Here is a 54,293-nt window from a genome sequence, read left to right on the forward strand (position 1 = left end):
AAGCTTCGAGAAGTCGACGCAGAACCGAAGTGAACCATCCTTTTTTGGTACAAGTACCACTGGACTACACCATTCGCTCCTAGATGGTTCTATGATGTCTAAATCAAGCATCACTTTCACTTCCTCTTTCAAAGCAGGAATCAGGCGGGCGGGCACTCTACAATGAGTCTGCCTAATAGGCTCTGTTGGCAGAAGGCGAATATCATGCTGTAGAAGATCCGTTTTTCCAGGCTGATCACTGAAGAGATTCTCTGGTACTCGCTTCAGGAACTCTTTCTGCTTTTTAGGTGTAAGATGATCTACTGCTGGAAAGGTAATGGATTTTTGATCCACTGGGAAGTATTGCTCCTCCAGTTCCTCTTCTTCATCCACCTTTCTTGCCCACAGCTGCTCTGACCATGAGCCTTTTCTCTCGTGCCACGGTCTTAAGAGGTTAATATGAAAAACTTGAGACTTCTTCCTGCGATCCGGTAGAGAGATCTCATAATTAGTAGCACTTAGTTTTCGTAACACTTCATATGGCCCCTGCCACTTTGCCAGTAATGAGCAGTCAGATGTGGGGAGGAGCAGTAGCACCTTCTGACCTGGACTTAACGTTCTCTTCCTGCTTGACTGATCGTACCATTGTTTTTGATGTTGTTGCGCCTTAGTCATGTTGACTCTTACCAACTCTGCCATCGAGTCCATCTTCTCCCTCATCTTAATGACATACGACAAGATATTGGTTTGCTCACTTGCATTGTCTCCTTCCCAGGCCTCCTTTAAGACATCTAAGGGTCCACGAACCTGACGTCCGTAGAGCAGTTCGAAGGGTGAGTAGCCTGTAGATGATTGTGGGACTTCTCTATAGGCAAACATCAAGTACGGCAACCACTGGTCCCAGTCTGCACCTGTATCAGACACAAACTTGCGCAACATTGTTTTCAATGTCTGATTGAATCGTTCTACCATACCGTCAGTCTGAGGATGATAAGGAGTGGTCTTAATAGGGTGTATACGCAACATTGAATATACTTGCTTAATTTGTCTAGATGTAAAGTTGGTCCCCTGGTCTGTAATTATCTCCTTGGGTAAGCCTACCCGTGAAAATAGCTGAACAAGGGCATTAACAACTTGTCTCGTCTTTGTGTTTTTAAGAGGAAAAACCTCTGGATATCTAGTAGCATAATCTGCGACAACCAGAATATACCGATTCCCTGTTCTACTCTTTTCTAACGGACCCACTATATCCATAGCAATACGAGAAAACGGGATGTCAATAATAGGGAGACTTACTAGCGGTGCTCTATCGCCCTTTCTAGCTGGACTTACCAACTGACACTCTGGACAAGACTTACAAAAATCCATTACGTCCATATACAGCCTGGGCCAATAGAATCTACTAGCAATTCTGGCTAGCGTTTTCTGCTGGCCTAAATGCCCCGCCCACGGTACCGAATGACCCAACTGCAATACCTTCCATCTCATAGATTCAGGGACCACCAACCTCTCTCCCTCCTCGCTTACTAGATACAGCCTATCCTCTTTAATCACAAAATGATCTTTCTGCAGAAAAGCTGATACGGTGTTTCCCTTGTCTACCTTCTCAAACAAAGGTTTCAGGGTTTTGTCTTGCCTTTGCAGTTCCACTATATCATGAGGAAAGCATTCAATATCCTCTATATGAGGTTCAGGCAACTTTTCGACCATTTCTGTACCCTCAACTTTGTTCTGACGCCTCTCACGTCTTGATTTCCTAGTTTTAGTACCCCCACCAAAAGGTAAGTCTTGCAACAGCTGTTTACAGGTCTTATCATGCTTAGCCTGGGCTCTTGTTACCACCCTAGCTTCTGCTATCTCCCTGTCATTCTGTAAAAGATCTACAAGTACGGGCACATCTCTACCTAAAATAACTGGATAGGGCGCCTGGTCCATAACACCAACTGACAGATAATAAGCCTGACCACTTATTTCAATTACCACATCCGTTTTCGGGTATTCTTTTTCCTCACCATGAATACAGCGGACTCTCACTTTGTCCTGCCTCAATACGTTAGCTTCACCCAAACATTCAGTCCTTACCAACGTTTGGCTTGAACCCGAGTCAACTAAAGCTTTAAAGAATTTAGTCCCGATTTTTACCTCTATTACGGTGTCTGTATTCGACTCCACCTCCTTTAACCCCAAAGCAGATCTTGGTACATAACAAAGGCGGGTATTAGTAACTTTCTGTAAAGGGCAATCTGCTTTTTTATGCCCTGGCTGGCCACATCCATGACAAACAATCACAGCTTTACCCTTATACTGATTAACTGTACCCTGATGTTTACTAGTGTTCATACCAGAACTGATCTGTGATACACCGGTATTAGAACCCATATTGCTCAGACCACTACCCCAACCATCCCCAGACTTACCGGTTGGGCTGTTGTTATAGCTCCGCCATCGTCTTGGTTGATACACCGATCGTCTTGCAGCCATAAAGGTCTCTGCCATTTCTGCTGCTTGTTTAGATGAGGTAGGGTTATTCTGTCTCACCCATGTTCTTGTCTCTGGATTGAGTAACTTGAGGAACTGTTCTAGCACTATCTGGTCACCGATCTCCTCCTTTGTACGACTCTTAGGATCCATCCACTTCTCATACAAGTCTCTTAGTCTTACTTGCAGTTCTCTTGGGGTCTCCTCTTCTTGAGTGCTGTACGATCTGAAGCGTTGTCTATACATTTCAACATTGATTTCAAACTTGTCAAGAATAGCCTGTTTGACAAAGCCATAGTTTAATGAGTTGTCAGGCTCCATGGCCACATAAGCTGCCCTCGCCTTACCAGATAAGAGAGGTAACAAATGCAACACCCAGTCTTGTCTTGGCCATCTGCACGCTTGAGCAATACGTTCAAAAGTTGTTAGATAGTGTTCTATATCCTCGTCATGGGTCCAAGGAAGCATTCTCGGGTTTTGGAAACATGGCATTGCAGGTCCTTGTCCCTCAGTTGGATTCTCGCCCGCCGACGCAGATCCCTCATCCTGTAAGGGTTGTCGACCTGTATGAATGGTTGAAGGCCGATGCACAGCTGTATCTGCTGATGTAGCTGCTGGTACTGCTACCTGTGCCACTGACTGTCGTTGTTGTTGGTCTTGATGAACTTCCGACTGCAGTTGTGTAAACTGATGGTGAAGCACCTGCCATTTATGCTCTTGACGCTGCGCCTCTCTTTCCAAGCGATCCTCTCTTTGATGTTGCCTACGTAAAAACGTTTGCAGCATATCCATAAGTTGGTCAGTTGTGCTCCCAGTTACAACTTCACTTTGGTCTGGCATTGTGCCCGTAGCTTCGGACTCATCTGGAACTTTAGACTCATCCCTTGCCTTTGCTGCATCTTGCTTCTTTGGTGGCATTTTCGATTAACACCAACAGTTTCTCCTGCCACCAACTTGAAAAAGGGTTTGTTGCACCACCAAACATGCAGCCTTCCCATGTACTAGCCTCCAGTCTCTTCGGGGGCGTGGGTTCGTATCCCACCGCTGCCACCATGTGTCATGTAGAGAATTGTCGAGAGGCCTGGGAGAAGTTAGGAAGGCTCAGTACACAGGAGTGGTTTTCAAAAATGTCAGTGGTGGTTTATTTTAGAAGCTGGATTTCACAGCTGAAGGTGTAGTCTTCAAAGCACAAATAACAAAACAAAGTAACAAACAAAACAAACACTTAATGTAACATACTGGTGCTAAAAACAAAAGAAAAATGCTGTGAGCAGCAAAAACTGGCACTAAACAATGCCTAGTGGCACATCCACAAAAATATTCAGCATGTCTCACCTCAGACAAGTTCAAGCGTTTGCACAGTGTACACAGGCTGCAACCTTCCTTAACCATACTCAGACAATGGCTTAAATATACCAGTTTCCCGCCAAACACTAGTGGGTCGAACCATTATCACGGGGTGGAACCTTTCCCCGTGACACTCATTACTGACTTCTCCAGCAAAACATTAGTACATAAATAATATAAATACTGTTCAAGAACTCATTTTTGACATACAATGATAATAATACCAACATGCATAACATACAACCAAAAACTCAAACACTTAACACCTCATAGCACTAATGTCCCCCTCCATTTTGTAAAATGGTACGTTCTGGCTATGCGCACTACCAGAACCCACCTCCAAAACACAGGCTCAGACAGGTAAGATCTCAAATGTGCTATAACATGCAAACTTACACAATAAAGAAATCATTTAAAACAAACAATGACTCTCTCTTATCCATCACAACATTAACACATTGAATACTTGATGTTGGGACTGTCTATCCACATATACATTATACTCAATACACCCATTCTGCAAGCAGCACACCAAATAAATTCAAACTAGCCCTAGGCTGGCACTCTAGTGATGATGAGATTAACCTGGTTCATCATCACAGACGATCTATGTGGGTTTGACAAATTCAATATATTTAAATGGGTAATTGGAATTTTGCACAAATATCACCACAAATTAACCAAAAAATGTATAAACATGCTAAATAATTTAAATGCAGATAATATTGTGTGAGGGTTATGTGTCCTTCAAGTGGATTTTTAATTACAAATTCGGAGCATTTAAATGACAGAGCGAAGTCATATTTATGAGTAGAAAACTCTGAATTTTAGATGAGACACAAGTTGCAAAATTTGAATACACAAGAGTCGATTTGAAACATTGCATAAACGTTGATCTATAATGAAGATGATATCATAAAACCTATTCTAGACATCAGTGAACAAAGTCTGTAGTGCATTATAACGAATGATTTTGAAAATTATTAAAATTTTACTGTATTTCAGTCATCTTAAAAGGTATACGGAACAACTGATGATATACAAAACGTTTAGCCCTGTGTAGTAAAGTTCAATTTGTTTTTCCAGTTGTTTGTGAATTGGAAAATTAGATCAAGCAAATCCCATCCGGATAGTCTGGGATTGCAGTATTATTCTCCACAATGTGACCTGCATTGTAACTATTTGTGGCACATGGATTCTCTGACTCCACTAGCTCCACTACAGTCATGGATATGCCATCCGACTTAATAAAATGAAACATATAAGAAGATCCCGATCACGGAAACTAACAGCAAAATTAGGTAAGAATCTAATATTGACATATTTTGAAATAGGCCTACATAGATTGACATATTTGAAAGACTAAACTTTGTTGACTTGAGGTCTTTTCTTAAAATGTAAAATAATTTGAAGGTCAAGATTAGATAGAGATTGATATTTTTGTGTTCTGGGTTGTTGCTCAAGAGCTGCTAGGCGGTTGCTATGTGGTTGCTAGGTTGTTCTCTGGGTGACCTTCCATTATGCCCACATACAGACATCTGTTAAGAGGTCTCAGAAGTCTCAGTGCTTTTGTTGCTCTTAAACCTGATCTAAACCTATTTGTATGTTATTCAAGTAGCCTACATGTACATAATATTAATAAATTCTTCTTTATATGGGGAACAAAATAGGATTTTTACCTAATCATTTATTTTCCAATTAAATGTCTTAGTTTGAGCTGGACAAGCATTAAAAAATCCCTTTATAAATCTATCAATTTCAATATGAGTTATAGTAATGATAGGCCTAACGAGCTCAGACAATGGCTGTGTCCGAAACCACTCACTCGTTCACTCATTCACTAATCCCTTGTGTATGGCATTTGAGTGCACTATATCTGCAAGGAGTGAACGAACTGAAGTGAGTGAATTCGGACGCTGACGTTTACACTGTGCGTCGGAGAGCTGGAGCTGTCGCAGAAAAGGCTTCGCCACACGTATAGTGATAAAACTCCTTTTATCTTTCATGTTACTTACTTAATAATAATATATAATATAATAATATTAACAACAATAACAATCATAATGACTTTATTTTGTAATTATATATACCTAACCTCCGTGCCAGCTTTGTAGTTTCATCGATTGAAATTGTTGGGCGCCCTCAGGCGACCGTTATTACATTCGAATGAATACGCTTCCTATGATTAACGGATATTTTTCAAATCATCCACCAAATTATCATCTCTCCCTTTACAGTTTAATGAGTTAACAACAATGCCACAAATTATTAAAACACCTGGCTGTTAGTAAAACACATTAAATTGTGTTAATGCCTAAATAATATATTTTAATTAAAAAATTATATAGGCTACCTTTATAATTTACCTTAATAATATCATTTCATTTCATTTACATATTCATCTAGGCCTATATTTATATTGTCTCAATATTTCAATATGTTTTATTCAAGTAATGATTGATAAAAAGATAAATAAATGTTAAAGCAGAAATAAGAAAGCTGTAAAGTAATCTCTGGTTTAAACTTGCTCGCTCCCTCACTTTCACGCGAGCTCAGTCCTCTCCGCATTGGATTGTGGGAAATAGTGCTTCAGCAAGTGTACATCGAATGTACACTCTAATTCAGAGAGGATTGTGGGTAAAATTAGTGAACGAATGTAGGGAATGATGTCGTTCACTAAGAATTCAGACACCACTACAAAATGGCCGACACCCGATATAGTGCACTATATAGTGGATAGGGAGCGATTTGAGACACAGCTCTTGGTGACCTGGATATTGATATTTTGTCATTAAGGAGAGCAAGAGCCAAAGGTGAATTGGACCCCTAGTGAATTTTATGCTAACTGCAAATTGTAAACTATCAGCCATTTGAAGATTGTGAAATTAGTGTTGTCTACAAGAGGGAGCAACAGGAATCTTTTAAAGGGCACCTATTATGGAATTTTGAAATTTACCTTTCATGTAGTGTGTCACATAGATCTAAGTGAACAAAAACATCCTGCAAAGTTTGAAATATGAAAGTGCACCGTATATAAAGTTATTGTCTTTCAAAAGTAAGAGTCGACTCTGAGTCATTTTTATGAATCGTTAGAAGACCGAAGCTTTTTCTCTGACTAGATGACGTCAACTTGTCAAGTTATTTGAATACGATACGCCCACTTATTGCGCTCCAAGGCCAGGGAAAATATCATGGCGACGAGACGCTGTGTTCTGAAGTGCGACTCAAAAGCCAACTTTTTTCATCTGCCCAAGGAGGAGCATTTGAAGACTAAGTGGCTACAATTCATATAACTATACCACAGAAGTATAGTCCGAGCCTTGTGCTTTGTTCGCGCCATTTTGAAGAAGATTGCTTTTTAAATGCAATCAAACTTGGATTCGCGAGCCGGCTGATATTGAAGGAAGGTTCATGTATTTGCAACAGCTTCCTCCTCCGTATCACAACCTGTAAGTGTTATTAATAATTGTTGCTTTTATGTTTTATGTAGCATGCTTAATAATTATTTTGTTTGTTGTGTAAGCACCGTTTTAGCTTCTAGGTCTTCAATGACAATTGTATTGAGATATGTGAAGTGTTTGTCGTTGTTTTCGGAGTTGTCTTAAAGAATAGAGTAATACCTCGTAGTAACGTAACTGCATTTTTTTTTTTGTAAAAACGTTATGTTTATGCATCGGGCTAATGCAAACAAAGACTGATTGTGCTTTTACAATATGAACTCTGGGCTATGCTCGCTAACATAACATTAAATTCTTTATCTTATTTTTAGTTTTTTACTACAAACTACAAAGCAGTGGACTATAATCATTATTATAACACGATTTAATTGATAAAAGCATCATTGTACTCCGTGTTAAACAATAAGTATTATCTCTGTAAACACTGCTGGGTCATCTGACCAATCAACGCAGATTAGCGTCGCGCAAAGGAGGGGTTTGGAAAAATGAGTCGTTGAACGAATCATTTGGGAGTCGGTGAGCAAATCAGGTAAAAATAAATGCATATTATACGAAAACAAAAGTGTTTTTTGACATTGCATGCACGTAAAACTGTTGTTGGGGACTCCTAAAACAACATTAGGAACATTAGGAACATCAGCCAGCGCACATACCTGTATTTAGTTCCTGTTTTCAGTCGAAGTCCAAAGTAGTCGATTGTCGAGTTCACGCGCGTGATCATAGGTAACTAAACCTAAACCACGTGAACTCGACAATCGACTACTTTGGACTTCGACCGAAAACAGGAACTAAATACAGGTATGTGCGCTAGCTGATATAACATCATTTTTATTAATATCTTTCACATCTACTGCAGTAAGATTCAATCGTGTTCACTCTGAAGGAATCACTCAACATGACTGGGCACTTGTAACGACACATCAAGGATGTTAAGAGGCTAAAAGCAGGTTTAAAATTAGTCCCCATTGAAGTCAATAGGGTGCAAATTTTAAAAAGAGGATAACACGGTGTAGGCAACACCGATTTTTGTCGTTGTTCTCTGTATTGACAGCACTCCAAATTTACTAAAAATTGAGCTCAATGTTAAAATTGACCGGAGTTCTCCTTTAAGGCTTTTTCTAGCTGTCTCCATCCCTTTGAATGGAAAAAATGCATTGATCTGAACTATGATGTACTCACAGTATAGATTTGTATAGAAATCTGTGAAAATGCTTAGCCTACAGATCATTAAATGTTTATTCAACATTTATAGATTAAATATTGCTGTCCATTTAAAATAAAGAGATCATTTTATTTGTCTTTTTCAAGATAATATATATATATATATACTATTTCTATAAAGACACATATTCACTGTTGTGGTATGGATAATAAAACCACAGGAGGAGATTGCTTCCATCAGGAGAACATGTCGCAAAGTAGAGCGCTTGTGGAAATCCACTAACTTGGAAGTGCACAGACTGCATTTAAAGGAGCTGATTGTATCACTAAACGAAATGATAAAGCAGATACATTGCTGATTTGTTATGAACATACTCCCCAGGCCGTGCACTTCGATCCTCGGGCCAGAGTCTGTTCATGGTCCCAAAGACTCGCTATAAAACCCGGGGAGACCTGTCCTTTCAGGCTGTAGCCCCCAGACTTTGTTCCTCCGTGTAGCCGACTCTGTCGATTCTTTTAAAAGGCATCTCAAGACACTGTTATTTAAACAAGCTTTTAGTTGACGGGTTTTATTTGGGGCTTTTTAAATGTTTTAATTTTTATTGATTGTATACTGTTTTATTATTGTGGTTGCACTTTGTTAAGAACTTTGTGATTTTATCTGTGAAAAGTGCTCTATAAATAAACTTTACTTACTTACTTACTTACTTACTTAAAACGAAGTAAAAATTAAAAGGGCCATACAATAAATAAGATTATTATTTTCAGATAAATAAGATTTTGAACTGCAAATTATATTTTCACATTTATTTGAAATGGTCCTGTGACATCATATGACATGATGAGATTAGTCTAAATTTAAATATTGAATAACACATAGCCTATGCTACACTATATTATGATCACATTCATTTTGACAGTTAACATTTTTATACAGGTTTTTTCCCTTCTCTTTCAATATAACAGTATAGGAAATTCCTTTGAAATTCGGTTGCCCTTTTTGACACCTGTGACTTGTAGCCTATGTTTCTGTTGCGTGTTTCATCAAACCCCAACTTTGAAGATTCAAGGTGGTCTTCTCCAACTTGAATCAAACCACATCATAGGCTAGCTACATTACTTAAAACAGCCTATGATCGCTATCATGGGCAATATTGGTGCTTGGACCTCGATGATTGCCTTGTGGCTATATTTTGTTTTTATTATAGTATAAATGTAGTATAGATAATGTAGTAGATTAAATAGGTCGCCGAATGCTTGTTTGCTATGATGTTGCCAACTTGCCACCCTTATGGCAATCTATAAATAATTTTCTAGATCAACCCCCCCCCCCCCCCCCCCCCCCCCCCAGATCTAAAAGTCTAGATCCGCCCCTGAATAAAATGTGACGTGACTCAAATTTATAGCAACTTACCTGAAAAATAACACACATTCGATTTCATGTCAGACATTTGAGGTTGTTTGTTGCCGTCAGACCAACGCACGACGCCACGTCATGTATTTTCAAACTGACAGCGCCGGCCAGTGAGTTGGCCAAGCTTTCGCGCCCCCGTCATTCAACCGGAGTCCCGGACCACGTGGCACATGCTGTGTGCATTGTAGCACTTGCGTTCGCGTGCTTGCATGCTATGTTTACATTTATATTTTAATTTAGGTAGGCTTCATGTTTTTGGCCTATAGGGAATAGAAAATATTTATCTCATTACAAAAACAATACCCAATGTCAAGAGTTACTGAGGGACAGTTTTTATCAGTGCAATGTCTTTGCCACTATATCTGAATAAATACAAAAATATTAGGTGTATAATTGATAGTGAGACCAATTGTGTGCATGAGTGTGGCATATTTAACTAACTCTTCCCCCTCAGGCTATTTGACCCAACCTTGAGTCACTGGTCTAATCACAATGTGACTTCGATGATTACAGCAAAAGGTCTATCAGCTGAAATAAAGCAGTGTCATCTAATTGCACAGAAATATGGTAGGCCTAGTATAATTTTTTTCACACACTCGTTCTCAGTATTGCTGAGGACATCAGAAAGGCCGCCCTTCATCAGTGAAGACATGAGATGCAGTTATGAGAGTTAATGAATGGAGAATTGGTGCCACTAGAACTGAAACAGAAGAAAAGCGTCTGGATTCATCTTACTGTACAGTAGGCTATACTTATGTGGGCGAGTTTCGCTGTAGTTCTAGTCTGCTACATTTATAAATCAACAGTGCCACCTGCTGTTCTCATCGAAATAGAACATAGTATTCTATAGGGCCTGGACTCCAACTCTCCCAATAGTAGGAATTTACAAACAACACAAAATCTAATTAGATTATATTAAAGGTTTTGTTAACGTTTAATAGTTTGTTAACTTCAGCCACACACACCATCTGGTCTAAACCCGACCCTCCAAAGACTGGTCAGTTACCTAATATATAAAAGACAGAGAGCACATTCTGTATTTGGATAGGTTTTCTGGCTGGATTAAGCTCTTGTTTTTTTGCTATTTACTGTAGGGTCAAGGGTCAAGGTTTGTCCCCATTAGCCACTGCTGATTGATGTAATTATACCATCTGGCAGATCATTGTATAATTACATAAATCTGGACAATATTCTGCTGGGAAACCCTGGGTCCAGCCATTCATGTGGACGTAAATTTGACACGTGCCATCTACCTAAACATTGTTGCAGAGCAGGTACACCCCTTCATGACAATGATGTTCCCTTGTGGATGTGGCCTCTTTCAGCAGGATGCACTCTGCCACACCGCACACATTATTCAAGAATGGTTTGAGGAACAGTTATGAAACGTTCATGGTGTTGCCTTGGCCTACAAAATCCCCAGATGTCAATCCAATCGAGCTCCTGTGGGACGTGCTGGACTACCAAGTTTGCACCTCGCAACCTACAGGACTTGAAGGATCGGCTGCTTTCAATGTCTTTGATGCCAGATAGGCCTACCTGTACAAAAAAATGATGTGGACATTGAAGATCTCAAAAATGAAGTTTATTACAGCATAGCAGTGGCAAAGTACACAAAGCACATTATTGGGTTCGCCGGAGTCAGCATGAACCCAGAACATCCAAAGCTTAAACCTTTTATCATGTTACAGTTTACCACTCTTAATGTAAATTAAATTGCTCGTGTTGCAACAGCTGGTCTGTACTGTATGTTAATGAAGTTGAGACACCCATTGTCTGAGATGGTTCTCTGTGTCCCACACCCATTCCCATTCTACAATTGACCATTTGCTCAGGATGTGATCACCCCAAATGGTGAAGAAACAATATAACTTGACTTATGATAATTAAACCATTTTGGGAATGAGCTCATTCTAAAATATATTTTGGAGTGGAATCTGGGTGAAGGCAGACTACAATTGGCGCTGTTTTGTCATCACGCGGAGGACAAGCAGCATTTTAGACTTGGCCATAATGGTTTGGCTCATCGGTTTATGTACATACTGTATTTAAAAAAAATACTGTATTTTAAAGATTATTATGTAAAATCCAAATTAAGTTTTACAGATCTTTATTGGAAAGGGTTTAAACATTGTTTTTAATGTTTGTTTAGTGAACTAAACAATTGTTGCACCTGTGGAACAGTCCTAAACACTTGACAGACAACTAACGTCACAGTTTTATGACATTAAAGAGACCTTACTGACTCTGAAAAACACCAAAGGAAAGATGCCCAGGGTCCATGACTTGTCTTTTTTTGCTGCTTTTCTTTTCTTTTCTTTTTTTGCTGAGTTTATAAAAGCAATATCAGTATTGCAGTCTTCCACGTGCCTTTATATCAGCATGGCTGTGATTACTTTATGGGTAATATTTTACTATTTTATAGTTTTTAGGGGACTCTGTGCTTATATTTTGCCCTGTCTGCTGCGTTTTAGGCTTGTCAAGGTCAGTAATTAAGGATTTTGGATCGCATGTTCTTGTGGTGCCATCAGCCAGGCAGTGTTGTCATGACATAATTTCCCCTTGGCTCTTAAGTGGTTAGTCTCATGACATTTACTGCCCAGTAATTGGCTCAAAAGCATACAAGGTGCCCTGCTTTGTGCCTGACCGGCTGATCAGGTCAGGTTAGGGTTGGGGCCTCATTAGCCTGTCAGGTTAGAATCGAGGCACCTTTCTGCAATGAAGAAGGAGTGTTTCTCAGAACTCTAATTGAAGCTTGTTTCCTTGCTCCTCCTTTTTCGGCCTCTGACCTTTAAATCGATTGAAGTCTGCCACCATGAAGGACACATCAATTATCTGAACACACTGAGGAGGCAACAAGAGAAAGGAAGTTTCCAAAAGAGCTAAGAGGATCACATCTGAATCTTCTACTCATGCTCCATGTTGCCAGAAGCACACTCTAATTGCAATTTAGGGTGATTGGAAAAATGTGCCTCTACATTTTTGCAAAACCCCATACAATTCACTGCAGTTTCCAGCTGAAATGAACAGTAGTTCAATTCAATTCAATTCAAGTTTATTTGTATAGCGCTTTTCACAATACATATTGTTTCAAAGCAGCTTTACAGAAAATGCATTTCAAAAATGTACAAACAAAAATACAGTTAGTTAATCATAAATTTAGGGCATAACATATCGCCGGCGTTGGGTCGTCTCTTCACAGGCGTCGAGTCGTCTCATCACAGGCGTTGGGGCATCTGAAGTCTCCATGAGAGGCTGGATACACAACTGCAGCTGGCGAACTCTATTTGAGTTATCTCGGGACAGGCGTCATATTTTATCATATTCTAGGTCAAGATCATATTTTCTTGACCTAGTAAGAACTCTAGCGGCTGCATTTTGGACTAACTGTAGCTTATTTACGGAGGATGCAGGACAACCGGCTAGTAGAGCATTACAGTAATCTAGTCTCGAGGTCATGAATGCATGAACTAACTTTTCTGCATCAGAAACAGAGAGCATGTTACGTAGCTTAGCAATGTTTCTAAGGTGGAAAAAGGCTGTTCTTGTGACATTTGAAATATGATTTTCAAAAGACAAGTTGCGGTCTAGTATGACACCCAGGTCTTTTACTGTAGGGGATAAAGTAACAGGACGTCCTTCTAGATTAAGGTTGTTGTAAGAGGTTTTGTGGGCAGTTTTTTGGACCAATCAGTAATACCTCCGTTTTATCTGAATTTAATAGAAGAAAATTACACGTCATCCAATATTTTATATCTTTAACGCACTCTGTCATTTTAGATAATTTAGTGTTATCATCTGGTTGTGATGAAATATATAATTGAGTGTCAACAGCATAACAGTGGAAACTTATTCCATGTTTTCTTATAATATTACCAAGTGGCAGCATATAAATTGAGAATAGCAGAGGGCCTAATACAGATCCTTGCGGCAATCCATAATTTACTGACGTTATCTTTGATTTTTCCCCATTTAAATGGACAAAATGGTAACGGTCTGATAGGTACGATCTAAACCAGCTTAATGCCTGTCCCTGAACACCAGTGTAATTTTGAAGTCGATCTAAGAGTATTTTATGATCTATAGTGTCGAACGCAGCACTAAGATCGAGTAAAACTAGTATTGAGATACAGCCTTGGTCAGAAGCTAAAAGTAAATCATTTGTAATTTTAACGAGTGCAGTTTCTGTGCTATGATGTGGCCTGAATCCAGACTGAAATTTTTCATAGATATCGTTTTCTTGCAAGAAAGAGCACAGTTGAGCGGACACAACTTTCTCTAGTATTGTGTGACTAGAGAAAGTTGTGGCCGTAAAACACCAACAAATGTTCAACAACCTGTTCACATGATCCATTCTGTTTCATTGTGACTATAGAGCCAGATTATTGATGAAAAAAAACGTCATTTTTGCACGATTTCTTGCAAAATACTATATGATCTCAAAACTATAGGCATGATATAATGGCCACCATATCGGTATTGGCCGATATATATTAATTTGTAATGTTATCGGCCCGATAAGAAGATTTAGCCGATATATTAATGACAATAAATAATGGATTATTTCCTTCAGCTGAGCTGAGACACTTCAGATTCGCACTGTTAGTCATGGTGGTTTTGAATTTCTTAAAACATGATTGAAACCACTTAAAAAAGAAAAATACAGTCAAGTGCAACATTTGCAGTCTGTCATATACACAGGTTTCTTGTATACAAACAATACCGGATGCGCGCGCATCCAAGAGGCAAGACCGCTGTTATGCCGAGTTCAATAATAAACTGCAATTTCAGAGTTGAATCTGTTTGCTTGTGTTTCATTTGCATATTAATATAACATTATGTAAAAAGTTAGTTAGTTGACTAGTATGAAATTGTCCAACTAAGTTTGCGAATCATAAAAACATGACATACCCTATGCATTTAGGTTAGTTTACAGCACAACAGCTCCGCGTCATCTCTGCTTCTGCTAGATATAGCCGTAAAGACTGTTGCTTTCTGCCTCTTAGATGCGCGCGCATCTACGTGATGACGTTGCACAGAAACCCGTGTATAGGCTAAAATAAATTATAATGAGAACATGATAATTGTGTGCTTGGGACATGGCTTTTAAAAGTGAGACTTTTTTTTATTTTATTATCAGGCTCTCAAAAATTATATAATTTATTTATGGATTTAGATTATCGCCCAATTTATCAGTTATCGGATTTCAAATATAAAGAGTTATCGGTATCGGCTAAAATGTTCATATCGGTGCACCGCACCCCTCCTCAAAACACTTTAACCAAAAGTGCATGCGTAAACTAGAACATTTACATGTACATGCATGCACATAAATTCACAATTATGTTCTGTCTTGTCTGCACCTGTTCTCGGTCGTCTCTATGGTTTCCAATCAGTTAAGTCTTGTCAGCTGTTCCTTGTTTAGTCTGCTTGTGTATTTATACTCCCCGTTCTGTTCTATCCCTTGTTGTTGTCAAGTGCACACTGTCTCGTACGTTGGCTTGTTATCACGTTTGGTATAAATTCTGTTGTTATTTGAATCTGCATGATCATCGTCTTCATAAGGGAACCTAGCGTTACAATGTATAGCTTATCTGATGTAGTAAACTTGGGGTAGCTACTAGCTCACCTGGTAGGCTACATGAGTCTCGCAAAACCATACGCAAAACACAGGTCGCAAAACACAGGTCACAAAAAAAAAAGAGTTCAAAGATTTGTAGAAGCTAAAATGGCATGGTAGTTTCAGCAAATACATCTCACATTTGTTTCTGTTAACACTATCTGTTCGGTTTAGGCTAGGATTTAGTGCAAGTGGTACAATATTTTTGAAACGCGATAGCATTTCATTTCTGAAATACGTACGTGATACGTAGGCCTACAACAACCAAAGTAATAAAACGTTCACGTTAATTTTTAAAATAAAACAGACTTGATTTTAGCACCACTCTCATTGGACATTTCACTTTGAAAGTGTTGCGAAATGTGAAAGAAGCAATGTAATAAATGTCGTCATAGGCACGTTTTATCAATGAGCATGTGTTGTCTAATTGTGAAACCAGAAAAACTGTTTAATACACAAACATTTGTGAATAAACTCTCAGTGAATAATGAGAAGAAAGATGGGATAATGTGTCAGTTTATCTCTTAATCAACACACAAAAGTATTTTCTGGATACACACCCATCTAGTGTGACAGCGCTGAAAACATAAGGACACCTGATACCTGCTGTCCTGTGTAGTTTTTCACTCCCTCATGTCCCACCGCAGTCATCTGTTAACTAAGAAACCAGAAAAATACCCTCCTGTCTTTTTTTATTGCAAAATGCATTGTAAAATAACATTATGAAAAAAACAATGGTTTGATAAATGATTCTAAGCGCTTTAACATTTTCACAGAACCTGATAGCACCAAACGCTGATACAAAAACGTTTTTCAGAATAAGGATTAGACACAACTATCAATGGGGTCATGAGAAAAACCGAGACTTCAGGACAGTGGAACTTGACACCACGCATGTGCCCCGTGACTTTCAGACTAGCTCACTGAATTTCCATTGGTGTTACAGGTGGCAACATCTTCTTACACAATCTTACACAAGAGAAAATCATCAGATGACAAGAATAAGCAAACAAAATGTTTAATGTTTATTTAGCATTAGTACTTTTGTTTGTCTTTTTATGTACATGATAACACAGACACACGTGAAATCATTATGAATAAAAAGAAAGAAGAAAAGACTAAACTCCTGCGAGCAGCTTTTTAACAACTACTTCTACAAGGACTTGATCAGGAAACAGGAAAGACATTGATGTACTGTGAACTGGAGCATTGGTTTTAAATCATCAGTATATAAAGTGAAAGCTGGGCACAAGTAGGCTCAAGCAACCCCATTCAAATCTATACGCATACATGTTTCACAATCTATAACCACTCACATACACACACACACACACAGCCTTTAATGTCAGAGCCCATCTGCAGCTTTTTGCTTTGTTGTTAACCATCTAATATTAATACTGAAAATCATACAAAACAAACTACAAAATAATTATAATGTTCAAAGTTTGCGAGTGTGCGTCACTGTTTCACCAGTCATAGCTCTAATGCATTTGCAGCCAGTGTATTTTAAAGTATGGGCAGTCTAAAACAGTGCCTGGCTCAATAAATGCTTTAAACCTCATGGTAAAAACAGTTTACAATTTTTATGACTTCAATAATTCTTCATTTCAGTTATTTTTGTTTTGTGTTTTTAGGTGATGGTGTTTTGGTGAACTGGGAAAAATATTGTTTACACAGTATATCACCAGTGGTAGAACATGACGTTGCTGTTCTTATGTATTATACAACACTTTTCGAGAGCTGATAACCTTTATAAACTCCACTTAATGCAAATAACTATGCCTACTGGCTTACATATGTCCACAATTTCATAGTCATTCATAAAAACTTAAATGTAACGTACCACTTTGCATTTTGATAAAATAAGTGCATTTCAAATGTTGTGGTGCATTTAAAACAATTATACACTTCCAAACTGAGACCATTAGGCAACAGTTCAGTCTGACATTGAGTTGTAAAACCAGCATGTGATTTTATAACAGGTTGTCCAGTGGCATTTAAAAAATAAAATAAAAACTCTGAGGGTGAGAATGCACTTTAACGCACAAATAATTTGCAGAAGTTCTGTTTATTGCCACTTCAAAACATATTTTGAAAAGTTGCCGAACTAAATGTTAGATTGAAATGTTACCCAAAAAAATCACCCTTCACAGAAAGTCCGTTGATGAAAATGGCTGAAAGTTAGAAGAAGCAGTAGAGCACCATGGGATATGTTAATTACAGTACAAAAATCCTCCAGGTCATACTAGGCCTATTGATTTGTGGGAACATGTAAGTAAACAGACTTTTGCTTTGATAGCAACACTAGTCTGATACACGTTATAATAAAAAAATTAGTTTGTTTGGGACATTTTGAGACACACAGGCACTCACACATAAAAATTCTGTATACCCTTCCTGCGTTTGAAAAAAAAAATTACTGTTCCTCCTATGATTTGCTTAATGACAGAAACCATACAGTAAAGATGAACTGAGGACTTTAAAACCTAAACATCCATAAAGCAACATAATAGGATAAATGGTTTAATTCAAATAAAATGTATAATTTTGCTCATTTGAACCCATATCTGCGAACAAGAGGACTGTGTGAAGGGATGTTACACGTGATCCCTTTCCCTTCTGAAGAGAAACTAAAGTTGTGCTATCAATTCATTAAATGACACGAGCTGGGAATAACAAAACAAAAGGGGAAAAGTGGTAAAGATGCTCTAAGAATGTTAGTGTACTAGCTCTCAGAATCCCAAATTATTGTAAATGGAAGCAAGATTTGAAGTTTAACTATCCTCAACAAAGCTTATAGCATTTTGCATAGATAACTAGCAATATAGCAATTAGCAGCATTAGCTTGTGTAGATTTATCTCTACAAGGAATGAAGTTGTAAGTTAGCAAAAACATGCTACACATATTTAAAGATTAAGGCAAGGCTGGCAACTTAAACATCAGCAAATATGCTAGCTTGCTAATGTCCAAGAATTAATTTTGCTTAAGAAATGAAAATGAAGACGGAACGGAGTGCGTGAGAAATAAATATAGAACATAAATTCAATTCAGTGCACAACAGTCAACAGTGCTCTGTGCGCAAAAAAAAAAAAAAAAAATTATATAAATAGATAGAGATCTTTATTGTATTTGGATGTAGTGAAACCTGATGCCCCATGATAACTTCTTGTTAAAACCACTCATTTCTAAACTTCAAACCCGTTGCTTTTCCCACAAGGATAAACTCAACATTCAGAACCATTGAACATTAACTCCACTCAACAGGGAAAAAACCGTCCTCAGGAGTTTTCCATTTATGTTTTCAGGTTTCCTTCCATTCTTCCTTACTTTGGCTTACAGTTCATTGTTATAATGGTTGGTTTGTTTCTTTATTGACCCATGTATTTATTTCCTGGATAGGCCCTGCTCTGAGTGAAGAATAGTTAATTCCTCTCTTTAGTAAAGCGTTAGTGTTGATTTCTCCTAGTGCTTTACTTTAGTTTCTTATCTGTACTTCTAACATGGCCATTTCTTTTGTGCTTGCCATTGGGAATTCCATTATGACAGTGTCCGTTCACCTTTTCCCCTGGAGATGAACCGCGCCCCACTCGTGATTGAATGCACTTGCCTATTCGGTATAGGCAGTAGCCAAGAAGAAGCAGACACACTCCTATCACAACGGAAACGTCCAATAAGAAGTACTGGTAGGTGGGGATCTCGTAGACAGCAGTGCGGAGGTGATCGGCGCCGTGGTGACGGAGTATATAGCTAATCCAGTAAACTGCCCGATTCACTGGATGACCAGGCTGATCTTTATGAATCTGAGACAGCAACTGCGCTCGCTCACGATACCTTAATAGAAAGAGAGATGGAGAGGTTTCAGAACATCCAAGACAGCACAAGCACACCAACATGATGTTAATCTTGGCCACAAGATGGCACTGTACCATAGTTTCTCTTCCTAAACACTAGTTTTCATTTTGGGGTGAACTGTCTCTTTAACCCTTTAGCTGTCACTCCCCTTTTTGAGAATGGACATTAAAATGCACTATTCAAGCTAAAATGGTTGTAATTCAAGAATGCTTTGGAGTATAGACCTAAGTTTGGTCTTGTTTTAAAGGGAAAAAATTACAGATTATTGCTGATGTGAAAGCACTTCAAAAAATTAAAGTATAAAAAAGTTATGGAAGTTTAAATTTACATTAAATCCAATATAATTTATTTAATATTTTTCTTTTATATAAAATATATATTTTACAAAATAGTTTTTACTATAAAATTACTATAAAATCAAAGCCAAAAATCTAACCAAGGTGTGTTCCAAATTTGAAGTTGATATCATAAAAATTGAAGTTCCCATGAGATTTTGTTTAGGCGTATTACCAAAAGTAGCCTCCGGGTGTCATTAAATTCCATTGAATTTAACTGTATGCATTCTGCCATAATAAATGTATCAATTTCTGTCCAAATATCACTTCTGTCACAAAATATGGATTATTGAGACTCAGACCTTTCTGACAATATGTGTTTTGTCAAGATTAGAAAATATTTTGATCATAAATTATGAAACATAATGATGCCCAAAAGGGGAGGAGCCTGATACAATAATTTAGAGTAATGTTTCTATGGTAACACAATGTCCAATTTCAAAACAGTTTTCACAGGATGAATTCTGAGATCGTAAGCTTTCAAATGATACCTAATTTATGATAACTACTAAAATATGTAATGTAATAAAAAAAGGCGATAAAAAAGATAATATCATATTTTAGAGGATAATATATATATATTATAATTTTTAGAAGATAATATTATTTTATAATTTTTTTATTGACAAATACTAGATTATATGTTTTCTTATGAAATTTTAGCATGAAAACCAACATTTTAATGACTAAAAGTGTGTGCGTCGACTTTTTTGTGACAAAGGTCAGAACTCCTGTTATGATGTAGATTTTTTTGAGGTGCGCTCTTGTCATAAATTCATCTATTACTGTTCCTGCATAATTTGTAACAAAAAACAGTGCTGAAATATCTATTAAGGAGTCTTAGACTTTTCCAACAATATATAGTTTGTCATGATTAATTTAGGATTTAATTGTAATATAGTGAGGTAAACGTAGGTGTCCCGTATACGGGACAGTGACAGTTAAAGGGTTAATACAACTAAAAGCTCTAAAATTCAGTCTCTAGAAACTATTTCTTTTAGACTACGTTGCGCTTTGGTTCCATTTGATTTGTAGAAACACTATGGATCTGCAAATATTGACACCATTGCGGGGTCTTCAACCGGTCTTGTTTATCGTTAAACTTGAGTAACCCACAGTCATTCAAATTTAACCTGACTGTGTGTGTGTGTGGGTTTGGATTTGTATTACCTGTTTTTTGACAAACATTTTACAATGGCTGCAGTCAGATAGTGGGCCCTATCTTGCACCCAGCGCAATTGACTTTGAACACCGACGCATGTATCATTCCTATTTTGCACCCGCGCACAGCGGACTTTTCCCTCCACAAACGCACGTCGGTAAATTAGGGAATGAACTTGCGCTCGCGGGGGCGGTTCAGCGCAAAGAGGAGGCGTGTTCCGGCGCAAAACTCCCCTGGTGCTATTTTCCAGGTTTAGAAAGCAATTGCGCCATTGATCAGGAAAAAAAACTGTCTAAAGACAGTGGCGCGTTGCGCGTTAGTGATATGGTATTTTAAGGGCGCGTGCTTGGCCATAATGTAGCGTGTTAACGCGCATCCACTTTGATTCTCTAATATAAACAGACGCAGCAGTTTTCATTTTTGCAAATCATACATTATTACAAGGAAAAATATTAGCACACGAGGGAAATCATTGTTGTGTCCGTGAAGATGTGAAGAAATAGGCATAAATCTAGATTACACATTTACCCAGATTATTATACGCCTGTTTAACCGAAGCTAATTTGGGTGGGTTTCTCCCATCATCCCCAATGTCACTTCACTGAGTTTTACGGTCCTGACGAGAACGTCGGCCTCCTCGGCTGTGAACTGCTCCTGGCGTGCGCTGGCAAATCCGCCTTTATAATAGCGATCCGCCGTGGAACAAGCGCGCCGGCTCTTAAAGGGAATGTGAGAGGACGCTCTGATTGGTTTATTTCACGTTACGCCCAAACCACACCTATGAATAATGAAGCTACTTCAGACCAACCCCTATTAGATTTGCGCCAGGCGCAATAATCATTTATCCCGCCGGGAAAATAGCAACAGCGCCGGGATCCGCCCACAAAGTTACTTGCGCTTTGCGCTTTGACACTTGCGTTTCAGATCGTTAAAATAGGGCCCAGTGTGTGTGTGTGTGTGTGTGTGTGTGTGTGTGTGTGTGTGTGTGTGTGTGTGTGTGTGTGTGTGTGTGTGTGTGTTTGTGTGTGTGTGTGTGTGTGTGTATGCTTAACAATGCACTTAATTAATTTTATACACTTATGATTTACCTTTTTTCTGTAATGACATTAACCATGGCAGTATAAAGGTCTTCCTCACTCATCCTTTTCCACTCAAGCATTATGCCCATGCCTTTGGCTTGAACTCGTGTCATGGTGTCATAGTGATCTCCAAACAGCGGGACACCCACCACGGGCACACCGTGATACATGGCCTCATAGATGCTGTTCAAGCCCCCGTGGCTCAAGAAGGCCCGTGTGTTTGTCTGTCCTGTGGGTGAACAAGAGATCCAATGTGAGTGAGAAAAAAACTACAATTATATTGAAAAATGTGCAATTTACAAACAAATACCATGAATCCCTGAACATTTACCATAGCTTCTGTATTGTAATCATCATTTAACTGTGGCATTTTGAGTGAGACCATAGTAACAACAGGTTTACTGGATATATGGCACCTTTTTACCATGGTAACAAAACAAAAAACAACCAAAAATTGAGTTGTTGTAAAGATGTTTTAGAATGTTCTGGGTGGTTGCCAGGGCATTGCTGTGCAGATGCCAATGTGTTTTTTTTATTATCTGCTATACAGATAATGTGGTTTTCTAGTTGCAAAGACATTGCTAGGATGTTCTGGGTGGCTGTCAGGGCATATGTAGCTGCTAAGGTGTTCTTAGGTGGTTGCAAAGATGTTCCTAAATGTCCACACTAACACGTTTTTGTTTGAAACCGGCCTTCTGTCTACACTGAGATGACGTTTTTATGAACTTTCTGAAAACGCACTCCAAAGTGAATACATTTGAAAACGCTGTTTTCGTGTTGTAGTGTGGACTGTGAAAATGAAGGCATCTGAAACCGATGAAACATTTAGTCATGTGATGCATTGAACCGATGAATATTCATGTTTATACCGGTATTGTGCCTGTTATGTGTTATTTACTTTCACACAGTTGTTAAAATATGATACTTTGCCCACTCTTGATATCACAGTCCTGCAAATATGACAGAAAATATATTCACATTTGCTGTCCTGCAGCAAAACATGAGACCAGTTGCGTTTTCAAACATATAATGGTGAGTGAATGTGACCTGGATGCATCACTGAATGGTGAGATATTGTGCTAAATAAAATGATCCTGCCAGAATGTGCCGTGACAATTTTTTTATTTCGTCTGTTCCATCTGTATAATGAGGGTTTACGCACGTGAATTTAGCGTTTTCCATCATTTCAGTGAGGACGAGAAACTTTTTGAAAATGCTTAAAACCGCTAATGTGGATGAGCGTTTTGAAACGAAAACGCTGGTTTCAAATGTATCCGGATTAATGTAGACGTAGCCTAAGGTGTTCTGGGTGGTTATTGGCCCTATAATGAGCCCACCTATAATATTCTGTCTCCTTCATTTTAACTCTCCAAATAACTGATTTGCCCATTTTATCATCTGCGAGTCTGATTGCTTGGGAAAGTAAAGGCACACCTGTCATTGATAAGCAATTAGATGTATAATTCATGTACTGTACATGGCATAAACAGTGTGAGATGCGTTACACACCATGATCGATATTGAGGGTTTTGTATTCAGGAGACAGTAATAGTGATGTGTGCCTCACAAAATACGAAAAACTATAAAGTAAAACTGCCATAATTCTAATAAAATTAAAGTTGACAAGCTTGATCTAATAGTAAGCAGTTTTTCATTCAGTTGCTTCTGTCTGTACTCGTTCCTCCCCGTGCCTGCTAACACTTCTTCCTCTGTAATGAGTTACAATGAACAAAGAGTTTTACTGACCCTTTCAGAATCGCTAGTTGTACATTAGCTATCTAGTACTCTCATATCTCTTTAAAAATACATTTAAAAGACACATAGGGAAATCAAGGAAACATTTAAATAATTTTGTGTAAATTTTTCCAAGGCTTCTCAAGGACAGGCTGGAGTGTGTATCAGTTTGTCACTGGTACTGACATGAAGCAGGACTGTATCATTTCATGTATAAAGCTCAGCTCTATAGTGTGTTTAAGTGCATTTCAGGCTCTGATTAAAATGAAAGTTAAATCATTGATGTTTACTCAGACAGTTTTGACCAGGGGTCACTGATCTTGAAGTTTAGTCCAGCTGAAACTCAAACAAACAAATAGGTGTTTGTGTTAAACAGTTGAGGGTCCTCAGAGAAGAAATGTCTTGGGTTCACCCTGTCTATCGGCTTTGCGTATGGGACTGTTTTCTAGTCGCTACTTATGGTTGAATGAAAAGACCAAACTAATGGAAGACCAAAACACAGGATGCATCAACTAGGTCATTCAGAGAACAGGAAGTGTGGCGGACAGCAGAAAGACAGTGAGAGAAAGAGAGAAAAGACAGAATGATGGAGACATAAAGGTCCTCTGTGACCTCAAGCCATGGTGCACATTGAGACAGAAACTCATTCACACAAACAAACACACACGCAGGCTTTGTGTCCTCTAAGACAACAGAGACATTATCCTAAGAGATGCAGAAAAGAGCAGTGAGGAGGATACGCTTTCTCTCTCCCTTACAGACACACTAATAAAAAAAGAAAGGTTTTCCCGTAAAAATATCTAAACAGCCTTAAAACAAGGTATAATTTACTTGAGAGGCAAAACTGCATAAAAGTTTTTTTTGGTGGACCAATTTTTGTGTTTTTAAATTCAATTTATATTTTTAAACTTAACATACTGTAAATTCAAAGTAAAAATAGAAAGTAAACATGATTAGCCAACAGGGTTTGCAAGTTTGGAATTGGTAAGATTGTTGTGTTGTTAATTCCCCTAAGCTCACAAAGGTTACATTTATTTGATCATAAATACAGGAAAAACAGCAATATTGTGAAATATTATTACAATTTGAAATTTGTTAATGTAAATTATTATTATTATTATCCCTGCAATGGTAAATCTAAATTTTCAGCAGCATTTAGCAATTTTTGCATTACTCCAGTCTTCAGAAACATTTCTTAATTAATATTTTTGTGGACATTTTTTTTTTGAGGATTCCTTAATGAAGAACACAAATTTCTAATGCACAGCCTTTATTTGAAATACAATATTTTGTAACAATGATAAAGTCTTTGTCACTGTTGATCACTTTAATGTATCCTTGCTGAATTTACCTAAAGTAGTAATTTCTTCTTTTAAAAAAAAGTATGGAGGATTGAAACAAAAATTTGGTCACACTTGAGATTAGGGTCCAATTCTCACTTTTAACTAACTTTTAATCAAGACTTTTGCCTCAAATAACTCCTAATTACAGCTTATTAATAGTAAGGTAGTTGTTAAGTTTTGGCATTAGAATTAGGTAGAATTAAGGGATGTAGAATATGGTCATGCTAAATGAGGCATTAATATGTGCTTTATAAGAACTAATAAACAGCCAATATCCGAGTAAGAGGCGTGCTAATAAGCAATAGTTAATTGTGAGAATTGGACCCTAAACTAGTGTTGCCAAAATTTCCAGAGGGAACATTCAAACTTCATATGACTTTCTAAAAATGAATTTTTATTTAGTGAGAGATAGGATGTATACTTACCCAACAGGTCGTTCTGAGGCATCCAGTCTACTAGTTTAGTATTGTTGCCAAGATTTGGGGGAGGAACTCCAGAAAACCTACAGAGAGATTGAATTCAGTAAGATACAGGCAGCTCTTTCTATAGGCTCTTTAAAAACATTAAACACCTTTCAGGCCATCTAGGGCTAGTGAATGCGACAATTTTCAGCTGATAAATATGAAGAATTTGTAAGTTATTTAAAGCATCAAATATACATTGTGAGAGCAGAGGAGTGAGGCATACTGGGGAAAAAAATGTCTTCTCTGTCACTGGTGGGCAAATGCACACAGCCTACAGGCAAGTATGTGCCAAACCCAATGACAAACATTCAACAGTTACCAAGAAACCTGACAGCAGTCAGTGACTCTAATTACCATCACTAAAATGTATGCACATGTCAGAAAGAAAGAGTTCAGACCATATGTTCATCACGTAACAACAGTGGTATATTTTGTGGATCACTGGAGTGTGTCTGTCTATCTGTACATTCTATTTATCTGGTATGTGTGTGTTCCCTGGGCATTTCCACTCCCAACAGAGTCCTCATTAGTAAAGTCTTGCCATGGCACATTTGCATGAACGCAAGAAAGCAACTGAGATTATATGGCATGACTACGGGAGTCATGACAATATGAACGCCTATGACAACAAAAGGTGCTGCTATTTATAAGCATACAGCTTCACTTGGGAAAATATAAAGAGTTTTTTTATTTTTATTTAGGCATAAAGAAACAAAATTCCTTCAATGAGAGATTTAAAGTTTACATGCACTTGTGACACATTTTCCACTAACTGATAAGAGCATCACATCTCATATTCCCTAAATTATTGTATACATTTTATTAAATATTTTAAAGTAAATAATTAATTCCCTTATGTAGTTCCAGACCTGCTGGTTGATCTTTTCCATGGCATTATTACTTATGGGGACTGAGGCTTACAAGCTTCAAAAAGGAAAATTATCATGATTGCAGTGTCATTAAAGTGGTTCTATATTAATAGTTAAGGTTAGATTTTGGTCTATTTTTCACATAAAGCTCATATGGCTTCAGATGACTTGAAATATAGCACACAATATGAACTACTTTTGGATAGTCCCCATTTATTGTAATTAAAAATTTCAAGTCATATGGTTTTATGACGAGTGTATAATGACAGAAGTTTAGATTTTTGGGTGAACTACTAGTATGCACAATTCCTGTATAATTTAATGTGAGGGTTTCAGAGGCAATTTGTATACCATTTTAGAGACCATTTGTCTCCGAACCCATTGTAATGAATGTGTATTTCTGAAAGTTTTAAACACAACCACAGTATGAAATGATTTTCAATGAGGGTTTACTGGTTTGGAAATGGAAAACAAAATAGTAAGTTGTAGCCACAGGCTTATCAGCGGCCCGCCACCATATCAGTTGCAAATTGATACTTTGCGATAGAAAAAAACTTTAATGGAATGATACGCAGGGGACTTGATCTGTTGGTAAAATGGTTCACCGATCACTTGAATGAAGGAATGAATGGCAGTACCTCCAGATGACTCTCTGGGGTAGACGGCTCAAGGCTCCAGCAAGTTTCTGAGCAATGTCATCTGACAGATACTTCACTCCTGCACCAAACGACACCACCACGAAACCATGTTCATCTGTATTCTTCACCCAGGTTTCAAACTCCTGTACACACACACAGATATAGTACAACACAGTTCAACAGTCCATCTATGAAATGCGTGATGACTATATTCACTAGAAAAGCAATTACATGGAAATCAAAGATTTCAAAGTATTGTAAATCAATCAAAAAGGTTTAATTTGACTCTAAATCATCATTTTATATGACTAAATAAACCTAACATTGTTACATCAACAACGTTTTAAAGTATGATAAAGTAGAAATGCAGTATGAGTGATCACCAGCATGTTGCAACCTAGTTTGTCCAAAGGGACAATACTACATTTACACGGTCAATTCTAAAGTGAAAACATCTCAAGCTACTTTACCTTTGCCATGGAATCCCTGAACTATCTAAGATTTCTCGAAACCTGTTTCTCATATTTTGTCAGCCACAGAGAAATGGCATTTTCAAATAGTTACAATGGTAATGCCACTACTATGGGGAAAATAATATGTAAAAAAGTGTATTTTATTAAGCTGTGTAGACTTTAGATCAGGTGTGTCAAACTCATTTTAGCTCAAAGACCGGATTTATTCAACTTTAGCACATCCACAGAGAGAAATCTGGAGAATATAACGTGAAGAATGGTTTTATTCTGCTTTAATAACCAACACTGGGTAAATCAAAAAGGAAGCATATAAAATTTACTAAAATTACTGTACATTTACATACAGTTAAAGGGTTAGTTTCTCCAAATATGAAAATCCCATAATTTACTCATCCTCAAGCCATCCTAGGTGTATATGACTTATTTTAGCCAAATACATTCGGAGTAAAATTTATAAATATCCTGGCTCTTCCAAGCTTTATAATGGGAGTGAAGGGTACCTTATATTTTGAAGCCCAAAAAGGGCATCCATCCATCAAGGGTGTAAATAAAGTCCTTCTGAAGTGAAGCGATGCGTTTTTATATATATATAAAAAAATCTATATTTATAACCTAATAAACTATTATTCACTGGCTTCCGGTAATGGCCGTATACAAGTCTAGTTCCAGCGGAAGAGTGATGGCTGAAAGAAGAAAGTCATATACACCTGGGATGGCTTGAGGGTGAGTAAATTATGGGATATTTTTAATTTTTGGATGAACTAACCCTTTAACATACACATAATTTTTTTTTTTTAAATGACAGAATATTGACCAAACAACACTTCTCTTGTATTAAAGATAACCGTAAAATAAGCCACCTAAACCAGAACACCACAAAGTAAAGCCTAAAAGAAAACACTGTATGGCTAATATTCAGCCAAAAACCTTCATGACTAAGCTTAAGGTACATTGAAGCACACACTCTTTATAGCCATAAGACTTATATGAGACTAATATCAAATCAAGTCACCTGTATTTACTCATTTACAACATTGTCATGAATATTTACTTAGACTGTTGTACAGATTTATTTAATCAAGTTACCAGAAAAGGGACAGGGAGTTACTAACTGTAAAGCACTGTTTACATGGAGCAAACATAACCAGAAGTTCATCCACCTAGAAAAGTATCCACCCCCCTTCCACACACACAATGACCATTTAAACAAATTAACAGCTCAAATGATAAAGTTAACATTATTTAGTTTGACATTTTAACTTTTAAAATACTTTTAAATGGTTGGTTTTGGAGATTAAACTGCTTTAATATCAGATTTGTATCTGCCATATTTTGAATGAGCTTTGTGTGAGCTTTTGTGTTTGAATGAGCTTTGAAATGAGCTTATGCTTTCATCTTAGCATATGAAAGCTTGACTGAGGCCTACAATATTAGCAACTCATACTGAAAGTGCATTATGGTAAGTAAAAAGTGCATTGTTGGCACTATAGTGCAATTGTTAGCACAAAGAATTATAGTATACTAATGAGACTTAGCCTTTTGTTTTAGCAGTTAGCATAGCCTCAGAATGTTTTTGTGTAAGAACTGCTTTCTTGCTGTCTGAAGCAGTCCAGCTGCAGCTGAACAGCCTGCATTGGCCTGGCACTAACTGTCCGCCCCTCACACTGGTCTCAGTGTCCTTCATACACACCCGACAATGGGCACATTTACACACACACACTCTGCACTGATCAAACACTATTTGCATTATGGCTCCACAGCATACAATGAGGCCTTTTGGGCGCTTGGTATTCCAACAGTGCAAGCTTAGGTTTAGAACCCCCACTCCTATTCAATGGACAGCTCCACGCAATCACACGCATTGATAAGAATGACCTTTGTGAGCAGCATAACGCCCTGGTGGCAAAATCAAAACTTCTTATAATTACGAGTGAAATTAGACTGAACATAATAATGGCTTACATACACTAGATTAAAAAAAAATAAAAAAATAAATAGAACTTGAATTTTGCACATTTTCACCACATCAAGCCTAATGAATATGAATAAGTGGAAGGTGGACCATGGTCACTTGTTAGAGGGAGTGGGCTTGTGGCATTTATAGGGTGAAGATCTTAAAAATGAAAATGAGGTTCCTGCGTCAGTTGATCCCTATATCATGACGTACTTTTCTTGGCATTCATGAACTCAAGCGTCAAACACATAATTGTCAACCTTGTGCACATAATGCACTGAAAGAACAAGGAAACTTTGGAATGTATCTTAACAGTCGATTGTGGAGCAGACAAACACATGTTGTTATTTAAATTGATCCCAAAATACTGTTTATAAGCTTGCCTGTGAACTAATGTGAACTAGTATAGACAACATAAAGAGTTATTAGGAATGCACAACATTAAAATTATATTGACGAAATTAATAAAAAATAAAACACTAATTTATATGGCTGCCCAAAAATGCTGGGCCATACAATGCAACAACTGTTTTCAAACTGGTTTTATTTTTGGCACTTGCCTATGCTGTCATCTTTTTTGTGCCTTAATTAAATGTGGTGATGGCAGGTGCACAAATTTCAATATTATGCGTGTCCAGTATATCACTAAAAGATGAGTGAGAAGGAGAAAAAATTGCATCTAAATCTGAGCCTCCTTCACCTTTCCAGGACTAAATCAATTGGGATTAGTTCACTGTATGTATTTGTTCATGTTTTATTAAGGGATAAGTCTGAAGCACACCATAAAATAATTCTATCAATTCATACAGGGCTAGTATGAATTGCAGCTGTTTAGATACACACCCAGGTATCGGATCAGTACTCGGTATCGGCCATCGGTATCGGGAAGGGAAAAAGGGTATCGGAACATCTCTAGAACAAACCTCATTGGTTCTTGCTGAAACTCAAAAGTGTGCTGCGTAACAAACGTGAAAGAACCTCATTGATTCTTGCACATCAAGTGAACATATTTTTTCAAAAGCTGAGCTACTGAGGATGCCATGTGAACACTAGGTGTTTCATTTAAAGACGCAAGAACAACACATTTTCATTTTACTTCTGCGTAGGAAAATTGAAGATGGTCACTGTACTGTCTTTTCCCTCATAGAAGTTTTGGACACATGGGGCCATATTTTAACACATGGGGCCTTATCTAGGCGAATGTTCTAAAAGTGCAGGGTGCAAGTGCACTTAGGGCGTGTCCAAATCCACTTTTGCAAGTTTCACGACAGGAAAAATTGTTGGCGCGATCAGGGCATGGTCTGTGTTGTCCCTATTTTCTTAATGAGTAATGGGTGTGTTTTGGGCATAACGTACATTCTGATTGTAATCCGCCATGGCAGATTCGCTATTTACATGGAGCAATTTGCAAAAGGAAAGACTGAACGCGTCTCCAGAGAGCATTTAAACAACGTGGCGCAGGACGTGAAAATAATAACTGCGTCAAGCTGAAACTAGCAAAAAACACTTGCGTTTGCGCTTGGCGCTGCATTGCACTGGGTGTATGATAGGGCCCCTGATGTCTTCCCAAACATGAGTCTCTAGTCTAGACTGTAAAAGATAATGATCACACTGCCTGATTTATTGATGTGTCGAAAGAATTTTATCAAGAATCAAATCAAGTTTGAGATCATTCATAACGTTGCATTCAAATAATCTTTCCCTGTTGCCTTTTGAACAGGAATTGGTGGATTCTCTTGAATATGCTTGCATCAACATTTTTAATAATCACCCTCGAAGACTTATGTAAAAGATATAGTCACGAGCTATATGCTGTAGTTTAGGTGTATAATTTTTATTAATTAAATTATTTATAATATTTGTATTTTATTGTTTTCAGTGTTTTTGACCCATGTAACTCTAATAAATAAGCTTATGACACCAACATTTTAGATACCAGAGAAATGTCACAAAAACTACCAGCCTAATATAAAGTTCAACCTCATTAAAGACAAGTGAACATTCAGTAATACAATAAGAACAAATAAACAAATTGCAAGCAATAATAAATCAACAATAGAACAAAAACACAAATTAATTAAAGCAGCACTAGGTTACTTTTCTTTTTTTTGCTCTCGGGGTCCCCCTACAGTTGGGAAACAGTATTGTCCTCTACTACTGTCGTAAACTCTGTCATACATGCACGTCCATTTGTTGACAACCATGATAGCCCAGAACACTGTAGGAGGAGTTCACATGCAGGTGTTCTGCTTGTGTCGCGTGTGAAATGTCTTCATCCAGGTACAGTGGCATATATTTCAGCATGTCATATGAATATATTTTCATGGGTTTTATTTTTTTTCAAACGACAAATGATCGTGATGCTTACGTTTACAAGCCAGCGTCATTATAGTAGCCTAGTCTATTGGTTACCGTTTTACTGAATCTATATGATACTTCAATGCAATGTTTGATATAATAACCATATATCGTCAATATTATAATATCAAGCTACCATAGATGAATCTGCAAATTTTACAAATCGATTTATTATAGCTTGAGGCAAGACAAATAAACAAATATCACAGACATGTTAGGTATCCTAAAATATTATTTTGTGCATCTTATATATTTACTTGAAAGAATGTAGCCCCTACCAAACTTGTACACGCCCTTTAGACATAGGCTTTCATTTGATATTTGAAAGTCCGCATCGGTCGAGCATAGGGTTGCCACCTTTGAAGTGTGAAAAACCGGGACACAGATTATTATTATTTTTTGTGGTCTGAGTCTGAGTTGTAGGTTGTAAATAGTATTTTCTTTGACACTGGTGGCTCATCCGACTTTGTTGTGTTATCCTCATAGACAGTTTATCCTCCTCGACCGTCTCTCTCCCCATTTCACACAATAGATGTAAATAGACATATTTTAAAAAGCTATCTAGCAACTAAACTCACACTGTATCATCTTGGATGTGTGTTGATGCGCGCGCGCGACCGACCGACAGCACAGGCAGTTGCTAGGCGATAAGTTGAGCTTCCAATCAAATAAAAGTAAACGCCTGGCATTTGCCAATCCACTGTTTTACCCGTTTTTACCATGTTTTTTACCCGTTTACGGACACAGGATTGGATGTACTGTACACAACTATGAAGAAAACACAGTAACAGTAGACGGAAACGGTTTAATTTGAAACCAGGAAATTCTACTTTAGAAGTACATTTTCACAAAAAAACGGGACAATTCGTGTCCCGGGAAAGAATATGAATTTTCTGGGACTGTCGCTCAAAAAAGAGAATAATCCCTGGAAAACCGGGACGGGTGGCATCGGGCACCCCTCCTCCTCCTTCAGCTCACGCCAGCGAGGAAACGCTGGCCCAATGTTGATCCTCGTTCTGCCTTTAATACGATCACTTTCTCGTTTCCTCTTTTTGCTTTCCTCCGACAAAACCTTTGCTTTCTTGCTTTTCTGTGCTGCTTCGGCCATGACTATAACATTTGGCAAACAAACGCTAGTTTGGCTCGCACGTCCGATTTTAAGGAAGTGGGGGTGGTGGTGGAAGTGACGTATATGCCGTAAAGCAGTCGAATTTTGTAGTTCTCTTTGTTCGCCGGTTACTACCCGAAACCCGAAGTTTAAAAGTACGATTAAAAACGCTACAGACCCCGTCAGGCTATGGCAGACGTGTCATTCAACCTAGTGTAAGTCGATGTACCATCACAAGAGACTTGGAAATATATTATTAAGGTTGAAAAGTTACCTGGTGCTGCTTTAAACAGTGCTTTAAGGTTTTTCAGGAAGGTCTAACAGTAGTTCAGGTACAGAAATTCCTTGTTGATTTTGAAACAACATTCCAATCAGATTTGAGGAACAAGTTTACAGTTTATTTCAAGTTTAGGTTTACAATCAGGGTTTGGTGCATCTCATCAGTGTTATTCACCTATCATTCGCCTCCGATTTTAGGGATAACTTATGGGTACGGTTAGGTTTACCAGATATGGTTAAGACTACATTTTCAGACAGGAATGTTGTTCCTGGTCTGGATCAACTAAATTGACCCAGGAAAACGTCTAACTCTGCAAAATTAGGGCATGCCAACTCTAACATCGCCATAGATATGGACGACTTACTGTAGGGAAGAGCCACGTTAAAAGGGAGGTTCACACATCAATAAATAAATAACAAATAAGTAGCGAAATTTAGCCTTGTGATAGTACACTAGTGCGTGGAAGCATTTTTATTGTGCTGTGACTTAGACTTGAGTCCACTGGATGTTAACCTATGTTTGCTTTTAAATTTTGTTGTGCTGTGCGCTACTGGGCCACCCTAATATGGTACCAATATTCATCAAAGCAAAGAATGCAATAGAAGTGCTGCGCACACACACACCCTGACGAAGACATGTAAAGCCGCAACGCGTATACGCCATACTGGAGTTCCTATACACTGTAGGTGTACCTGTCACCAATTTTAATGTTTAAGCCATGAATAAAATAAAAGCTTTTTAACTTTTTCAACATAATTTGAGTGCCTTGGGGTTCCTATGTTCTTATGGTACCAATATCTTGTGCATCCCTAAAAGTCATGAAACTAAAATAGTTGAAGTAGCATAGCAATGTTTAGAGAATGTTTTAAATATAATAGCATTGGTTTCTTACCTGTGGCAAGGGGCTGGGGGGTTTGGTAAGGATGCCCCCAACATAGACGACATGTGGCAAAGTGGGTCGTGGGAACTCCAGTGCCAGGTCAGTACACAGCATCCAGAGTCGACTGTTCTGAACCAGATCATGCATGGACACCGATGGCTGGATGTTGTACTTCCTCATGATGCGATCATACTTGGGTAGAACCAGGAACTGGACACCAAATCTGGAAACCAGGTACACTGCTGTGTTAGCTACCCGTTGCAACAATGACATACGGTCCGTTAGCAAAGAGTTAAATTCTGGGACGTAAGACAGAGGTGCTGGCGCCCCAACTTCCGCAGGGTACCACAATCCTGTGCTGAATACGGCGTACTGGACACCCAGGATGTGAGCAATGACAAATCCACACATCTCATTGGGATCAACGAGCAGGAGATCAAAACGTTCACGTTTTAGCTGCTCCATGACAGAAGAACTCCCAACAGCGGCATCACAGTTTTGAGAATAGTGGTCTAGGATGTCAAACAGCTCCAGTGCTGTGAGACGCCCCGAAAAGATGTTGCGAACTTTTGATTGGAGGAAGTCGTCAGCTGAGGTGCTGTTAAAGATTCCAGGGTAGCGCTGGAGACGATAATGGTTGGAAGGCGGGATCTCCCGACCTTCGGAGACCAAGAAGACTGTTTCATGGCCCTCGGCGTGGAGAGCAGAGGCCAGGGTCTTAAAGATATACAGGTGGCTCTCAAACATAATTGGAGGAACTACCACTATCTTAGCTGCCCAGGAGAAATTTGCAGCTAAACACCACAATAATGTGGCAAGCAGGAAAAAAGGCTTCATGTCTGCAGAAAGAAAGAAAGAAAACATTATTAGCGACTCTTTTGTCTATTAACCTAGTATAAACTGAGCAATAACATAAATCAATACTTTGTGTTAGCATCCATGAAAGCATCCATGGATTCCCACTACAATAAATGGGATTAATTGTACAGTATTTAGCTTTAGTCTTTTGTGTTAGCTGTTAGCATACACTAAACCTTTTTTTTTTTATACGGTTCACTTTATTTAAACAATTCATTATTTAACACCATTGTTTCAAATTCAAACACGGTAGCATGGTGTTAAACTGATTTGGGGATAACTCAATGTTTTAATTTTGAAAGAACAATCAAGGAGGTCAAAAATTAATTTAGCTGCTTGTTCAATTTGCTTTTTCAATTTACAAGTTAATCCAACATAATTATTCTAAGATGTTAAAATACGTTCATATTTACCATGTTTACTAATGGTTAGCGTGCAGTCTTTTGCATCAGGTATAAATATTTCTACCTTATACGGTGATCAGAATCCACATCGGATCACAAACAGAAGCATTCAAACATGAAAGTTAGTTGAGGTAAATTATTTTAAAAGTCTTTAATGCTGATGTTAGCTGACAGAATTATCCGGCGCAAAACCAGGCATGCGCATAAAGACGTACACTCAAAGTAATCGGATCAGCTCGTTTACATGGTGTAATTTTTCGTTTGATCGGTTCATGAAAAGGTTTAATCCACCCCCTTCAATTCGACTGAAATTTCAATCGGTTTGAGCATTTTCATTCTGATTGGACTTTTAAACTGTTATAATCGGAATACAATGCTATGTAAATGGGGCTAGTGGAGGCAAGCTGGTTGAGAACCCAAATGCAACTTTAGCTACTTCTAAACATAATCAAACACAAAACAAGGGCAAGGCATGAAACTCGGAACATTGACAACGATATGAAAACATTGATTCGTAACAGAATACTAGAACCAAAATATGGACCCACCAATCCGTCTCAGCCAAGGTGACCGCCCTATTAATAAGAAGTATGTGGAGGAGTTTGGTGGACTTTGCAATGGGGTGGATTTCACTGATGAGGTCTTAAAGGACATGTTTCGTCATTTGAGGACTTGAGGAATGTTTCTTGTCTATGTTCCAGTTTCCAGTCATTGTTTTATGTTTGATCCTATTTGTGTTTAGATTTAATTAAAGTTGCATTTGAGTTCACTTCAACTTGCCTCCAGTGGATATTCGTTACACCCATCATGTTTTGCACAGTGCTGGATAGGGAGAATGAAATAAAGTGATATTTATGCATTTTTAATCAAGATAATAAAATGGGGGACTTAGTGTTCTATTATGCTGGTTTTAATGTTCTATTATGCTGAGTTTCTGTTTTAGGGGACCATTGTGGTGAAGTGTAACGTGCATAGGTTGGGACCCGCTAACAAGAATTTAAGTTGTTTTAATAAAATAAGTCATGGATGTAACCATGATGCAACACCCAACAAGGAAAGCCATGTTAAGCTTGTTATGTGTTGATATTATCCGCTATACTCAAAAATATCTTTCTTTAAATTAACTCAATTAAATCATGGGCAGTGGTTCCATGTGATTGAAACATGTTATTTAGACAAGTTACTCAGTTCATAATACATTAAGTATTTGAGTAGAGAAATCATGTTTCCATGTTTCTTCATGTGAAACCACAATCCATAATTGATTTAAGTTAGTTTAAAGTATCATATTTTTAGTGTAGCCTCAGAATTACCAGGATATTGTTTACATAATTAATTGCTCAAAATAGCAACAACTGTACCGTTGCATGAGCCAAAGCAAATAATTATCAACGGTTTTTGTTCATGATTGTTGCTAATTTTACTGTGTTTGTAAATTTTATGAGCTCTGACCATTTGCCTGAATCACAGCTTCTTAACAAAGCCTTTGCATTGTTATAAAAGTGCACATTTTCTAAATTATAAACCATCAAAGGGATAGCATTTAGAGTCAGTGGCTGATTCAACCAGCACAACCAAGACACACACTGTGTACTCTGTGTCAGAGCATGTGCATCATGACTGAGGTTGTATGTGTGGGCCTATGACACTGCAGATTGTTTCCTCTTTTATAATGACCAAAGTTCATTGTGTAATCTGTAAACATACTCACACATAAGTCAATTTACAATTACATACATATTTCACACAAAAAAGCCTCCTTGTGCATGTTTACTAATGGTTAGCGTGCAATCTTTTGTATCAGGTATAAATATTTCTACCTTATACGGTGATCAGAATCCACATCGGAACACAAACAGAAGCATTTAAACATGAAAGTTAGTTGAGGTAAATTATTTTAAAAGTCTTTAATGCTGATGTTAGCTGACAGAATTATCCGGCGCAAAACCAGGCATGCGCATAAAGACGTACACTCAAAGTAATCGGATCAGCTCGTTTACATGGTGTAATTTTTCGTTTGATCGGTTCATGAAAAGGTTTAATCCACCCCCTTCAATTCGACTGAAATTTCAATCGGTTTGAGCATTTTCATTCTGATTGGACTTTTAAACTGTTATAATCGGAATACAATGCTATGTAAATGGGGCTAGTGGAGGCAAGCTGGTTGAGAACCCAAATGCAACTTTAGCTACTTCTAAACATAATCAAACACAAAACAAGGGCAAGGCATGAAACTCGTAACATTGACAACGATATGAAAACATTGATTCGTAACAGAATACTAGAACCAAAATATGGACCCACCAATCCGTCTCAGCCAAGGTGACCGCCCTATTAATAAGAAGTATGTGGAGGAGTTTGGTGGACTTTGCAATGGGGTGGATTTCACTGATGAGGTCTTAAAGGACATGTTTCATCATTTGAGGACTTGAGGAATGTTTCTTGTCTATGTTCCAGTTTCCAGTCATTGTTTTATGTTTGATCCTATTTGTGTTTAGATTTAATTAAAGTTGCATTTGAGTTCACTTCAACTTGCCTCCAGTGGATATTCGTTACACCCATCATGTTTTACACAGCGCTGGATAGGGAGAATGAAATAAAGTGATATTTATGCATTTTTAATCAAGATAATAAAATGGGGGACTTAGTGTTCTATTATGCTGAGTTTCTGTTTTAGGGGACCATTGTGGTGAAGTGTGTATGAGCTCTGACCATTTGCCTGAATCACAGCTTCATAACAAAGCCTTTGCATAGTTATAAAAGTACACATTTTCTAAATTCTAAACCAGCAAAGGGATAGCATTTAGAGTCAGTGGCTGATTCAACCAGCACAACCAAGACACACACTGTGTACTCTGTGTCAGAGCATGTGCATCATGACTGAGGTTGTATGTGTGGGCCTATGACACTGTAGATTGTTTCCTCTTTTATACTGACCAAAGTTCATTGTGTAATCTCTCTGTAAACATACACACACATAAGTCAATTTACAATTACATACATATTTCACACAAAAAAAGCCTCCTTGTGCTCACAACTATATTGAAATTTATGGGTTGTTCACACTCCACCCAAGTTCTATTTGTTTTGTTTTTTTAAAATACGGTTAATAAAGAACTGTTAATAATCAATGCATGTTTCCCTACACTCTTCTCAACCAAATTAACACAAGGAAGAATTATATTTCAGAATTTTGATTTACATGCAGACAATATACAGTAATGAACAACAATATTGAAATACATATACACTACTTTGGGGTCAATACGATTTTTTCTTTTTTTTTGAAAAAGCTGAAAGCTTTTATTCAGATTATTCACATTTAATCGAATGTCCGGGTTATGTTCAGTATTCCTGTGTTAGGAGCATGTTTAGTTCATTGATTAGTTTGTTCTTTTTAAGCCCTGTGTTTTGTTCTTGTCCGTTATTGTCGCAAAATGCTTGCTTGTTTTGTTAATGTCGAATAATTTGTTCCTGAGTGTTTTGTTTCTTTTAAGATATTGTAAATAAAGTTAAGTTGCTGCAATTAGATGCCTTCTCCTCATCTTTGCAACCCAGACGTGACATCGATGGCAATAACAAAATTTACATTGTAACAAAAAACTAAAAACCTAAAAACCTTGACCTTACTATTCATCAAAAAACCCTGAGAAAAATGTATCACAAGCAACACAAGTGTTTTCAACACTGATCATAATAAAAAATATTTCTTGAGGACCAAATCAGCATATTAGTTTTCTGAAGGATCATGTGAAACTGAAAACTGGAGTAATGGTGCTGAAAATTCAGCCTAACCATCACAGGAATAGATCAAATTTTAAATATATATAAAATATAAAACAGTTATTTTAAATTGTAATATTTCACAATATTACTTTTTTTTCAATATGACTTTCTTCTTTCAGCCGAACACAATCGGAGATAAATTAAATAATATCCAGGCTCTTCACAGCTTTGTAATGGCATTGAATAGAGCCTAGGTTTTTGAAGCTCCAAAAAGCACGTCCATTCATCATAAAAGTAATCCATATCAATCTAATGGATTAATAAACGCCTTCTGAAGCGAAGGTTTTTTGTAAGAAAAATATATAAAATATATATATAAAAAATGCGCGTTCACGAGACAGTTGAGTTCTGGCCACTGATCTATATAAATTTATATATATAATTTATACAGATCAGTGGTTCCGGCGGAAGGGTGACCTCTGACCCGACGTATGACGTAGCTCCTCCTATCGAAATCCTCCAACATTTTTCTTTCAAAATTCTCATTTTAGACTTCTAATTCATGACCGCCGTCATGAATTATTTGTTTTTCTCTATCCTCACCTAAGCTTACGCTACGCCAGGTCAGAGGTCACCCTTCCGCCTGGATCTCAACTCTATCGTGAACGCGAAAGAAGAATGTCATACTCCTAGGATGGCTTAAGAGAGGGTGAGTAAATTTTAATTTTTTGGTGAACTATTCCTTTGAACCTTTCATACCTCTAAGTCATAAGACTATGCTAATTACAGAACAAAGTCATTTGAGCCTTAGAAATACAATAAATCAATAAGAAATGACTCATTTAGCACATGGTTCTCAGAAAATGTCTGCATGACTTAACAGCCCCAGACTTTAGGTTTAAACATTCCCTAAGGCTTTGGTGTTCTCGTCTGTCATCTTTAGCCTCGCTTTAGTCTCACACCTTAATTAAAGAACAGAACCTAGCAGGTCCTGAGTCTGGGGATCCAATAAAAAGGTGTATGTGATTGTGTGAGGGGAGAATGACAAAGATGCACACAAAGGTAAATCAAGAGGCAAGAACAAAAAGGTAATGAGAAAGAGGGCTTTTTATTCCGTTGATGAAGTCCACGTTGTTTCTAGTGTGATCTGGGCAACTTTCAAACTATTGTACCTTTATTTAGGTGTTCATTTAAACGAGGTTCGCCACAATTCTCTTTCCTCAGACAGCTAACGTTAAATCAACAGTGTGCTGCACGGAAAAATCCACTCTGAAAACAAAAGCAACCAACGTCCCTGTCAGTGAAAGTGTAAGCTATGAATATTTCTGTTGTGTTTAAGATTTACAAACCGCTCTGTTCCTAAATATACAGAACGATTGTCCTTAAATAATAAAACATGTTCAAGTCAAGTGTGATGAAAGCCCTACCTGTAAGTAACAAACAGGTGTGTAGTGGTGTTCAGACACAATTGTGAGAACAAGGAGACTTCAGAAGGTATGTTTCCCTGACCATATAAGCCAGCTGTTGGGGTAAATTTCCCATTTCTCTTGCCTTTAAATGACGGCTGTTGTTTCTACCGTGACCCTTCCACCATTTGGCTCTCTCAGTTTCAGGTGGGCTATCACTATTACAACTTTTTTTAAACCAGACTGTTTACGGTTGCCGTGGCAACCATACCAGAGTCAAGCTGTACCCTAGCAACGTCATAGCTTGTGTTACTAATGGACGGTTCAGGTTTCCTGCCCATGAGAAAGGAGAATCATTCGCTATTAAACACATGGAAAACGTTGAGATGAACGATAAAACCCGATAATGTGATTACATTGTTGTCTATGCTGCCACGTAAAAAAGCCTGATGAAAATGTATTCTCTTGATCACTACCGCTTATTTTCCATACTACTGTATAATTAAGTGATTTTTATAATGCATTAACTGCATATAAAATCAACGATACGATAAATAGGATATTGCTTTTTGACATTATAATAACTACATGATAATTAGACTACAACAATAAAAACATAATATGCATCAATAGGCTACTTATACTGGTGAATATTGTTGTTATTACATTATATATAATTATTGTGATCTACATGGTCAAAAAAGTTCATGCAAATAAAAATGTGTTATCGGTATATCTCAAAACTGCCTTCCAAAGTCCTTAAAAACAAGTGAAAAAACACCCAGGTTTTGAAGTCACAGCCAAAATTTGGACTAATATGAATTTGTTTGTACAGCAGGCATACCTGCATACTTTTATGAAAACATTATTATACTGAAGAGAATTTGTGATTTCCAACTCTTTTTTCATCTATTAAGCAGAAACAGTAAAAAAAATTGAGAAAAAAACACTGCATATTGCATTTAAATGGTATATGTGTCAGATGAAAGAATTTAAACAAGCTTTCAAGGAGTCGGGGAAAGGTTATCTGGCATAGCTTGATATCATCATGCCGTTTTACATGCCTTCAAGACTTGAAGTCACAGTCAGGTGACACATTATGACAACCGTGCTACCTGATAAGGGCTAATGAATACCTAGACAATCAACCAAAGAACAAATCCATGGTGTGATCAGAGTGAACTCCTGTTAGGGGTTATCTGGATTTCTTTAACCACAATCGGGGATTTCCTTGCTCATGCAAAAAGCTTTTTATATTTATTAAACAAGACTAAATAAATGTACAGATAATCTTTTATGTGCTTTATATTTTGTTTTATTTTTGACACAATAAGCATGGACAAAAGGTACCGTGACAAGGCCATTTTCTGCTAAATTAGGTAACAAATGAGCTTGATCTAAATCTCTAATGTTTCACTAAGGTCACACAACTGACATACCACAAAAGTCCAGTACCAACCTCATTCCAGGACCTGGAGCTTCGTAAAAAGACCTTGCAACTTAACAACAAGTTCAGGGCTTAATGTTGACAACAACCCCCTCCCCAAAGACCCCGACACTACATGCCTGGAAAGAATGACGTTAGTGAGAATAAGCGATTGGCTAATGGATGATTTGCGTGTGGTCGGTCGGCGAGTTCGAATAGACCTTCAATATGCAAAGAAATGCAAAACCAGCTAGGCCACATCCTTTTCAAGGAAAAGATGTCCTCTATTCACAACAGGAAAAAACAGCTGATTGTATCTTACAGTAAATCTTAATGTCATGGGAAACAGATAAGATTGTTGAGTATTTAAAATAATATCTCACAGAGATTGAAAGAAAAATCTCTGCCCAAAACAAAATGATTTACAAAATGATTAAAAAAAAAAAAAAGCCACATTAGACTTCTGCCATCACACCATTTCTGATCAATACTAGTTTTCACAAGAATTGAACAACATAAACAAAACACAGGTATCACAACAGAAGATTGTAAGGTAAAGTCCAAACAACAGGCACAAATGACAACAGACAGTAAACTGGCCAGACAGGATCTTCCCTCCCCCCACGTGCACATGCTTACTATGCCCTTTAAATGATACTGCTCTGACAAGATGGAAAAAAAATAATGAAAATGCTGTATAAGTGGTGAGTTTTTCATATTATTATTTTGAATTACATTACATCATGGGACACTCTTTTACATATATCAAATGGGACACTCATCCAGCACTGAAGTGGGGACTGAATGATGTAATTCACATATGATATCGTTTTAGAGAGAAATAATATTAGCAGCTTTATTAGCAATATTAGCAGAATATTAGCACATTTATCCTTGCATTCACCAAGCTGGCCATGCTGGGGGGTTTATTTGGTTTGGATATATCTTAAAAATCTTTAAAAATGCATGATTTGAATTCACACGTTCCATAATAAATCTATTTTGTGTACACTTGTACTTATCCAGAGTGCAAGAAAAGTGTTTTAGTACGTTTCATTGGTTACACGATTTGACGTCTTTAGTATCAATTGGCCTATCAATTATTTTGTGTGTATATCTCACCTTGGACATCCTTATGTCATTGACCCATGTGTATCCTTATTTTCATTCTCTGTTTACCCAGAAAAGAGCCAAATATAAACTAGAATATTTTGTGAATGTCATTAGGCAATAATTAAGGCATCTCACAGATTACAGGACATCATTTATAAACCTTATAGCCTATTTGAACAATTATCTAGAAAGGGTCTTTTTCTGTTTCTATTTATTTATTTATTTTACAACAAAACATGAAAAGAGATTTATACACTAGGAGATTTATTTTATAATAACTGCCATTATCTCTTTATTTTATTTTAGATTATTATTATATCTTTCTTTTTTTTATCGATGATAAGCAGGAGTTGAATGTCAGTCTTACTGCAAGATGCCCCCTGCTAAACTAGCCTATAGCTGGCCATGTTAAATATTAATGAAGTGGGCCACTAAAAGTGAGCAGGTAAATCTTTAGATCACGTCCCAAACGCTCACTTGTTTCTAAATCCTCAGGAAACTATTTTAAATACATAATGTGACGGGTACTCAATCATAACACGAGTAGGCTATTATACAAATAATAATAATAATAATAGGAAAAAAAACTCATGAGATGAAAACTAGGCTATCGGCGAGACTTCAAAACATGTCACATGCAGGAGCAGCGCGAGCACAAAACACAAAACAACGACACGACACACCTGAGTTTAATCTTCTTGTAGTAGCGAAGGCGAAATTATCCGCGCTCACAATGTTGCGCGTAACACCTGTTTCTAAAAGGAAACGCCGCCCTTCGCCGCTTACCTGTACAGGTGAACCCGGCAAATTCGGTGTCCTAATGTATGTGAAATTCACGTCCCCTCAATCTCTTGAGCCTCTGACATAAATTTTACATAAATCCACAAACGGTGTTGGCCGGTTAAAACTGCTCGTTTGCCACAACAGGCGAGGTGGTTTTCCCAATGGCTATGAGATGAGGCGTTGTGTATCAGAACTCCGGGGAGGGCGGGATATGCGAAACCTCAATTCACAGTCACTGCAGGGAGTGGTCGAACCATGGCAGAGTCAACCCTAGAACAATAGAGAGACTTCGGCCTTCCAGATCCCCTGCGAAGCGTCAGGTGCGTCTTTGCTCTTTCGACACCGGTATATTTGCATTTGAGGAGCGTGGGGGCACAGCGCTTCCGTAGGGAGAGCTGTGTTATAAATATGACAAAGTCTCACAGAGTCATTGACCACTCCTGAAGATAACATCATCATTCTACCTTTGACGTTATTCTACAATAAACTCTAATAACCGGCTAATACGCCTGCTGACTGCGTAATAGTGAAAAATAAAATAATTTCGATGATTAACTGTTCGGTTATAAGGATGCAGTTTTACAAGACTTCTTAAAAGTTATTTGTTAACACTTTACAATAAGGACTCATTAAACTATCACGAACTAACAATGAGTAATACATTTTTACAGCATTTTATCCCTTTTTAACGTTAGTTAATTAACGTAATGTTGTTGTTGACAGTGTATTAACTGTTACCAGATATAATTTTTTTATCTTAAAAATGCATTATAACATTTTGAGATGACCTAAGAATAAAAGCTGTAAAAGTAATGTTTTATTGTAAGTTCATGTCAACTAATGTGGTTAACCAATGTAACAAATGAAATCTTATTGTAGTGTTAACAGTTACAATAATTAAATATCACTAGTCATAACAACAACTGAAGTAACTATCTAAATGGAATCTCATAATCACAGTTTATGTGTTTAAATTATGACATAAACACATAACGTTTCTAGAGCACAAAAATAAAACTTTTGAAATAGTTTTCCACTAAAAGTCCTTATGAAGGTGGGCACCGTACAATGACGTCTTTGTGTTTATATGCATGTGTTAGTGAGAGAGAGAAAGAGAGACAGAGAAATAGAACAGCCATGATGATTGTGTTTGAATCATTGATGATTCTCTTCCGCTCATGTTTCTGTGGAGTGCTTCTGTGGGTGTTATACAGTTTAGAACCCCAAACCATCAGACATGCATAAAGTTTAAAAAAAGACTGAAAGCTGACAAATGTTCTTGTGCAAGGAGTTGCTGATTATTTATCTTAGTCACACTGTAAAAAAAAAACTGTTGTTTTTACAAAAAATTCCATGGCAGCTGTGGTTGCCAGAATAATTCTGTAAAAAAACTGCAGTCAAAATGTAAACATATTTACAGAACCGCCTGTAAATTACAGTATAAAACAAAAACAAAAAAAGCCATTTAGACCGGTAAATCCAACAACGCACACTGCTAAAATTTATTAGGTATTACATAAAAGAGGAAGCCATCATGAGTCGCAAAACACAAAACATCATCATGGTAATACACATGACACACAAAAATATGTAATAAATATTCATTAAACAACAGAATCCCAAATGTGCATAACTGATAAAAACAATTAAGCAACGATTATTTCAATGAAATACTTTTAAATGTAAAAGTGTCACTGGGAATGTCAGTTTACAGTTTTTTATTGTAAATTATAATTTGATTAAATCTCTGGTTAGATATTTTACAGTTTTCTCCTGTATACAGTACGGGAACTTATAGGAAGTACTGTTATTACCAGTTTATTACAGTGAAAGTACAATTTGCTGGAGTCTCATGCTGTGACTAACCGCAGACATTTATGCTTTAGCAAAGAAGACAATATCTGAGCTTCTGAGAAATGATGATTCCTAGAAAGCTATGACTCTTTGGTGACAGTTGGAGAAGTCCTTCTCCTAATTATAGTTGTATGCCACTGTATACACTGCAGTGAGCTGTGTTTGTCATATACTGTACTGTACTGTCTCTCCATTCACTTTCATAAAAGGCAGTTGCTGTTGAATGTGTAACTAATATAAAGTTGTTTTTGGTGATACAAATAATGAATAAAGTAATGTAAATTATATTATAATTATTTGACAGAACTGTGAGTTCCCACCATGCCCCAAATCCAAACATTTGTTCTTCCTTCTCACTTCCTCCCCCCATGCATATGCAGTGAAATATACATTACAACCCGACATGTGAACAATAATGAACTAAATAAGTTCATAAATAGAAAACTAAATATGCACATAGTAATATTAATAATAAACAAATGCACAACTTATAATAAACTCAAATACAACACTGATGATTAATGATTATAGACAAATGGCTACAACAATTCATTTTAAATTAACCGAAGCAAAAAAGGTTTAAACTGCTTCGCTGGCTGTTACAACCTATTAATACACCCTGACAATTTAGTCTTCAACTCAGAACGAACTCCCTGTAAAAGAATGACCAGTGTTCTTTCTATGTACTTATTAGAGGGTGTGATATTCAAGGAAATCTATACTATCAAAAGACTGTAAGCTTTTCCATTCATCTCAGTCTCATGATGTCATGAGGTGACAAAAATTACATGGCTACTTTTGTATGCTCAAGTTACCACTAGAATGATGTAGTTACAGCATCTGCCAGCAGGGGTTAACTGGTTCATGCTAACCAGACAAATTCTTTGAGTTCAGCGTCTTTTTCCTAATGGCCTTGCATGCCAACTCACATTCATTGATTGGTCCAAACTCTACTTAAAGTATTCACAATGTTGTTGTTGTTGTTTTTTATTACCAAAGTTATATTAGGAAGATGAGTCAGTAGGTGTTTAACATTTTTCACTTTCTTTTTTTTTTGGTCAGGGATTTAGAGTAAATATTGGCAGTGTGTTAGAAGTGTGACATATTTCCTGTGCTGACCATCACATTATGGCTTTGCCGGTTTCCCCACATGTAATTAGGCAATAACATTCCCTTGGTTGAAATGTAATTACTAGGAACAGTAACAGTTACAGTCAGTGTTACTCAAGGTTTCCTGGGATTGTCTCGCCAACACCTACAAAGCAAAGCATTATAATCTCTAATAGTCATTCCAACGATAATTCCAGGTTGGCTTAGTGCGTGCGGATTCACTTTTATCTGCTTGTAAATCTGGCCAAACACTAATTTCCTGAAACAAACATATTTTCTTTAACACTGCCTTAGAAAGAAAGAGAAGACGACAAGACAGTGATAAATGAACAGAAACCAGCTTGACATACAGAGAGAGTGAGATAGAAAGAGAATGAGAAACAGAAAGACGACTTTCAGTGCCACGACTACCGGGTAAGTGCACTGTAAAAAAAATTGCTGCGATTATTTAGCACAACTTAAAATCCAACATTGTTTCAACTTTAAAAAGTATGTGTTCAAGCTTGACTTAATATATTAAGTTTAGTTAACTTAAGTTTAGTTTGGTTAAGTTGGATATTTAAGTTATCTCAACAAATTTTAACTAATCGCAGCCACATTTTTTACAGCGTGGTATTTAAGATTTAGAATGAGCAAATGAGAACTGAAACAAACAATTCATACATGTAATGTAGAATATTTCATATACGTATTGTATAGTAATATGATAGTATATAATATATATAGGCTACATAAAGTTTCAGGCTCTAGGCTATGTATTAGGGCTGTAACGATTAATCGCGATTAATCGAAATCCAAAATAAAAGTTTGTGTTTACATAATATATGTGTGAGTATTGTGTATAATTATTTTGTATATATAAATACACACACATGCATGTATATATTTGAGAAATATTTGCATTTATATACTGCATATATATTTTTATATGATTTATATTACATATAAATAGAACTATTTTATATATAAATAACACATTTTTATTAAATATATACATACAAAATAATTATACACAATACACACACATTTATTATGTAAACACAAACTTTTATTTTGGATTTCGATTAATCGCGATTAATCGTTATAGCCCTACTATGTATATATATAATTTATTTATTTGTTCTTTTGTGTGTATATAGCCTACAGCTGTATATATACATATATACAGTACATAGCCTAGAGCCTACAACTTATATATATATATATATATATATATATATATATATATATATATATATATATATATATATATAATATATAATATATATATATAATATATATATATATAGGCTATATATATATATATATATATATATATATATACATATATACATATATATATATATATATATATATATATATATATATATATATACATATACTCACATATATATATATACATATACTCACTGGGCACTTTATAACACTCTAAAAAAATGGGTAAAATATGGACAAACCCAGCTGTTGGGTTAAATTTTTACATTACATTTTTAACCCAACGTTTGGGTTTGTCCATATTTTACCCAAAATTGGGTTGAAACAACCCAGCATTTTTTAGAGTGTAAGTACACCTTGCTAGTAACAGGTTGCCCCCCTTTTTGCCTTCAGAACTGCCTGAATTCTTTGTGGCAGAGATTCAAGGTAATGGAAACATGCCTATTTATTATATTTTGGTCCATAGTGAGTTGCTGCAGATTTGTTGGCTGCACATCCATGATGCAAATCTCCTGTTCCACTGTGATGCTCTATTGGATTGATATCTTCACTATGGAGTGGAGGCCATTTGAGTATAGTGAAGTCATTGTCATGTTCAAGACACTCATTTTGAGACGATTTGAGCTTTGTGAAATGGTGCATTATCTTGCTGGAAGTAGCCATCAGCATATGGGTACTCTGTGGTCATAAAGGGATGGACATGGTCAGCAACAATACTTAGTAGTAAGGTGCCCAAAGTGTGCAAAGAAAATATTCCTCACACCACTACACCAGCAGAATGAACCATTGATAAAAGGCAGGATGGATCCATGCTTTAATGTTGTTTACGCCAAATTCTGTCCCTACAATCTGAATGTTGCAGCCGAAATCAAGACTTATCAGACCTGGTAACAGTTTTCCAATCTTCTATTGTCCAATTTTGGTGAGCCAGTGAGAACTGTAGCCTCAGTTTCCTGTTCATTGCCGACAGGAGTGGCACCTGGTGTGATGATCTGCTGTTGTAGTCCATCTGCTTCAAGATTAGATGTGTTCAGAGAGGCTCTTCTGCAAACATCAGTTGTAACAAGTGGTTATTTGAGTTACTGTCGCTTTTGTATTCGTTCAAACCAGTCTGGCCATTCTCCTCTGACCCTGGCATCAACAAGGCATTTTCACCCACAGAACTGCCGCTCACTGGATATTTTTCTCTCTCTCTAACCATTCTCTGTAAATCCAAGAGATGGTTGTACGTGAAAATCCCAGTAGATCAGCAGTTTCTGAAATACTGCTCAGATTGAACTTAAAAATATTGAAATAAAGAAGATTGAAATAAAAGTGCTGGATCTATTTGCAAGCAGTATTCTTTAACCAACTTAAACTCAAAATGTCACTTCTTACAGGTTATCTGGAAACAACAACAGGAAACAGAACAACCACTTTAAGACGATCTGGCAAGGAAAGAAACAAACACAGGACTATAAATACACAGGATAACTTATCAAAGGAAATGAGAAACAGGTGCGGGGAATGAATCAAGCAATCAACCACAATGTTAACAAAAAGAACACAGGAAACAGAATGGGAAAACAGTGCAAAAGATAAACTCAGTCAAAATCAAACCAAACTTAAATTCAGAATACACCTGTAACATTCAACAGATTGTCTTTCTTGACCATGGCTGAATCCGAAATCGACCCCTAAACCCTCAAATAGGGCGTTATTTGAGGGGACAGCCATTTGTTATGGTGTACGAAACCATAGTGGACGTTATTGAATGCACTCATTCATGTCAGCGGAAACAGAGGATCCAAGTGCAAAGGCAAGTTCTTGCAATAGTTCTTCATAGTTTGAAGAAACAAAGGCAGTATGTCGAGCAATGCCACAAAGCGTGTAATAACTCAAAGATGATGAATTTTGCAGAGATTAGCAAAACGAAGACTTCTGTCCATGTTATAGATAGCAGAGCTGGTAACACAGGTGGCAGAAACACAGATCTTGAAGAAGCCACAAAGCAGCAGGATGACAGGGCAGATGAAGCACACAAGAAGAGCACAACTAATCTAGACTAATAAAAGGTAAATCCTTATGCAGATAACATAACAGACATGACTCACGTACAATAAAAGTCAGTGTTGACCAATTTGGAATTCTCCGCATATTTCATAATGCTCACCTGTTTTCCATATTGTTTGTTAGTATAAATGGTTTCATTGTTCTATTTACATATTTGTGAAGACATTTGTGACATATTTGTGTTATCTTGTCTGGGAGGGGGGAAGGACCCTCATACATCAACCTTATAATTAACTGCATTATATTATTTAATACTCAACTTAAATTTAGTATTGATACCACGTATCGTATTAGCACTATATAGCATAAGACTTATGTGTAGAAATGTATAAAGGCTAATCTTATTTAAAAAATTGTATTTCAGCCTTAAAGTGGAATAAAAGGACACAGTTCTGCAAACTTTTAGATATTAATAATATAAAGATTGAGGAAGATTAAAAAGACAGTTTTTTTTTAAATTCATTTTAATAAAAAATAAAAAAGGGTTTGAAATAAGTCTATTATGCTCATCAATGCTGCATTTATTAAGTTGAAAATACTGTAAAAATTATTATATGATTTAAAACATAATGATCACCATAAAATGTAGCATTGGTGCATGTTGATCCAGAGTTTGCGTCATCTGAAGTCCTCGCAGGAGATTGTGTCTTCCCTTCACAGGTGTTGGGTCATCTGAAATCTTCATAAGAGGCTGGATCCAAACTAGAGCTGACGTACTCTAGTTACCTCAGGATGGGCATCCCGAGATAAAGAAAAAATGATCCACGTAGCTGCTGTTCATAACATTAAGCAAAGACAATCATGTGCATTTGATCTGATATAACTGGAGTAATAAGGTTATGAGATGCATTGTGAATGCTTGAAGAGATGTATCTTTAATCTAGATTTAAATTGGGAGAGTTAGTTTGCTGACCCCAAACTTTTGAACGATGGTGTAATTTTATTTTATTTGTTTAACATCAGGCATAAGGAAGTGAATGATACACATCCATGTCTAATGAACTACACTTGTAGTGACTCTGCTAGGGCACCTGTGTGAACTTGAAGGCAACTGACTTCACACAGAATTATTTATTGATTACATTTACAAATAGAAATAAGTGTAATGTAAATCTTATACCTGCATTCTCATGTATGCAGCAAACAGAAGGATCTGACTCAGAGCCTTTACCAGGACTTATTTACTGTCTGTCACTTGATCACAATTCAAAATGTACTTCTAATTTTAGGGTAGTGTTGTATGTGCGTGCGTGCGTGTGTGTGCGTGTGTGTGTGTGTGTGTGTGTGTGTGTGTGTGTGTGTGTGTGTGTGTGTGTGTGTGTACTGTCGCTTGGCTGGTATCATATGAGACACTTGAGACTGATATCAATACTTAATCACCAACTGATACTGAGAGATATAGAGAGAGGAGGACTGGCTGGCAGAGTGTAGAATAGGTGAAAGAAAAACAAAAAGGGATCAAATATGATCAGTTTCATGTGTAAATCAAAGTCTAATATAAAAATATAAAACAAAAAGGGTTAGTGTAAGAAGAAAATAGGTTGGGGAGAATATTTGAGAGAGTAAAATAGAGAGAGAGAGTGGTTTACACAAGCTGCTTAATCATTCACAGCCACCATGGAGGATTACGTTTCTCTGTTATCACATTTAGAGGCAGCTTTGTACAAAGTCCAGTTTGAGGTCCATAGAATGTAAAAGAAAGGGAGATAAATTAATGTGTTGGTTTTGGTGTGTTCACGTCATGTTGGAATTGCCATAATGACAAGATTCCACTTGTAAAAAGCATGGGCAACGCAGAACTGGTAATTAGGCCATACAATTATTGATTCATTGTATGATCATTGTTAATCTAATTAAATACAACTATTTATTCAATTACAACTATCTTAACTTGATGAACAATGAGGCTTGACACTGATTCAATAAGCACAGGAAACATAAGAGATAAACGCCAGCACAAAACATTAACACAAGACAAAGAACTGAAAATAACTGTGGCATAAATACAGAGGATGATGAGTACCAGGTAAGACCCTGTTAAATGAAACAAACTAACTAGATTACAATAAAAACAGGAAACATGAACAACACCACAGAACACAGGAACATCAAGACAAAAGAATATCAAAATAAAAGTCCATAAACATAGGGGACACACCACAGGGAATCATGGCCAATCAATTTATATATTATATTATATTATATTATATTATATTATATTATATTATATTATATTATATTATATTATATTATATTATATTATATTATACATTTTCACATGAAAGTAAATCATATGTTTAATTTTTTTTATTATATTAAATACAATTTCAAGTCAAATAAAAGATAACATATTAGGCTTACACTAAGTGACGTGACCAAAACAGAATTAAATCATTAAATGTATGACAATTAATCAGCACAAAAGTCATGCAATATTATAGTCAAATAAAAAATTTTAATAATGCATTTGCATAACGACTTGTTTTATTGTGGTTTTGACAAGTGAAAGTAGGAATTACACAGATTTATTTTGGCATTAATATAGTGTTGCCATAGAACTCAGAGTCCAAGGATATGAACAGCTCTAAGTAAAAAGGCTTGGTTTTCATTTAATATTTACAGTAATTATGTTATTAATCGGTCACCTGATATACAGAACAACAGTGAAGTCAAGTCAAATTTATTTATTACACATTGTTTCACAGAAATCATTACATTAAAATGTATATCTTAATATCTTCATGACTTAGTCATATTTTTCAGATTAGGATAATATATGTTTTGTAAACCTTTTTCCATTATACTTTATACATTTTGTGTAATAAAGAAGTTCAATGGATGTTAAATGTTCTTTGTAGAACCATAAAAGGTATATATATATATATATATATATATATATATATAGCTGTGTGATATAGATAACAGTTTTCAACTATAAACAATCATGCAGCTGAGATTTGCTTATATATTAGTATACATTGTTTTACGTTAGGGTGTTTATGCAGGTAAAGTTAAATTTACTATACTGAATGCATTTATCTTAATTTTTAGTATAGGCCTATTGCTGGCCGATTATATAGTTTACATTTTGCAACGAATAAAATAAATTGAAATCATATCACTCCACTGTCAGCAGTGTTACTAAATATTATAAAATAAATAAATAAAACAAGAAACGAGCAAGAGAACTGTAAATAGATTATTATGCTGGACCTGGGACAAATTAAGTTGTACCTGTTGGTACAATATTAAATTACTATCAATATTTTAGTAATGAATTATATTTTTCTCTGAGAGGAAGCTTTAAGGTAATAAATAAAAATATGATTTCAAACCAGATTTCATGTCCATATGTATTTGCTGAGATGGCCATTTCATAAGTGCACAGTCAGCCAGTTATTATAATTTATAAGTGTCTGACTGTAAATTATTAATGTAAGATTTTAGACATATTATGGCCAGTTATTTTGTGTTTTGTCTAACTAAAGTATTCGAAGAATGTCGGCAAGCAACACAAATGGTAACAAATACAAACACAAACACAGACAAGAGTGATATAAATGGTGAAGTGTCCTAGTGCGGTTTTGCTAAATATCACCACACTTAAAATGCCACTTGTCACACTAACTGTAAAAAAAAATAAAAATAAAAATCCTTTTTAATGTCAGCCTTTTTTTCATCTCTCTCTTTCTCTTTTCATAAATAATGTCATTGTTTACCAACAAGCAGACATACTTGTATGTTCTCTCCAAAGAAAGAGAAAGTAAATAAACCTACTGTTTTCATTTCACACATCACTCTCACACACTCCTGGACAACTTATATCCTCTTAACAGTGTGTTCATTTTCAGGATTAACATAAATTCAGAAAAACATATACACACAATCTCAGGATCATCGGCACCTGCTCACCTTTCCACTGTTGTTGGATAAACATCAAACTCGTGATTTTTGATGCAAGGGGAAAAAAAGCTGTGTGTGATTCAGAGTATCATCAGGACTGCTATCAAAACACACCCTATGACTTCGCTTATGATGTGCTTGACAACTGTATTATCGGTGTGTAAGTGGACTGAAGGTACAGGAAACTAGACTTTCATGACTCATTAACCACGTAATTTTACACTTCTTCCATATATGTTCTGTATGCAAAGCATATATATATATATATATAATACATGATACAGTCATTATAAAATTCAACTTTTTAACAATATTTACTATATTTTAGGGGTTTTAAATGTCCCTTATATTCTGCAATGTCTAACTCTAACCTATAACTCTTCCTTAATTTATCCCCTAAAAATTATTATATTAAAAAACAATGAAACTTATAAAAACATAAATTCATGTTATCAT

At 36.7% G+C, this 54,293-nt stretch overlaps 1 protein-coding gene and 1 long non-coding RNA gene across 2 annotated transcripts; one reads left to right on the forward strand and one right to left on the reverse strand.

Annotated features, from left to right (window-relative positions):
- Positions 1–16,296: 16,296 nt before the first annotated feature.
- ugt8 (UDP glycosyltransferase 8) lies at positions 16,297–43,892 on the reverse strand. Its single transcript, XM_079616954.1, has 6 exons — positions 43,707–43,892; positions 34,000–34,826; positions 26,935–27,077; positions 25,389–25,465; positions 21,896–22,115; positions 16,297–19,289 (listed from the first exon to the last, which is right to left on the reverse strand). The coding sequence occupies exons 2-6, from the start codon at positions 34,822–34,824 to the stop codon at positions 18,929–18,931; spliced, it is 1,626 nt and encodes a 541-aa protein (XP_079473080.1). The 5' UTR covers positions 34,825–34,826; positions 43,707–43,892; the 3' UTR covers positions 16,297–18,928.
- Positions 42,432–49,822, forward strand: LOC307000946. The gene is made up of 3 exons (XR_013798141.1): positions 42,432–42,511; positions 43,848–44,023; positions 49,262–49,822. It is a non-coding gene; the product is annotated as an uncharacterized lncRNA (long non-coding RNA).
- The last annotated feature ends 4,471 nt before the right edge of the window (positions 49,823–54,293 follow it).

The sequence above is a fragment of the Phoxinus phoxinus genome, assembly GCF_949152265.1.
Source record: "Phoxinus phoxinus genome assembly, chromosome: 6".
NCBI classification, from domain to species: domain Eukaryota; kingdom Metazoa; phylum Chordata; class Actinopteri; order Cypriniformes; family Leuciscidae; genus Phoxinus; species Phoxinus phoxinus.

Coding starts and splice junctions, on each gene's coding strand:
- ugt8 (XM_079616954.1), bottom strand. CDS start 34,824: ATGAAGCCTTTTTTCCTGCTTGCCACATTATTGTGGTGTTTAGCTGCA. Junction 25,466..26,934: donor CCCCAGAGAGTCATCTGGAG/GTACTGCCATTC, acceptor ATCTCTCTGTAG/GTTTTCTGGAGTTCCTCCCC. Junction 19,290..21,895: donor AATGTCATTACAGAAAAAAG/GTAAATCATAAG, acceptor CTTTCTATTAAG/GTATCGTGAGCGAGCGCAGT.